We start from the raw sequence: 60,948 nt of genomic DNA on the forward strand, positions 1-60,948 counted from the left end.
ATTTAACAGGGACGATGCACAGCACATAAGCAGCACCAGAGTTAGCTATAAGCTCATTTTCATCTGTCAGATGTCTTCTGTAGTTCTTCACATCACCCAGTCTATCACGGTATTGAAGAGTAATGCTGACATCCTTGCCTCACTCCGTTCTTGACTTCAAAAGTGTGTTTGCTGTTTCCTACTTGGCATGTGAAGTTTTCTAAAAAAAACTCTTTATGATGAGGATGATTTCTTGTGGGATCCCATACAATTTTAGAATGCGCCATAAACTGTCCCTGTGGATGCTGTCAAAGGTTTTCTCAAAGTCTACAAAATTGATAGAGCTGCCTTTGCCATTCTGTGCACTAATCTATGATGTTGCGCAGAGTGAAGATCTGGGGCCTCATTTATAAAGCTTGCGGCGCACAAAAACCTTGCGTAGACGGACAGAAATGTGCGGGAAAATGTGCGGGAAAATGTGCGGTGACAAACGTTGGTATTTATAAAAACATTCTTTGCGGAGAAGTGTGCGTATTCCCACGCCAACTTTCGACCATGCGTAGAGCTACCGCAAGGTTTTCCTGACTCGGGGAATCAGCGACACTCAATGGCAACACCACGAAATAAAGCTCAGTCATCAGAAAAACCCAGACAAATGATGCTTGGCACCCAATATATTTAGTCAATAAAATGTATAAGCTTACCTATAGTTGCGAATATATGGCTACTGTAGTCTATGGCATGCAGTTGTGATGTAGGTTGAATTACTTATCAAGTAGCTTAGGTCTACATGTTTTGGTTATATTTTATACGTTGAATCTTATAGCGCTACTTTATAATAATATCCTATACGTCGGGAGGTGTTTCCTTGAGTGGCCAGCGGGAGAGCAAATTTTAAGAGGTGTGTAAAAAGTAGTTTTGTACAAAGTTAAGCCCAACAGATATTAATTAAAACTGTATATTTCGTTAGATAAAATCATGTTGTGAATTTAGCAAATCATTACACGCATCTCTTTCCCATAACAATTCACCCTGGAAGATATAACTATAATCTGACGTTGTTGGAAATGTGTGGATCTCACGGGAGATAAACAATGCTCTCGAATAGACTATAGGCATTATTTCACTGGTCACACCATTTTATATAGGCCTACATATACTGTAGTAATACAGGTACGCTAATACGTGATATTGCATACAGCACAAAGGTGGGCGAAACTGCTTTACAAAGACTATAACGACTGTGCCAATCATGATATGTGATAAGCGCACGCATGTGTGTGTGTTTGTGTGACAGTTACTGCAGCACATGCACGTCACAGGCTTTCTTCCTTCCCAGCCGCTTTCTTTGCGGCCGGTTGCCTCCCTTTTCTCCTCATGTCAGTCAAAATGCCTTGCTTATTAAGAGCGTCATCATATTCAGGAGCTATTCAGCATTCGCCATGTATGGGATTGTGGGATGAAACTGGGAGGTGAAGTGGGAGGACACGGGGTGGAGATCGTCTGCGCACAATTCACCGCAGGTGGGTATTTATAAAGGGAAGATTGCGTGCAAGTGTGCGCCGCACAGTTTTATAAATATGATGATTTTTTTGCGCAGCACATTTTTGGCTTTGTGCGGACGCAATGTTTTAGGATGGTTTCTACGCACACCGTTATAAATGAGGCCCCAGGGGCCTCATTTATAAACGTTGCGTACGCCCAGAAGAGGGCGCACGCCAATTTCTAAGCAAATATTGGGATTTATAAAAACCAAACTTGACGGGAGATGTGCGGTCCTCCACGCAAACTCTGACCCATGCGTACGCACAGAAAGTGGAGAAAGGAGAAACGGCGACTCCGTCGGCACATGTATGAAGTGCGAGAACGAATGTGTTTGTGTAAAATTAATCCAGATAGGCCTATTATAAGCCATGTAGGCCTATCATATATTGGGAGTTCCTTTGCAAAACGGATGAAGCCATTCTTACAACTAATGAACAAATGCCTCCACGGATTTTTCCATGGAGTGATACCAACAAAAACAAAACGAATTAGGATCTTAAATAGCCTACAAACGGAGATATATGAGTCCAAATAAAAACAAAATAGCAACGTTCGAATAAGCTCTGCAGTTATTAAAGAATAACCTATCTGCATGTTGTGGAATTAATTCTGATAATATTGAGGTGGAATACAGCCTATTACTTTTACACTGACGCTGTTCTCGATGCCTCAGTCAGGCAGACAGGAGTGCACCTTTTCATACACTAATGATAAGCCTACTGTACATCACATAGGCTACTGTGATTTTTTTCACGGCTTTTAGTCCGTTTTATCTATGTGTTTTTCTTTGTGTTTAAGCACGTCGCAATTGTGTTTTGAAAGGGACTGTGAAGTTTATTATTAACCCTCCGCCGCCCGCCACTGCCCCGGGATGAATTCTCCGAATCTGTATCTCATGGGGGGTCTCAGTGCCCCCCGCTCGTGGCACAAACACTGTTGTGTGAGGATATGCACTTGTTTGCGTCCACTTTTATGTCGGATCACTTCTTTTTATTTCGGCCACAGCGTTCACAGAGATCGCCACAGGCTGCACTCTGACGCCTTTACGCTCACACTGCCACCAAACTATATTTTCCCTGTTCGCCACTTCTCCAACGGGTAGGTCTACTTCGGGGTGACCGCAGTGATCCACACCGTGTGGAGTCTATTTTTCCATTTCCCTTTCAGTCGGCGATTGCCACTACCGCCTTCATGCACTCAGTAAATGATATTAATTTGGGCGTGTCGATGACTATGTATGGGTAAATATGGGCGGTACGTGAAGCCCGCAAAGGCTGCGCCACATTTCGAGTTGATTGTGATTTATAAAGGGAAACAGGCGTAGGACGTGAGTGCGCACTGTTTTATAAATCTGAATATTTTTGTTCGCACGTACATCCTACATTTCTTCCGTACGCCAGCTTCCACGTGAATCCCACGCAAAGCTTTATAAATGAGGCCCCTGGTCAGCACACCCTCTTCAGTTTTCAGGTTGATGCAAGGTGCGATAAAAAAAAGGTGATGTTTATAAAAAGAAACTTTACTCATGAAAAATTTGGAAACAAAACTTGCAAGAATTACATCTTCAACAAAGTAACATTCAAAGTAAGATTGCATATTGTGTGTACAGTTTTTTATTTTTACATTAATTAGATTTTTTCCCCCTTGCCATTTTATTAATTTAGTCTGGAAGGACTAACTAACAATAATTGGTCAACTGATCTGAGATTAAGGCTTGGTACATAAGGGACGAGGAGGTCGGCAATATACTGGGGTGTTTGGCCATGACGTGTTCTAAAAGTAAGTAGCCTACTAAAATTTTAAAATGGATATGGAATATAATAGGAAGCCAGTAAAGAGCAGATACAATTGGAATGATATGAGACCTCCTATTGCTTCTAGTTAAAAATCGATCAACAACATAGTATATAAAAGTGTAGACGATTTTAACAATTTTTATTTAAACAAGTAAAAAAATAATAACAGTAGTCTAAACGAGATGAGATAAAAGGCATGGATGACCATCTCCATCTCAGCCTTTGTTTTGTGATATTCTTCAACATGAAAAAAGCATGAACGAACAAGCTGACCAACATGATTTTTGAATGACAGGGATTGGGCAAAAATAACGCCTTAGTTTCTGAGCCTATTCTGGGCACAGTTACTAATGGCCCCATGAACTGCTTAATAAATTGAGCAAGTTTTTTTGGGAGCAATTATCAGGGCTTTAGTTTATTTGTATTTAACTGGAGAGAGTTGCAGCCATCCACTTTTTAACTGCATCTAAACATTAATTTAAAATAGAAAATTGGTTAAAATCATTGGGTTTAAAAGAACAATACAATGCAATGTTATCAGCATAGAAATGGTAGGATATGCCATTCAAACGGCTAATAATCTGTCCAAGAGGCAACATGTATAGGGCGAAAAGCATTGAACCTAGGACAGAACCCTGTGGGATACCACATGACAAAGGCGCTGTGTCCGACATGAACTGACCCACATAGACAGAGAAACTTCTGTCAGCGAGGTAGGATTTAAACCACTTCAAAGCAGTTCCGGAAATAAAATTGATTTGTGCAAGGTATATTAAATAAGTTTCCACTTTGGTTACAGCATGTCACTTTGCAAAAGTATTCTTTAACTGCTCCACTGCAGTTAAGGGAGAGCTTGGTACGTCTGCTTGGACTGTTTTAAATCTGAACAGCAATGATTGTGTGATCATGCTCCTTTTTGACTAGGAGATCTCTTCTTGAATTTTCCTTTGCTATGGGATGTTTCAAACCCTGCAGTCCAAATATTTGCAGACTTCTTCTTCTGCCAGCGCTCAGGCTGGGGTTTGCCTGCACTGGAGAAACCACACAGTGTGTTAAGTCACCCCTAATTGTTTTATTGTAAATGTAGGGATCAGTGGAATCGGGGCCAATCATTCAATCTTTTTATTTTATTTGTTTCTACTCTTGTTGCACCTAGCATACATTATTATACAGTGGATATGCTATATTATTATTTATTTTATAATTATTGTTAATTTCTTCACTAAAAGCAAGTGAATACCAATCAAACTAAGCTGAAAAGCTATGCGGTCCTGCAGAATAGCCAATGTGGAATGAGTCAAGTATATGTTTTAATGGAAAGTTTTTTTTGTGTATATGAACATTTTCCTCACAATTTGCTTTGCATCTGTCAGTAGTCCTAAAAAGACAGCAACATGTAAGCCTAAGGTGTGCCCAGCACCGCCTCTAACAAACTGCACTGTTGTTTTGTCCTTGTCAACCAAGCTTATCCATCTAACCGTTCAGAGTAAGCAACATAAATTCCTGGGAACGCATGTCACAATTGCACCTTTACAAGAGCAGTGGAACCCAATTCTGGTGTATTTATAATAGTATTGGAGTCTCTGAAATGTGTAACAAAATATGAAATGATGAGAAGATCACTGTTATAATTCATAATTCATCAAACAAAGGGTTAACAGGAGTATGAGCACCAGGGCCACCACTAAAGGGGACTGTGAGGTGCCATACAGGCGCAATACATTTGAACAAACTGTGCCCTGAGTAAAGGGTATACTGGAATAGCCTCCCACTTGCAACAACAGGGTACCCTATAATTACAACTTTTAACAACCATCTTGAAAAATGTCTCAAGGCAGACCAGAAATATTATCACTTTTTAATTGACGTGTTACATAATGTATTTTACATTTTCTACACGTGTATTTGTGTTTGTTTATTGCTATTTGTAATGTTTCTGTTGTTGACACCTCCCTAGGGATTACTGATGTAAATAGCATTTCTGCTAACTTCAGCAGTTTAACGTCTTGTATTTTTGATACTGATGTGAATTAAGATGCTCTGTCCTTATCAAATAATCGAATAAATAAATACAGTAAATAACTATACATACAGAATGCAGCTTGTTTGGGGTTTACTGACTGGGTGTACTTGTAGTTGAACTTGCACATGAACTTGAACTCCCCCTGTTTTTTTGTCATGGATATTCTGGGAAGTATGTAATGATCTGTCTGCCTGCCGTTCCAGCAGAGCAACTGCCAACCTGTAAGTATACCTTTCACCAAAATAAATCTGGATTGACTCCTTTTAACAGGACCTCTGTTAATGTTTTGTATCTTCTTTCTTAAGATACAATTCAGACGTCAGCCAATTGCTTTACTTTTGAGTAGAAGATACTTAAATCAAAACAACCTAATCTTGTGTCTCTTTTGAAAAGGTGTGGAGAGGGAGAAGACATACAAGATCAATGAAATCACTGAAAACCTTTGTTATGCACAAAGATCCTTGTATGTATGTATGTCTATTAGGCTAATAATTCATTTTGGGCATGCTAATTGTAGCAAAACTAAAAAAGACATTCATTGTCTTCAGCCTTGGTACGACTCTTTTATGCTTTACTTACAATGACAATGTTAACACGCTGATGTTCAGAAGGTTTAATGTTAACCATGTTTAATATCTCAGTTTAGCATGTTAAAGGAAAACTCAGGAGTTCCCAAAAGGCATCATTCAGAGACCATGAACTTCAATATACAAATCGATGTCAATCATTTCAAGTAGTTTTTGAGATATTTCCGTCCGAACCAAAGTAGTAGACATCCTAGTGACCAACAGAAAAACATTGCCATCTCATGAGCTATGATTCATAAAGATTGTATTGGAAAATGAGCCTAAAAATTGAATTGGCCTCACCCACCCCACACATTTCCAAAGCACTTTGTCCAAAAGGTTCTGTGTATTATAAAATGTTAACAGTGTGAACAATGCTACCTGGTGAAAAGAGGCTAGACGGTCAGTAAATATTTCTGGTCCAAAAGTATATAGCAAATGTTTGCTCTATGAATGGTCCAGTGATATTTGGATTTATTCACACATTATAAGATATGGAGGCACAGCCAACAACTTAAAAATGGTTCTGCAAAGTACATGATTCTTGTTTATACTGTATACTGTATGTATTCAAACTCATCTCCCTCTCATATAAACCAGGAACTGAATTAATGTGTTCCATAATTCAAGCATGCTTTGTAACTAAAAAAAACTGCAACTTTATGTCAGTTCAAAAGATTTTTTTTTTTAATTAAAAGAAATATGTAGATGTTCACAAAATATTAAAACATATAGATCCGTGAGTAATTCATATGATGCTTTATCACGCTGAGGGATGGAAATGTTGTCATAAGGAACCTCTTCATGGGTGTGATCTTATAATAACAGAAACCACAAATGTTGACACCCAATATGTATTTTTTACCCCTCCTTAACTGCAAACAGCAAATAAACTATATTACATGACATTGGTAGTGTGGCAGTGTCAGGTGGCTCAACCAACCCTGTAAGGACAGGGACTACTGAAAGATCATGAGAACAGCCAGGATGCTACTTGAATGGGTGATTCCATTGCTCACCCTGTGCATCGGACTATCAACAGCAAACGGTGGTATGTATACAGAATGGGACACGCAGAGAGTAGCTTAAAGTTTTTTTGGCGGGGAGTTACTCCTTAGTCGAGTCAAGGGGTATTTTGAGTGTGAAGCCCACTGTGGCAAATGGCTATTTGTGATATTGGGCTATATACGTAGAACTGATTTGATTTGATTTGATTTGATTTGATTTGATTTGATTTGACAATGTGAATTAATTGTATAAATGTATTTATTTTTTAAGGTATGGGTCACAAGGGAAAGATGACTCAGATGGGCCAAATGCATCAGATGGGTAAAATGAAACCGATGGGTCGGATGAATCAGATGGGTGAAATGCATCATATGGGTAATATGGATCAGATTAATGAGAGGGGCAAAACGCATCATTTGGGTTACATGGATCAGATGGGCCAGATGGGAAAGATGAATATGGAGCATAAGAAGGAAAAGAAGCATGAGATGTACAAGATGGAGAATGAAAAGGAAAAGCATGAAAAGGAAAATAAGGATGAATCAGATGAATCAGGGATTACGAAGCAAGAGAAGGAAAAGATGGAAAATAAGCATGGGAAATACAGTATGGAGGAAAAGAAGGAGAAGGATAAAAAGCATGAAAAGGAAAATAAGGATGAATCAGTTGAATCAGGAAGTAAGGAGCAAGAGAAAGGAAATAAGAAAAAGGATAAAAAGCATGAAAAGGAAAATAAGGATGAATCAGATCAAACCGAAAGTAAGGAGCAAGAGAAGGAAAATAAGCATGGGAAATACAGTATGGAGGAAAAGAAGGAGAAGGATAAAAAGCATGAAAAGGAAAATAAGGATGAATCAGTTGAATCAGGAAGTAAGGAGCAAGAGAAAGGAAAGAAGGATGAATCAGGTGATTCAAATGAATCAGATGAATCAGTAAGTAAGGAGCAAGAGAAGGGAAAGAAAAACAAGTGGCATGAGAAATACAAGATGGAGAAAGAGAATAAGAAGGAAAAGAAGCATGAAAAGGAAAATAAGGAAAAGGAGCAGGAGAAGCATCAGAAGGACAAGACGGACAAGGAGTACGAGGTGGAAAAGAGGGAGGAGATGGGTCCGATGACGACCGAGATGCCAAGGATAACAGGTAATATCTTTTTCATAGATGAATTCTGACAAACCAAGAAACCATTAATACAATTTGAAATGTTTTTGTCTCCACAATGTAGAAGTGAAAATCTCTCAAAACAAGCAGTTCTGCAGCACATGGGGAGACTATCATTTCAGGACTTTCAATGGAGACTTCTTCGAACTTCCTTACACTTGCAACTACGTTCTTGCGTCCCACTGCAAGAACAGCTATGAGAGTTTTTCCATTCGAATGAAACGGCAGGAGAAGGATGGGGTCATTACCATTCAGAAGATCATTATGAACCTGGAAGGAGTCGATTTGGAATTAGCCGGAACTTCCATCAAGTTCAATGAGGAACTGTGAGTCTGTTTTGATGATCTGACATGTCATTACCAGCTGACACATTGGTTATATTGACGGTTAATGTCTTATCATCTTACTGTGATAATTTGTTTTGTCTCCAATAGTGTCACTCTACCATTCAGCCAGTCTGGTATTACAATTGCAAGAAGTGTCTCCTATGTGATGATAGAGGCAAAGCTGGGTTTGGTCATGAAATGGAATGAAGAAGACTCATTTTCTGTATGTTTTTTCACTGTGCTCTGTATTATACCTGCTTTTAAACATTGTAGATAAGCACATAACCTGATCTATCAACAATATATATTTAGTTTAACTGCTACATTTATACTTGGGTCTTTTTGATAATTTCTTAACTAAACTTAACATATTTTTGTGAGATTGTGTATAAGACTAAATGCTACCAATGTTAAAAGTGCCCAGGGTGCTCTTAATAAGGCATTTTGCACGGATTAATCATTTTCAATGTTCAAGTATTCAATCACTTTAAGACAAAATGTATTATTAAAAAGGCAAAACAAAGTCTAGTTCTTAGGTGCTTTTAAAACAAGTAAACATGTCTTATGTCTTCAGGAAGGCTGATAGTGCAAATAGGAGCTCATGACAAATTATCAATGTCATTTTTGAGAAATCACAACATTCTCCAAGGTCCACTTTCTCTACCCGTATCACATGGTTCTTATCTGTATTTGTCGTTTTGCAAAATTATTATTTAAAAGTTGGAACTTTTCATTCTCTGATATAATGGAGAAAGAAAGGCAGTCTGGTACAATATACAGTATTCCTTTTCTGCACCTTGTTCAAATTTAAATTTTCACCTGATTTTAAGGTTGAGCTGGATGCAAAATTCAAGAATGAGACCTGTGGTCTGTGTGCTGACACCAGCACAGGTAAATAAAATAAACATGAAATGTTTTTAAAAATTGTCTTCACATTTGCTAAATACTAATTTTGCCTCTATAAATAGGGATTTCATTGACTCCTGAAGAAATTGGGGATATGTGGAAAGTAAACAATCTCAATGAAGACTGTGAAGACATCTCCTCTACAGCCACAAAAACCTGTACAATGCAGGTATGTCTAAATGGATTTGCTTTAAATTATTGATATGACATTTAGGGACAATTTAAATAAATCATTTACTTTGACTCACAGACAGGTCTCTGTGAGGAGCTGCTCTCAGGAACTGCCTTCCTCAGCTGCCAGAACCTGCTTGATACTGACAAGTATATCGAAGCATGTGAGAAGGACATGTGCAACTGTAACAGCAGCAGTTCTTCATGCCTGTGTAAAACCATATCAGAGTACTCCCGTCAGTGCGCTTATGAAGGCGGGAAACCCCAGGAATGGAAGACTGAAGATGTCTGTGGTGAGAACAGCAATCAAAACATGTACATGTTTGTCCCTTTTCACTGTATTTATATCATAATCAGTCTTTATACATTTGTTTTCATGTGTTGAATAGCCCAAACATGCCTTTTCAACAAGGAGTATAAGGAATGTGGTAGTCCCTGTGTTGACACCTGCAGTAACTCCCAGAGAAGCCAAGTTTGTGATGAACACTGCGAAGATGGATGTTTCTGTCCATCTGGTAAGTTTCCTCATTTATAAACTAACAGAAACGATGAAGTTATAATTTGTGTTTTGGTTTGTTGTGTTACCCACAAATACTAAATTGTTTACTTCATGATAATATAGTGAGATAATCACATTCATTTGATTTGTCCTTGTTCTCTTGACGCTCCTCTTTGCACTGTTGTGACGCTTCATTGTTAGTATCCTTGGCTGCCATCAGCTAGGCGCAAGGTTATAACTGTTTAGCCTAATGTGCTGCAATTAAAGAGCTAAAGTTGTCAGGCGATGCACAGTAAAATCCAAATAAGGTGCTTAGCCGTAATAAACGGATATAACAAACGGAGATGCGACGGATATAAGAGCAAAAGTCAAGATCAAGGCGCGATGTTATGATGAAATAAATGAGCAAAAGTATGTCACAATTGTAGCATACTGCATCCTAACTAGATTCCTTTTATCGTCAGATGTAGTATGTAGAATAGAAAAAAGAAAGAGTATGCGGTTCGAAACGCAATAAATGTAAAATAGGCGGTAAAACATATTTTGCAAAACACGCTCCTTCAGGGTTTGCATTGCGTAGAGCAGTTTACCATTGGCCAAAGATTAATCATGTCTTTATGTTTCTCTTAAGGGACTGTATTTGACGACATAAATGAGAGTGGGTGTATTGCTGTTGACCAATGCTCCTGCGTACACAATAGCAAGGCATACAAACCAGGGGAATCCTTCTCAAAGCCATGTAAAAAATGGTAATCCCTTTACTATCTTCGCTATAGTGTTTACATTCACCACGTGTACCGTGTATTTGAGTTGGTCTTTCCAGTTGACCTAACTGAACTCTGTTGACAGCACCTGCAACAAGGGCCAGTGGAACTGTGAGAATTTAGACTGCCCTGGCACCTGCTCTGTGCTGGGGGGCTCCCACATCTCCACCTTTGATGGTAAAACATTTACTTTCCATGGACAATGCTCTTATATTCTCTCCAAGGTGAGGCATCTTAATTTATTTTATTAATTTGAAAAGAAAATACAATACCTGAAAATGAGAACATTTCATCATTGAGTACGTTTTTTTATTTTTTATTTTAGCACAACATAAGCAAATTCCTTGTCCTTGGTGACCTGGTCAATTGTGAAAAATCTGATAAATTGACTTGCCTGGGTGCAGTCACTCTACAACTGCCTGACCAAAAGGTAACATGACGGTATATTATGGTTCTTTCCGACTAAAATGAACTCATATGTATAGAAATGTCCTATCTGTTGGGAAGGTTGAATAGGTAGAAGTTTTTTTAACAGTCTCAGTATCATTTTTCCCACTTAAGATCATTGTAGTCCAAGCCAGCGGACAGGTTATCTATAACCACATGATTTCTCATCTGCCTTTTTTTGATGGTTAGTAATAGTTTTTTTTCATATTCATTGTACTAAGAACTCAAGACATGTTTTTACAAAAAGTTTAATTAAATAAAAACTATTTCATTATTCAATGTCAAAATGGTTTTCCCCCTGCAGATGGCGTTGCAGTCTTCAAGCCATCGACTTTTTTCACTATAGTCCAAACCAACTATGGGCTTCGTCTTGAGATTCAGCACACACCCATTATGCAGGCCTATATTATAGCCGATGTTTCAAATAAGGGACATCTCCAAGGTGTGATTTGACTTCATACAACTGTTTAACTAAAGTTTGAAATATGATGTGATGATTATTGCAGTGAATATGTTTTTGGGTGTAAAGTCACTTTCTTTAAACAGGCCTCTGTGGAGATTTTAATGATGTGGAAGCTGATGACTTCAGAACCTCAAATGGGTTGATTGAGGGAACGGCTGGGATATGTGCCAACACATGGAGGGCCAAACCAAACTGCCCTGAGGTGACAAACCATCTTGGGGACCCCTGCATGTTGAGTGTAGACAAGGGTAGGTAACGGAAATACTCCATTTATTAATATTGTTACTCACAAAACTGTCAGTATGAAATTTGTTTATTTGTTTTTGTAGAAAACTATGCCAAACACTGGTGCTCCATGCTGTCAGACCCAAATGGGGTATTTGCCCAGTGTCATTCTGATTTGAACCCAGAAGTCTACGAAGCTGTAAGCAGAGTTTTTTTTTCTATAGGCAGCCTAATGTACGTATATGTGTGTATTTCTGCATTTCTATTATTTCACTTAACAACTGCAAATGTTTTCATGCCTCTTTATGCAGTCTTGCATTTATGACACCTGCGCCTGTGAAAACAGTGAGGAGTGCATGTGTGCAGTCTTGTCCTCCTATGCCCACGCATGTGCCGCTGAAGGTGTCTTACTGGAGGGATGGAGGGACACCACGTGCCGTGAGTTAAACCCAAACCATCAAATGTGAAATAAATCAAATCCATATTTATTTATTATAATCTAATATTGAGCAAACCTCTTTCCTTTCAAAGTGAAATACACGACTAGCTGCCCCCCTACTTTTGTGTATGGCTACCAAATGACAAGCTGTGGTCGCACCTGCCGCTCTCTTAGTCAGTCAGACCCAACATGTGAATTTAAATTTACACCGCTTGATGGCTGTGGCTGTGCGGAAGGAACTTACCTAAATGAGAAGGAAGAGTGTGTGCCAGCTTCACAATGCCCCTGTCACGTGAGAGACACCATTGTGCACCCCGGGCTATTCGCAAAGGTTGACGGACACACTTGGTGAGGATTTCAGTATTTCTAATAAGTCTTTAAAGCAGTATGCACTTAAAGTTTGTACTGGTGAGCTGTCTGTAAAGCTCTCAGGACAGAGAAATGGGATAAAATGCAACAGAAGTCCCTGGCAGTAGGTAAATTGGGGATGCTGCAGCTCAAGCCCCTCAGTGGGTTTTGGGTCAGCTTTGTCAACTTTTTCTAGTGTCGGGTTAATCCAGGACCATTTTTATTTTATCTTCAAATACTGTTTCCAACTGCCGTGTGAGAAGCCGTGTTAAGGCATACAGCATTAAAAAACAAGTAACGCGCACTCCACAACCTCACTGCTAAATAGAGGTACAAAAAGGAATATATTTACTGAAAGTAAACTTCTGCCAAAAAATAAATCTTTATATGTTTGCCTGTTTGAAGTCCAGCTCATGAACAAATTTGCTTCTTTAATTTTTTCAGCTAAGCAAATGCGAATAGCTCTTTTGGTAATATTAGGAAATAATGTAATGGTTTTAATGTTGGGTATTTAGCCATGATAGCACTTTTGTTGCAATGCTTATTTTGTTGATTTTTAAATTTGGAATCACAAAACTGTACACTAAAATGTGATTGTTTGTATGTGTGTGTTATAGACCAGTGACCAGTAAGGTGACAACTAATTTTTGCTCTCTATGGCCTAAAATAGTCTCCAGCTCCTTGCAACATTATTCTTCATTGAAAGAAATACTGACGGATTCAAAATTAACAAAAAATTCCAAACCAAAGCCTATACCAGTTTGGTAACCCTGTCCTAGATTGTTCTTGCTTTAGCAAGACGTTTGGCGAAAACTTATAATAATTTACTAGAAAATTCTCCCATTTTTCAACATTTGTCAACCCCTTTTTCTATGCATTTCAGCTTCTGCCGCAGTGGAAAACTAGACTGTATAGGAAGTAACACGAATACAGGTAGAAAACACTCAGTTTGTTTGTCATAGTATGCTTTCCATAGCACAGCAATGTCTGAGCAGTGTAAGTATACAGTGGTGTCCTTTGTAACACTATCATTGTCATCAGCATGCACCGAGCCAATGGTTTACTTCAACTGCTCAAGCGCAAAGCCAGGTGACCAGGGATTTGAGTGCCAAAAAAGCTGCAAGACACTTACCACAGAATGCGTAAGATTGAGAATGGTTCCTGCCTGTTGTTAGATATTGTACATACAGTGTGTATACTAAAGCAAAAAGATGACCTGTTAAATGCATTACTGTGATGCTGTTTAGGTCAATAGTCACTGTGCCTCAGGCTGTGTATGTCCTGCTGGCCTGCTGTCAGACGATAAAGGAGGCTGTGTTGAGGAGGAGAAATGTCCCTGCGAACATAATGGAGAATTATACAGTCCTGGACAGACTACCACTGTGGACTGTAATACCTGGTGAGCCCTTTTAAACTGTCCACACTAATGTGTGGTCAGTTCAGTTTTCTTTTTAAATTGAGGATATGTAACTTGAAATTACTCTATTTTTTCAAATCAAAGCACTTGCAATGGCAGAACATGGGACTGTACAAAACGTACTTGTGATGGAACCTGTATCATATATGGAGAAGGACATTACATCACTTTTGATGAAAAGAAATTTTCTTTTAACGGTGAATGTGGCTACGTCTTTGCTCAGGTACGACGCAAACTTATGTTTAGTCTTTGTTATCTGTCAAATGTCAGTCTTGAAATACTGACGTCAGTTTCTTGCAGGATCACTGTGGGGAAAATAACAATGGCAGCTTCAGGGTCTTCACTGAGAACATTCCATGTGGAACAACAGAAAGCATCTGCTCCACTATTATAAAGTTCTACTTAGGGGTATATTACATTATGATATGCATTTCACATATTTTTAACATGCTCTAACATAACACTGCAAGATTACAAATGACCATGTTTTATTTTATTTCAGATCTATGAAATTATTCTTTCGGAGGAAAATGTCCAAGTTATCAAACAAGACAAAGGCCAAGAAATAGCCTATAAAATCCACTCGATAGGTCTATATGTTGTGATTGAGGCAGAGAATGGTGTTGTTCTCATTTGGAATAAGAAGACAACACTCATGATCAAACTCAGTCCCACATTCAAGGTGGGCCAGCAGATATTCAGGTGTGCAGGTGACTATAAATAAGTTTGCCATTTAAAAAATTTACTATTTCTCATTTTATTCCAGGGACAAGTCTGTGGTCTGTGTGGGAATTTTGATGGAAATATTAAGAACGATTACACCACCAGAAGAAAAGACGTTGTGGTTGAAGCCCTTGAGTTTGGAAACAGTTGGAAAGTGTCACCTACTTGCCCTAATGCTGTCGCACCAAAAAATCCCTGCAATTTGTACTCCTTCAGGCAGGCATGGGCATTAAAACACTGCAACATTATCAAGAGTAAAGTATTTGAAAAATGCCATTCGAAGGTAAGAAAACTTCCAAGCAATGTCACATTCGCAAACAAAGTCATTGTTTGTAGTGAACTCTGCATGCAATGACTCTGCATATTTAGGAAATCAGAATATACTCTAACCGCTACTTGCAATTACAATGATTTTGTTCCAAAAAGGTGGATCCTCATAACTATCATGATGCCTGTGTGAGAGACACATGTTCCTGCAATACAGGAGGAGATTGTGACTGTTTCTGCTCTGCTGTAGCAGCCTACGCAGCAGCCTGCAATAAGGCTGGAGCTTGCGTGAGATGGAGAACTCCCTCAGTCTGCCGTGAGTGTTTCACTTGTGTTTTTGCGACGAGATAAAACAAAAAATACTATGTCATTATCACCATGTCAACTGTGTCTTATGTAATATAAAATGTGAAAAATGAACTCATTCTCATTTGTTGTGAACATTGTTTAAATGATTTAGTAATCTTGTTTTTTGTATCTTGTTATGTATCTTTTCCTGTTTCATTAGCTGTATTCTGTGATTACTACAACAATGATGGACTGTGTGAATGGCACTATGAGCCATGTGGAAAACCATGCATGAAGACTTGCAGGAATCCCTCTGGAAAGTGTTACAATCAAATTCCAGCATTAGAAGGTACAAATTGCATGAAGTATGCACTTAAAGTGTTATAATTATTCAGGGAGAGTTGAGTGACTGTGAATGCAATGTTTTCTCTTTCTTAGCCCAATGGTCAAGCACTGTTGTGCTTACTGTTACTAAATTTACTTTTACCTTTTTCACTTTCGCCATTCAGAGATCCTCACATGGTTTAGGCTAGACTTCCTGTCTGTACTTATTCGTTTTGCAACTCACAGCAACATTTACCTTTTCAAGGCTGCTATCCAAGATGTCCACCTGAAAGACCTTATTTGGAAGACATTACTATGAAGTGTGTGTCACAGAGTGAATGTGGCTGCTATGATGACGAAGAGAAGCATTATCAAGAAGGGGAGGGCGTGCCTTCAAATGAAAACTGTTACAGTTGGTAAGAAGCTTTCCATCTTATTAATTCTGCACTTGTTGCTAAAGTTAATGATAACCTATATCTTTTTTATGAACACTAAGTTTGCTGGCCTAATTATACTCCAGCAAAAATAATAAAATAAGGGTAATTGTAGAAAATAATTACAAACAAAACGTGTCCCTTGACATGACTCTTGAAAGTGCGTAGAATCAATCCGACTTAAGACTGTTGATGGACACCTGCTGCCTTCAGTCACTTCTGTACAGTAAATTAAAGAAAATCACAATTTATTTTCTATAATTTTTGCCCCCATGATCACATATCGCTAGTTAAAGAATGTAGACTAAAAGTAGAAAAATTAGTGGAACAATGTGGGGGTATCTTTTGCATATCTAGTGACCAAAATGTTATGGAACACGAGTGTGCAGAGCTGTCAACCTGTTCTGAGCAGGTGGGCAGCTGATACAAAACACACATTATTTGCACTGATATCTTTATAACCATACCTTGTACTGCGTCTCTCCTCCAATTATGGCATAGTTGTGAAGATATCTTAAGGCAAAAGTCAATGAAAAACAATTCAGTGCACCCAAGGAAAATGTATGATGACCCCAAAGTGTGTTCGCCACATTATCAAATAAATCGTACATTATTTGTTCATACACCGTATTTAAAACATATTTCTTGCATTTACCTTTTAGTAAATGTTCTTCAACAAACGTGGAGTGCAGCTATAATGTCAGTGGTGAGTATTTTTTTGAATAATTCGGTGTTTGATTTATGTTACAGATAAAACTATCTGTATTTTTGATAGTTTTCTCTGTGACAAACTATTGAAAAAATAAGAATCGTGCAATTAAGATATTCTCTTTTTTGCAGATTGCAAATGCTTATATAATGGTAAAATATACAAGTATGGAGACACACTCTATAAGACAGATGACGGGGATAACACCTGTATAGAAGCTGATTGTGGAAAGGATGGAATTATTAATAGAATCACCTATGAATGTCATACCATCATAAACATAACAACAACGCCCCAGACATCAACACAACCTACAACCACACCCTTTACCTTCACTACAACAATTGGTAAGAGACTTAAAATGCAGACCTTGGGTTTGGAAGATTTCTTATTGGATTGATATAACCTGATAATAATCTGATAATGTACTTTTTCTTAATAATCATAGAAACAACGACCACAACAACCACAGAAAATCCGAGCATTACCACAGCAATTGAAACAACAGTCACACAAACACCCACAACAACAACACCCTCTGATTGTGTTGTTTGTCAGTGGTCAGATTGGAAAAACAAGCATTACCCTGATCAGACCCTAGGTCATGGTGGAGAATATGAACACATTGAAAACATGAATTATACAGATCTGAGTGTTTGCCAAAATCATACGGAAATAGAGTGTAGAGCAACACAGTACAAGGATACGTCTTTGAAGGACTTAGGTCAAATACTAACTTGCAACCTAAATGATGGACTGATCTGTCATAACAAAGACCAAGGTTTCCCTCCTATTTGTTTTGACTTTGAAATACGAGTCAAATGCTGCATGGTTGCCCCTTGTACAACAACACCAAGCTCTACCCCAACTACCACAGAAAAACCCACCACAACCACTGAAGAATCCACCACAATCACAGAAAAGCCCACCACTTCTGCAACAGTCACACCGAGCACCACCACACCGCTCAAATCTACGTCTACCACTGTCACCACAACCACGGAAATACCCACCACCACCACCACCACAACAACAACAACCACCACAGAGAAACCCACAACAACAGTTCCTGAATCTACAACGGTCTCAGAAAAACCCAGTACAACATCAACAACCACAGAAAATCCGAGCATTACCACAGCAATTGAAACAACAGTCACACAAACACCCACAACAACAACACCCTCTGATTGTGTTGTTTGTCAGTGGTCAGATTGGAAAAACAAGCATTACCCTGATCAGACCCTAGGTCATGGTGGAGAATATGAACGCATTGAAAACATGAATTATACAGATCTGAGTGTTTGCCAAAATCATACGGAAATAGAGTGTAGAGCAACACAGTACAAGGATACGTCTTTGAAGGACTTAGGTCAAATACTAACTTGCAACCTAAATGATGGACTGATCTGTCATAACAAAGACCAAGTTGTTTTCCCTCCTATTTGTTATGACTTTGAAATACGAGTCAAATGCTGCATGGTTGCCCCTTGTACAACAACACCAAGCTCTACCCCAACTACCACAGAAAAACCCACCACAACCACTGAAGAATCCACCACAATCACAGAAAAGCCCACCACTTCTGCAACAGTCACACCGAGCACCACCACACCGCTCAAATCTACGTCTACCACTGTCACCACAACCACGGAAATACCCACCACCACCACCACCACAACAACAACAACCACCACAGAGAAACCCACAACAACAGTTCCTGAATCTACAACGGTCTCAGAAAAACCCAGTACAACATCAACAACCACAGAAAATCCGAGCATTACCACAGCAATTGAAACAACAGTCACACAAACACCCACAACAACAACACCCTCTGATTGTGTTGTTTGTCAGTGGTCAGATTGGAAAAACAAGCATTACCCTGATCAGACCCTAGGTCATGGTGGAGAATATGAACGCATTGAAAACATGAATTATACAGATCTGAGTGTTTGCCAAAATCAAACGGAAATAGAGTGTAGAGCAACACAGTACAAGGATACGTCTTTGAAGGACTTAGGTCAAATACTAACTTGCAACCTAAATGATGGACTGATCTGTCATAACAAAGACCAAGGTTTCCCTCCTATTTGTTTTGACTTTGAAATACGAGTCAAATGCTGCATGGTTGCCCCTTGTACAACAACACCAAGCTCTACCCCAACTACCACAGAAAAACCCACCACAACCACTGAAGAATCCACCACAATCACAGAAAAGCCCACCACTTCTGCAACAGTCACACCGAGCACCACCACACCGCTCAAATCTACGTCTACCACTGTCACCACAACCACGGAAATACCCACCACCACCACCACAACAACAACAACCACCACAGAGAAACCCACAACAACAGTTCCTGAATCTACAACGGTCTCAGAAAAACCCAGTACAACATCAACAACCACAGAAAATCCGAGCATTACCACAGCAATTGAAACAACAGTCACACAAACACCCACAACAACACCCTCTGATTGTGTTGTTTGTCAGTGGTCAGATTGGAAAAACAAGCATTACCCTGATCAGACCCTAGGTCATGGTGGAGAATATGAACGCATTGAAAACATGAATTATACAGATCTGAGTGTTTGCCAAAATTATACGGAAATAGAGTGTAGAGCAACACAGTACAAGGATACGTCTTTGAAGGACTTAGGTCAAATACTAACTTGCAACCTAAATGATGGACTGATCTGTCATAACAAAGACCAAGGTTTCCCTTCTATTTGTTTTGACTTTGAAATACGAGTCAAATGCTGCATGGTTGCCCCTTGTACAACAACACCAAGCTCTACCCCAACTACCACAGAAAAACCCACCACAACCACTGAAGAATCCACCACAATCACAGAAAAGCCCACCACTTCTGCAACAGTCACACCGAGCACCACCACACCGCTCAAATCTACGTCTACCACTGTCACCACAACCACGGAAATACCCACCACCACCACCACAACAACAACAACCACCACAGAGAAACCCACAACAACAGTTCCTGAATCTACAACGGTCTCAGAAAAACCCAGTACCTTGGCAACAACAGTCAAACCCAGCACCACCACAGCTCCTGAATCTACAACAGTCACAGAGACGTCTACCACTGTCACCACAACCACAGAAAAACCCACAACCACCCTAACAACAACAACAACAACCACCACAGAGAAACCCACAACAACAGTCCCTGAATCCACAACAGTAACTGAAAAACCCAGTACCACATCAACAACCACAGAAAAGCCCACCACTTCAGCAACAACAGTCAAACCCAGCACTACCACACCTCTTGAATCTACAACAGTCACAGAGACGTCTACCACTGTCACCACAACCACAGAAAAACCCACAACCACCACAACAATAACAACAACAACAACAACGACCACAGAGAAACCCACAACAACAGTCCCTGAATCTACAACAGTAACAGAAAAACCCAGTACAACATCAACAACCCCAGAAAAGCCCACCACTTCAGCAACAACAGTTAAACCCAGCACCACCACAGTTCCCGAATCTACAACAACCACAGAAAAACCCACTACCACCACCACCACAACAACAACAACAACCACCACAGAGAAACCCACAACAACAGTCCCTGAATCCACAACAGTAACCGAAAAACCCAGTACCACATCAACAACCACAGAAAAGCCTACCACTTCAGCAACAACAGTCAAACCCAGCACCACCACAGCTCCAGAATTTACAACAGTCACAGAGACGTATACCACTGTCACCACAACCACAGAAAAACCCACAACAACCACAGAAAAGCCTAGTACCTTGGCAACAACAGTCAAACCCAGCACCACCACACCTCTAGAATCTACAACAATCACAGAGACGTCTACCACTGTCACCACAACCACAGAAAAACCCACAACCACCACCACAACAACAACAACAACAACAACCACCACCACAGAGAAACCCACAACAACAGTCCCTGAATCCACAACAACAACCACCACAGAGAAACCCAGTACCACATCAACAACCACAGAAAAGCCTACAACTTCAGCAACAACAGTCAAACCCAGCACTACCACAGCTCCTGAATCTACAACTGTCATAGAGACGTCTACCACTGTCACAACAACCACAGAAAAACCTACAACAACAACAACAACCACAGAAAAACCCACAACAACAACAACATACACAGAAAAACCAACAACCACAACGATCCCTGAATCCATAACAACCACAGAAAAGCCTACTTCAACAACAACCACAGAAGGATCCACCACTTCAGCAACAACAGCACATGTCACAACGACAACAGAAAAGACCACTACTTCTGCTGTTACAACAACTACAATACCCATCACAACAACAACCCTTGAGGTTGTAACAAATACAGTGGTAACAACAACAGCGGCAACAAAATCCCATGTTATGAATACAACAGAGAAGCCCAGTACCTCAGCAACAACAGTCAAACCCAGCACTACCACACCTCTTGAATCTACATCAGTCACAGAGACGTATACCACTGTCACAACAACAGAAAAACCCACCACCACAACAACATCAACAACAACCACAGAGAAACCCACAACAACAGTCCCTGAATCCACAACAGTAACCGAAAAACCCACCACCACCACCACAACATCAACATCAACATCAACATCAACAACCACAGAAAAGCCAAGTACCTTGGCAACAACAGTCAAACCGAGCACCACCACAGTTCCCGTATCTACAACAGTCACAGAGACGTATACCACTGTCATAACAACCACAGAAAAACCCACCACCACCACCACAACAACAACAACCACCACAGAGAAACCCACAACAACAGTCCCTGAATCCACAACAGTAACCGAAAAACCCAGTACCACATCAACAACCACAGAAAAGCCCACCACTTCAGCAACAACAGTCAAACCCAGCACTACCACACCTCTTGAATCTACAACAGTCACAGAGACGTATACGACTGTCACAACGACCACAGAAAACCCCACAACCACCACAACAACAACAACAACCACAGAAAAACCCACAACAACAGTCCCTGAATCTACAGAAAAACCCAGTACAACATCAACAACCACAGAAAAGCCTACCACTTCGGCAACAACAGTCAAACCCAGCACTACCACAGTTCCCGAATCTACAACAGTCACAGAGAAGTCTACCACTGTCACCACAACCACAGAAAAACCCACAACAACAACCACAGAAAAACCCACAACAACAGTCCCTGAATCCACAACGGTCACAGAAAAACCCAGTACCACATCAACAACCACAGAAAAGCCTACCACTTCAGCAACAACAGTCAAACCCAGCACCGCAACAACTCTAGAATCTACAACAGTCACAGAGACGTCTACCACTGTCACAACAACCACAGAAAAACCCACTACCACAACAACGACAACAACAACAGCCACCACAGAGAAACCCACAACAACAGTCCCTGAATCCACAACAGTAACCGAAAAACCCAGTACCACATCAACAACCACAGAAAAGCCCACCACTTCAGCAACAACAGTCAAACCCAGCACTACCACACCTCTTGAATCTACAACAGTCACAGAGACGTATACCACTGTCACAACAACCACTGAAAACCCCACAACCACCACAACAACAACAACAACAACCACAGAAAAACCCACAACAACAGTCCCTGAATCTACAACCACAGAAAAACCCAATACAACATCAACAACCACAGAAAAGCCTACCACTTCGGCAACAACAGTCAAACCCAGCACTACCACAGTTCCCGAATCTACAACAGTCACAGAGAAGTCTACCACTGTCCCCACAACCACAGAAAAACTGACAACAACAACCATAGAAAAACCCACAACAACAGTCCCTGAATCCACAACGGTCACAGAAAAACCCAGTACCACATCAACAACCACAGAAAAGCCTACCACTTCAGCAACAACAGTCAAACCCAGCACCGCAATAACTCTAGAATCTACAACAGTCACAGAGACGTCTACCACTGTCACAACAACCACAGAAAAACCCACTACCACAACAACGACAACAACAACAGCCACCACAGAGAAACCCACAACAACAGTCCCTGAATCCACAACAGTAACCGAAAAACCCAGTACCACATCAACAACCACAGAAAAGCCTACCACTTCAGCAACAACAGTCAAACCCAGCACCGCAATAACTCTAGAATCTACAACAGTCACAGAGACGTCTACCACTGTCACAACAACCACAGAAAAACCCACTACCACAACAACGACAACAACAACAGCCACCACAGAGAAACCCACAACAACAGTCCCTGAATCCACAACAGTAACCGAAAAACCCAGTACCACATCAACAACCACAGAAAAGCCCACCACTTCAGCAACAACAGTCAAACCCAGCACTACCACACCTCTTGAATCTACAACAGTCACAGAGACGTATACCACTGTCACAACGACCACAGAAAACCCCACAACCACCACAACAACAACAACAACCACAGAAAAACCCACAACAACAGTACCTGAATCTACAACCACAGAAAAACCCAGTACAACATCAACAACCACAGAAAAGCCTACCACTTCGGCAACAACAGTCAAACCCAGCACTACCACAGTTCCCGAATCTACAACAGTCACAGAGAAGTCTACCACTGTCACCACAACCACAGAAAAACCCACAACAACAACCACAGAAAAACCCACAACAACAGTCCCTGAATCCACAACGGTCACAGAAAAACCCAGTACCACATCAACAACCACAGAAAAGCCCACCACTTCAGCAACAACAGTCAAAACCAGCACCGCAACAACTCTAGAATCTACAACAGTCACAGAGATGTCTACCACTGTCACAACAACCACAGAAAAACCCACTACCACAACAACAACAACCACCACAGAGAAACCCACAACAACAGTCCCTGAATCCACAACAGTTACAGAAAAACCCAGTACCACATCAACAACCACAGAAACTGTTTCGACTGTAACACATTCAACTCTTCAGTCATCAACACCAAGTGGAACAACTTTATGTTTCTGCAAGTACATGGAAGAAAAGTTTCCCCCAGGTAAGAAATGGATGTCATCGGTTGTTCTTTTTGTTACTATTGTAATGCTTTGGCCACAATTAGACCAGGGGCCTATTTCAGGAGGCGGGTTTTGAGGCAACTCAGAGTTTGTTCGCTCAGGATTAGTGGAAACTCTGGGTTTTCCGTTTCAGGAAGACGGTTCAGCGCAACTCAGAGTACGTTACTGCAACAGACTCAGCAAGATTAACCTGCTCGCTGGGAGGTTTGAGGGAACCGACTCTGAGTCTGTGGTCACTTTACGCTTCAGCTCCAATTGAACTGTGTCACAGCGCGTCCCTGTACAGTTAGAAGCAAAATTACTCCACTGAAATCTTCATCAGGATGTTTTTATCATTTCCTGATGAATTTACGTTTGATCGATCATTTAGGCCTATCTGATCAGTATTGTCAGCCTTTGTGTCGTTCATATAGATTGGCGGCCACCTAACACGCCGTGAACATGCTCTAATTTCAGAAATAATTATTGGTGTTGCACTTAGAACTAATTACTTTTTTAATATTGGGAATTTGCTCACATCTGTGACGCTGAGCAGATTTTCTGTCAGGCTGAAATGTGACGCTGTAGCCCACGCGATTGTTTGAATGAATGAATGAATGAATGAATGAATGAATGATGTTATTTGACTTTTTTTTTATATAAAAATATGAATAGCACTCTGTGTCATACATTAAAATACATAAATAGCCATAGCAATAGCTTATTTCCATTGTGGTTCCTGTTGGGCAGGAGAAGAGGGCAAGCAGCAGCAAATCACACATCAACATTCACAAAACGTACACAATACATAAAAATCACACACATAACAATGATCACCATTAAGACAAGCCTATTATGGCGTCTAAGCCATTGTTTCAGGGCCTTTTTCTGTTCTGTTCACTTTTGTGATGTTCCCAAAGTCACAAACAAGCCTCATTAAAAAGCCTAATATGAATAGGCTATAGAAATGGTTTAATAATTTAAACTGTGATCACTTGCTGAGGAACATGGATTTGGTTATAAATCAGTCAGGCTCTTCATTGAAAACTACTGCCTAATTTGTCTGACTTTAAAGTATTTCACTCCCAATTAAGGAGCGACAGTTTGTTTACTGCACGTGATTTAAGAACCGCTTGACATTTACAGCGAATATAATACGCTGTCAACAATGTTGTGCCGTGCCAGCTCACTACTTTTGCTGCTGCTGATGTGCGTAACTTTGATAGGGAAGCGTAATTATTCTCTTGAGAGAAATGTTTAGCCCGTTTTTTTCTGAATCGGCAAGGTGATTAGATTAGAGTTCTGATATAATTTCCACGTTAATTCTTCTCCGTACGATATTGTTAATTCATTAATATTCTCACTCCAGTGGGAAATTGCAGAAGTGGGAGAATCAAGCATTTGTTTCTCCTGTTTCCATGGTGAAACATGTTATCAGCTAATCATTGACGATGGCTTTTATGCACACGCTCAACCCAGTGTGAGCAGACTCCGAGTTGACTGACCCAACGCTGTCCTACTGTTCTGAAACAGATAACCCAGAGTTGCTCACCTTAGTGTTGCTGAAATCAGAGTAGAGGGTTGAACTCAGAGTTAGTTAACCCTGCTTCCTGAAATAGGCCTCCGCACAATTTATGTAAGGTGTTTATTCTCTGAGATCAAATGTTGTTTCAATTGGCTTTCATTCCTTTTGAAATCCTTTTGGATTTTTCTTTTTAATTGACATGTACGTATATCGGCCGTATATGGCTTCAGAAAAGTAAATGATGTGGCCCAAAAATTTGGCATATTGAACATATTTATCCACAAAATATTTATGACATTGTAGAGTAATTGTATGTCTGATCCTAACTTTGACTTTACATTGAAGTCCATTTTTAAGTGTGGCGATTTAACCTTGTAACCCTGCCTTTGTTTTGTGTTTCATGTATTCACTTTGATCTATTTGTATTGGTTTCATTTTCATATAGGTACCTTCATGTACAATAAGACTGATGGAACAGGCTGGTGTTACACTGCATATTGCAATTTGACATGCAGTGTTGAGAAGTTGACTAGACCGTGTCAGTCAACTCCAGCCCCCACCACAACTGGTTTTGTCTCAACTACACAAATTGCCTCAACAACAGCTAGTACAACAAAGAAGCCCCCAAAAGACTGCTTATACCTCACACCACCTAGAAAGGTATTTGACTTCTTTTCTTTTCTTTTTTTACAAAAAAATGTATGAGGATCATATCACCTAAAATTAAGAATCCTGTAATCATGTACTGCCCACAAAATGCCCACTGTATAGGTTGTATTAACTGTTTTTGTTTCCATTTAACTGTATCAATGTAATTACTGATTCATTTGAAATGCCTCCAATGCCTCCATATTAAAATGGCTGTTTGGTTCGGTTTTCAAAAAACGTGAATCTCTCTTATAATTAGATGTCTTCTATCAGTAGTTTTAGGATTATTAACTAACACTAACTCACAACATATACAACCTCAATCTGAAAGACAGAGATATTCCTACATAAACAAAGGAACAAACAAGATATAGCTCCATAAATAAATTAGTTTGCAGGTAATTAATAAAATTTCTAAGTACATCTACAAATAATCCCAAAATCCGAACTATCAAAGCATTTCAAACCCTAAATTGGATTTATAATAAAACCTGAGCCCCATATTGTATTTCCACTTAACCTTCTAATGAAGTACATTTTTTCATGTTTCCTGAATTACATACTTTTATGTTGTCCATATGTGCTCCTAGAGCTCAATATTTAATTGACTTGTAGTAAATCACTTAAAACACTACTTTGCCCTTTAAAGGAAGGTGAGTCCTGGAGAACAGACACATGCACCACATCGACATGTGAGAATGGAAAAGAAATAAGAGAACATGTGCAATGTGAGCCAGTGACCATGCCTGTATGTGAAAATCGGATAAGACCAACTAAGGTTTATGATCAAGATGGCTGTTGTTTCAGTTATGAATGCAAATGTAAGTAAAATGGAAGCATTTCAAAATCACACATTGACACAACATTCACCTAAAGGCAAACTGCAATAAATAGCCTACAATTATTTCTTACACTCAATCTAATCTCAATCTCATATTTGCAGGTGTTTGCGGTGGCTGGGGAGATCCTCATTACATAACATTTGATGGCCAATATTACAGCTTTCAGGAAAACTGCACCTATGTCCTGGTCAAAGAGATCATTCCTCGACACAATTTTAAGATTATTATTGACAATGAAAACTGTGATGCCACTGGAACTGTGACCTGTGCAAAAGCCTTGATTGTGTATTACAAAGACTATGAAGTTATTCTTACACAGGAAAGAATCCCCAGGACCGTGAACAAGGTAGTTTTTGCCATGACAAACGGCCTAAATGTAGTTTAATTATTTCACTTGAATATACTTGAATGATGTGTTGATAATGATGATGAAAAATATTTCACCTAAATAATCTTGCAAATGTTTAGGTTTACATCAACAGCAATCAAGTATTGCCGACCTACTCTAATGAGGACTTCACAATAACAAGCAGAGGCATTCAGCTGCTTATGAAGATCCCAGAAATCGATGCAGTTGTGTCATTCAGAGGGCTTGTATTCAGCGTTGAATTGCCGCTTTCCCTTTTCCACAGCAATACAGAGGGACACTGTGGTAAACTGATAATCAATTTGCTGTTGGAATAAATGTCATTAACAGCGAATTAGGCTTCATGTTATGTACATAGATGAAAATATATCATAGAAATGTGTTAAGACATGGGTTGTAATATCTGTATTTTTTAATATTCACTTTCACTTCCAGGTTACTGTGACAATAACAGAACAAATGACTGCCGATTACCAAATGGCCAGACTCATCCCTCATGCACTGAGATGGGACATCATTGGTTGGTAAATGATACGAAAAAGCCATATTGTGGCCATGAAGAACCTACCACGAGACCACCAGGTCCAACAGTTTCACCAAAACCCTGCAACACTGAACTTTGTGAAGTTTTAAACAGCAAGTAAGAATTTAAAGAATGAACATGACCACAATATGTCATTTTTTTTTCTGGAATATCATTTGGATTAACAGCTTTCCTTTTGATATGACCATCAAGGGCTTTTGAGGAATGCCATGCAGTATTCGACCCAGAACCCTTTTATCAGGCCTGTAAATTTGATATTTGCCACATGTCAAATGCCACCTTTGGTTGTAGCAGTCTGGAGGCTTACGCCCTGAGATGTGCTGAATCATCTATCTGTGTAACCTGGAGGAATGCAACAAAGGGACAGTGTGGTAGGAGGGCTTTCTTTTTGTTGAAAACAAACTGTTATCTTTTAGATATCCAAATTACTCTTTTCCACATTTTTGGTGTTCAAATCCACTTTTTCTTGTTGTAGAATTTGAATGTTCAGAAGATAAAGTGTACCAGCCTTGTGGAAAACCTTTTTCACCAACTTGCAATTCGAGGTAATCGCTGTTCTTTTTAACACTTTCATTAAGTGAATTATGTCAGCAGCTTGTAAGACAAAAAGAGGCTAAACCATGCAGCAGCTCTAGCAGCCTATTCTAAGGCCGCGTGGTTGAGGTAGAGGGAAATTCAAGATATAACCAAAGTCATTAGTAGCCAACTGTGGGTAACATGAATGTCGAAACTTGATTTTAATCAATGAAATAGACTGCGATAAATCACCTTGGGCAAGCAGACCAACAGTGCAATTTCTCGAATCATGCCACTAGCAAGGCATTGAGATACAATATTTGTTGTCTGCATTGTATTGTGCGTGTTATTCATAATTGTATGTCTGAAATTATTGTGAAATGGTCAGATGAATGGGTTTATGTGTGTATATTATCTTCATATTTAGATATGATGCCAAGTTTGAACGACAATGCCAGGGAGAAAAAGGCAAGAACAAAGAAGTTTGTAACAGATTCGTGGAGGGATGTTACTGCCCAGAGGGGAAGATTCTGTTCAGTCCAAAGGCCGACATCTGTGTCTCCGCCTGTAAGTACATGTTCTGTTGTGAAGATAAATATAATTTCTTGGGAATGGATTGCTGCATAGTTAAACTTATTGTTTTTTATTGTTTAAGGTTGCACTGGACCTGCGGGCCAACCTAAACAGGTCAATTCTTCAATGCATGACAAATTCTTATTATCACTGTGGATTCATTACAACATTAACTCTGTAAATCATTCCTGCTAATACAGATAGGTGACACTTGGGAGAGTGACTGTCAGCAGTGTTCTTGTGATGAGGAAACTCTGAGTGTTCAGTGTGAGCCTCTTGCCTGTCCCACACAAATACCAGTAACCTGTAATGGGGAAGGTATGGTGTTGGTTAACCGCACACAGAACTGCTGTGAGAGACCGACATGTGGTAAGTGGTTCAAATAACACACCTACGTCTGCTGACGTAATGTTTTAACAGAGACAGGTATTACAGCACAAAAAAATCAGTTCACTCATCATGAAGATTATTACTCAGCTGTTGAAAACAGTTGTAAAGAAACTCCTTTGTTCTTTCTTCTTCTGTAAAATATCTTTCTAAAGCTAAAGGAAATACACTCAGGTGCCACAACACCAGGCACACCTAAAACTTGTGCAGTTTAAAACAACAGTCCTGCAGTAAATCTTACTGTCATCCCCTTAGATGTGTGGCCAAGAAATAGCAACTGTCAACTGATTAACACAATACAATTCAACAGCACCAGAAACGGCAGCCTCTAAAATGACTATACAGACAGTATTATTATTATTTGTTGTTATTATTATTAACTTAAGAGTTGTTTTATTGTTTATATCTGAAATGACAGCAATTCCATTTGAATATACTCTATATCAAAGGTGGCAGCATCAGCTTTTGTCTATAATGAGCTTTTTTTCAATCATTGAACAATGGTGTTCATGTCAATTATTCTGCATTTGAATGTGTTTTTTTCACAATTAAGAGACTTAAGAGAATTCATTTATGTCACTATCTAAAAATGTATGGTAATCTTGGCTTTATTTTATGTTATACTCACTCACTCAACACTTCTGAACTTCTTATCTCATCTTCTGACCAAAAGAATGTGATCGGAACAGCTGCTCATCGGAAATACAAAGTTGCGAACTGGGATTTAAGTTGGAGGTCCATGTCTCAAATCACACTTGCTGCCCCTCTTACAAGTGTGGTAAGTTTTGTATATTATGCTACAGTTACATTTATTTAGAAACTATACATAAGCCTTTTATGTGATCAGATTTGTTATAATTTTTTTTTCTAGTACCCAAGGACGTCTGTGTCTTCAATGAGACCGAATACAAGGTATGGAAAAATGTACTCTATATATGATAAAGTACTTTCTTAGGAGTATACTTGTTTGTTAAAATGTTACAAATTATGTTATCTTTCAATTAAGTATGATATAAATTAAATATAGAATAACAATATTCAAGTTAGACATAGGTCATCATTTGTCTGTATTTTCACCCTGTCGTCAGACTAGTGGGATATTTGTTTTGTTGTCTTTTAAATTAATTTGGCTCAGACTTTACTTTTTGTTATCTACAGCCCGGTAAAGGATTCAACAAAAGCCCATGTGAACAATGCAAGTGTACAGGAGAACAGGATCCACACACCAAGTTGAAGACCATACAGTGTAGTATGATGAAGTGTCACGAAAATTGTCAAACGGTACTTGTGCATGAAAACTTTAAGAGAATTGCTGTTTTTAATTGTTTAATTTTGGAGCCAGTAACGTTTTATAGTGTACAAAATGTTTAACATCACTGGAGTACTTTAAATTCTCAATCACATGCTTTACTTTCAGAAATCTGCCAGAACAGTACTTCTGCTGTGTGTTACAGTTGCTGAAGCATAGACTTTGTTATGTATGTGCACATGATGATAGGTTTGATATTATAGGTGTGCCATATTTAATGAAGGGGTTGACTTACCAGTGCTTAAAAAAATCAATGAAAATACCCAATAGATATTTATCCATGTCATATCTTGTATCTAGTCATGCAAATGTTGGTTTTATTTGAGACATTTAAAGACGGTGAAAGCAATTTTGTGCTTGCTGTTTTTTCTGAAAAATTGATTGGGTTGTGCTGTTTTTTCTGAATTGATTGATTTGTTTATGCTGTTTTTTTTAAAGGGCTATGTATATGAAAAACAACCTGGAGTATGTTGTGGAATATGTAAAAAGACAAGCTGTGTTTTGGAGGTCCCAGGCTTCGAGTCTCCAATAATTATTGAAGTAAGTACAGTGTGATTGAAATACCATCAGAATCAGTGTGTGTATCCCTAAATTGTGGTATTAGTCGGATTTGTTTATGTTCAGTGAGTGACATCATCTACTTCTCTGACAGCCTTCCAAGTCTTGGTCACCACCAAATGACAGCTGTACCACGTATGATTGCACAAAGGAGAATGATGAGTTCATAACCATCAAAAATGAAGTAATATGTCCTGCATTTGATCCAAATAACTGCATTCCTGTGAGTATATTTCAGCCCTTAAATACGCATACATTTCTATATCTGCAAGTTGTATTGCTTGGTTAATAAGTTAAGTTAATAACCCTCAATTGATACTGAATTATCTTCCAGTGCACTTGGCATCCAAACTGTATCTCAAACAAGACTCGAAATTCTAATTTGTCAGAAATACAGTAGGATATGGGGTTGTTTTTGCTATTTTGGCTACTACTATGTTTAACAAGCCTTAAGAGGAGCATTTACCTTTATTTTATTTTTGGACTTTGGATTCAGGTTATTTAGTCCAACAAAAAAACTAATGTTTCAATGAACTGACTGGTATAAAAACCGAAAATGGGCACTGCAAGCCAAATAGGGAGAAAAGTATCTCCAAATTGGCTATGATGATAAATTTTATCAGTTAATTTACAGTATATGGTTGGAGAAATTTGGGGGATATAACAGACAAAATATGCTTAAATACACAAATACATACAGTAGTAAAAAAAAAAGATACCTTTAGATAGTGACATGTGTGCCTTTATATCTGTCAGTGATGTATATCTGTATATTTTACAATCCATATTGTTTATATTACAGGGAACTGAACAAAGTGACATCAACGGTTGTTGCAAAACTTGTAAGTATGACTCGATCAAATAAATTCACATTATTCAGTATTAGGTTACATAAAACATTTAGAAAAAATAAAATACGAATCTTCATAAACCTGATCCACAACATGAAAAAGTAGTGTCTTTTGTACCTTTCAAAACTAAAAAATGGGTGCAACTAGTGATTATTTTCATTATGAATAAAATGTTGATATTTTGGGGATTCGTCAGATATTTGTCCAACCAACAGGGTCAAAAAATAGATATTGTATTTACAGTGATTTTTATCACCGGAATTTTGCCATGTTAAAAGCTGCAGTTATACTAATGGGCTCACTTTGTAACCATATGGTGGCAATCTGTAAAAACCAATAGCCATAATACCATAATTTGTGTCAATTCTAAGGCTAAAGCTCCACATAGCTTTATTTTAGTTTGCCAATGAAGTTATCATTTGTGTTATGTGTCGTGTTTGCAGCAACATAAAAAAGATGTTCATACTATTTCCTCACAGGTACTCCCCTTTCCAACTGTCGAATGATGAAGAACACCACCCATCTGAAGGCAAATAATTGCCAGTCTGTTGAGCCGGTGGAAATAACTGCCTGTGAGGGATCCTGTGGAAAGTCTTCCTCAATGTGAGTATCTGCGGGACATGCACTAAAATCATGCTGAAACCACCTGATCAGCTCATGTGAAGAGTCATTTTGAAGATGTTTGTTTATATTAAACATTGTCTGTTTACACTTATCAGGTACTCTGCGGAGAGCGAAAGCATGACGCATTCATGCACATGCTGTCAAGAAATGAAAACCAGTGCGAAAGAGGTGGAGATGATGTGCTATGATGGCAGCAAGATAATGCACACCTACCTTTCAGTTGAGGAGTGTGGTTGCCATGTCAGTGAATGTGTTCCACACACCACAGTGTAATGTGAAACATTTGAAAGACAACGTTGAAAACTAATCTTAATTGAAGGACAAATCTGTCTAATGTACTTATATAACTTTAACAATGCCTTTTCAAAAACTAAAGGAAAATCATGACTAAACATTTAAAGGGAAAAGATGTGTTATCGTTTTGAAGAGCAGACATGGGCTGAAACTGTCTACGCCTCTGAAAATGGGCCATTTGTACTCTGGCGTCACTTTCTCATATATTGTTAGAGAGGCAGGTTGCATATGACCCCAGGAGAACAGCACATATTTTTTTCATGGTGTCTCTTTTAGATTTTGAAAAGGCTGTACCTTCATGCATGTAAACTGTTTGATGTGGTGTTTCCAGTCTTAGAGGGTGTTTCTCTTACTTTTACTGTAAATTACTCGAGAGTGGAAAGGACACAGGAATGGCTTCAGATGTACTACAATACAAGACAGCAAAATGTTCGCTTCCTTTTGCCACAGGAAAAAACGATTGATTTGTGGTTGAATATAAACCCACTGAATATATAAATGACAGTCTAAATAATATCCAACGATCTTTGTCTGACACCTGACGTCTCAAACGTTTGCAAATCTGAATGTTTTCAATAGTCATTACAACTCACAGATCTACTGATGATCATGTTTTCTTGTTTTTTTATTTCTTTGATTTGAATTTTTTTGTTGGTCTTCATTTCAATAAATACTTATTTTGCTCATCATATTGTATCATCATTTATTGGATTATATCCCATACTGTATACAGTCTAAGTGCATACACTGACTTTGAGTCAACTTCAAATAATTAACTCTAAATGATTGTTCTACTCTACCCTTTTACTCAATATCCAGCAAGCAAAACATTGTGTTTACTGCATTATGTAGACACGTCTCTAGTCTACTTCATGGCAGCGTTAGATGTTGCTGACATATTGTCTGGGTTGAATTAAGAAAATTCTAGATTATAGTAAGGCAGCTCTGGGACAAGATTTGCTGTTGGGCTCCAATTAATTATTTTAACACAACCTAATGATGAAAAATGTACCTTGTAAGCTCAAAGGACAGGGTTAGATGATCAGTAAGTGAATAATACATTAACAATCAACATTGATGTTGTACCTTAGCCGTGCAAACTGCTTAACAAATGCAATTGTGAATTTACCCTTGGAAATGCAAATGTATTCATTATTGTATAGGCTAATTGATGGTTGGAAGAATCTGTATAGAGAAATCCCAATAATAAATCAATCATAAAAAAGCTAAGGTTTATTGCAATATTCTAACAATCACAATCATAACTCTTCAGAAAAACCATACCTTAAATACAAAGGTGCTAAGCAGAATACTGGGAGTACTTCTCCATGTCACTCAAGGCAGGGGAGTCAGCCAAGCAGACACTGAGATGATTAGGTAGACAGGCAGACAGACAGAAGAATCCTGGAAACAAATGCAACTCTGTCAATTGGAAACACAACAGCCTTTGAAGCATACAACTGACCCTTCTTGTTTTAAAATTAAAAATGATACAGCTTTCTTAATTCCCCTCTGCCCTCATACTGATACTATCATATCCTTTAATAACAAAGCCAAATTATGGTTATGTTTCTTGGATACGAGTTCTGGTTTCAAGCTGTTTAATAGATGTCGTTCTAGAATAAATTTGACTTTTATTAAATCATGAATTCCTAATTCTTGACCATTGGCTATTGAATGTATTGCATTCCATTGTAGGATTATCAGATTGTCATATCCCCTGATCTTCCCAGTTTCCCACCTGATTCAGTCTTTTATTTTCATATTTTCAGTTTTGTGTTTTACTTGATTGGAACACTTAATAACAAAGGGCAATAAAATACATCAGCTGATTGGCTGTCAGCGCATTTGTTTTCACAATAACAGCATTTATCCTGCAGTATATCTCTACATTCTTCGATTCTATGATTAGGCCTTCCTCCATTTGGAACCTCTGATTTCTTTTGCAGACCGCTACTTGCGCCCATACCTCATTTATAACAGCAAAGTGAAGGAGAACATAGGGCTAGGGCCGCCGCTCCCTATACGCAGAGTACGCAGACTGCGTAGGGCACCAAGTTCCTGGGGGGGACCCCAAAAAAAAAAGAAAATTATAATTTTTTTAATTTTTTTATTAAAAAGGAAAAAGAGATGGTCCGGGGGCCCCCCAAAATAGTTTTTTTTTTAAAGTTCATGATAATCATTACATTACAAAAAAATATATAAATTAGTTATGAACAGGCCCATCGTTGTTTTTTCTTAATTGTGTAACCTATCCAGGGGTGGATTACTGCACAGGCACACCGGGCACAGGCCCAGGGGCCCAAGGGCTCAGGGGGGCCCTCAGCCAGAGATACTGATAGTAACTTTTCATGTTCCATAGTCAAAGAGCTCAGACACTGATGTCAATAACAGGGTCCAAAAAGGAATAGCCTAAATATAAGTACTCATTAAAATGTAACAAGATAGAAATAACTAATCGCAAAAACTCATCACTACAGCAAATGTGCCAAAAAGCAGTCGCAGAGATCTTGCAAGGGCAAAAAAAATTCGCTCACGCCCTACGGACGCGAGCTTCTTGGTGTTTTTTTTTTTTTTTTTTGGGGGGGGGGGGGGGGGGGGGGGCATCACTGACAATTTCAGTTTAGGGCACCCAAAAGCTTAGCAGCGGCCCTGCATAGGGCTTAACCGGGAAACTCGTGAATCCCACTGTCACTCCCTCTGTAAATGTTTTTTTTCATATAGATATATCCTGCAAGAAAAGTATTTCTGTCCATTCCATAGACAGGTTAGTATCATAGATAGTGGTTAGTATATAAATTCACGAAGACACGTGACTGTCATCCGCAGGAGTCCCACAACATTGTACAATTGAGCGTGCACCAAATAAATAAATAAAATATATTGCAATATACAGCAGAAGTATGCCAGGCTAGATTTGTTATTGTGGTTAAGATGCTGTAATATCCGGATCAATTCAGCTGACTTCTCTGACTGGAACTGATTTCCTTTGCACGTTATCCACCCGGAACTTTTTTAGTGTAACACAGTCATGTCGGCGTTGAAGTCCGGACGCACACCGGTGGAGTAGTCAAATCTCTGTTTAAAATAACAATTTTTCTCATTTTTTATATTCAATTGCGCGCGAGCTAAAGAGTATGTGTTGAAAGAAAGCGACGCTTTCTTTAAATTGTCGATTTATTTTGAGGTGAAGTAAGTTTCTTCCGACTTCTGTCTCAGGTTGTTCTCTCTTCTTGACTGTAGCTAACGTCACGCTGATTGATATCAATAAACCCGTGTTGTTTGGGTAGTAGCATTATCTGTCTGACGTTGTAATAAGCATTACACTGCTGCGCATTCATGAAATAGCTGCGTCTCATCCAAAGTGCTGAATATCTTAAGTTGCTCGCTTTATTCTTGCTTCAGATAATGTTAATTGTGTTACTTTAGGTACGACCTAGTTTTAGTCACAGCTAACTCAATAAGTTACACATTTTATTTCTTAATGTCCTGTCAATGCGTTTACCCACGAGGTTGTGTCAATACTGCTGTGCATGATTATTAACGGTAGTCAATAATGTTTTGCTCTCTCAGATATTTGTCTTGAGCCATGGCATCACTGTCAGAGGAGGTGCTGTTGGTAGTGAAAAAGGTTCGCCAGAGGAAGCAGGATGGCACACTTTACCTGATGGCTGAACGTATAGCCTGGGGTCCAGAGGGCAAAGACCGCTTCTCAGTCAGCCACCTGTATGCAGATATTCGCTGTGAGTACTCAATGCCGTCACAATTTGCAAGCAGGGCTAAGACAAATTTGATTTTGCTGGCTATGCTGATATCCAGGCAGCTGCAAATTGCAAATGGCAAAATTTGTTCTCATCACAGGTCAGAAGATCAGCCCAGACGGCAAATCCAAAATTCAGCTCCAGCTCGTCCTTCACACCGGTGATAGCACCACATTCCACTTTTCCAATGACAGCACTGCACTCAAAGACAGAGAAGCCGCCAAGGAGCTGCTGCAACAGCTTCTGCCCAAGTTCAAGAAGAAAGCTAACAAGGAACTTGAGGAGAAAAACAGGTGAGACTTGTAAGGTTTTAGCAAGATTTTCCTTAAAGTAAAGCTATTTTCATATACTTAACAAATCACATTAGATAGATGGATACTTTATTCATCAGACAGGGAAATTGTGTTGATGTTACAGTATCAAAGAAAGAAACGGAATCAACAATCTTATTTTCATTAGAAATTAGAAATGTGGATGTGGAGTCAAGTATACCAGGAGAAAGGGGAGTCATTGTAGATAGCTGTTAGCAGGAATTACCTTCTGTACCGCTACCCCCCCCTAAAAACAAAAACCCTCTGCCATCTGGCCATTAGGCTGTGTAGATTGTGTGTAGTACTGTCCATTATCATTCATTCATTTATGCAATGCAACACCCTTCTCTCCACAACCAACTATAGGGGCTGGAAAAAATGTAATGTTGAATTTTCCTTCTTTTTAAGGGTGTTTTCATGCCTAAAAGTCAGCATCAGGGTCCGAACCAATGTTCATTTTTTGTATCAGCTGTATATATTTGATCCGCTTAAGTTTGGTTTCACATTGCAGTCTTGCGAGTGCACTTGAGAACTTTCCATGATATAAAAACATCATGTGGTCATCACCTACGGGGGCTGCGTCCCCCTATATTGGAAATTGATTGGTTTGTAGATGGGAATGTGTTTTCTCCTTTAACCCATTGATGACTATGGCAATCTAGGATGCATGTCCTTAATGCCTGAGGGTTTTCTGAAAAAATAGTACGAATTGTCAAGTCTACCAAAACCTTAATATCTAAGCCTGTGTAGCACATACAAACATGAAATAAAATACATTTAAAAGTTAAGGTTCACAGGTTTTATTTAAACATGCTCCCTTAGCGCTTACAAACCAACAAATATTTCTAAAAATCGTCAAAATTAGATGAATTAGAAAATTATTAAATATTGTTAATAAATAGATGCAATGTGTTGTGTGATTTTCGTCAGTAGTCTATAGTAGACCTTGATTCTGCGCACCAAACGCCACTAACTGTTCTGTCGCCGACATAGCTGGCGTATTTTTTTTATTATTTTGTTTTATTTTTTATTTTTATTTTTTTTTTATTGACATGATTTTCGGCAAACCACACAACTTTTGGGTGGTCTCGTGGTCTTAAAAAAATCAACAAAACCCACCTCATGTGTATTTGAACCAATGACAGTGCATTCTATGCTGGGAATGCCATGAAAATTAGATAAAGTAATAATGCTGCGCGACGCAGCATCAGGCAGGAGAGCCAATGTGGCATCGCGCAGCAGCCGTCATCAATGGGTTAAAAGGTTGACAAAATGAATATTTGAAACTGCTGATTCTTAAATCTGTACATGATAAATCGAGTTGGGCAAGTTGATGCAGCAGCAACACATTATGAAGAAACAACAGCATCATTGAAGTCAAACAAAATGTGGTGAGAAGGGACCTGGATTAACCTAATGAGCCTGTGGAATAGTCACTTTTGTATCAGTGACGTCAGTCCAATATCCGATAATGGAATTACATCCGTATTGGCACCCAATACTGATAATGGATTGGATCATTCCCATCTCTTACAGTAAATAAATACAGTTCTCTGAACTTAGTAGGAAATTAACAAAGAATGTCTTCAATTTGAAATTATTAGTAAGGTTTTGTGGTGGTTCTTTCTTAAACTATTATTTTATTTTCTGTTGCAGGATGCTTCAAGAGGATCCAGTGCTGTTCCAGTTATACAAAGATCTTGTGGTGAGCCAGGTGATCAGTGCTGATGAATTCTGGGCCAACCGCTTAGGAGACATAAACAACGCAGACCCCACTTTATGTAACAACAAACAGGAAGTTGGCATATCTGGTGCCTTTCTGGTAAGTACTTCACGTCTGGCACAGTTAGACTTTTTAAAAACAATCTTATCTTTCATTCCATAATTGATTCAAGCATTGATAACTTGAGCATTCACACACATTTCATTGAAAGATAACAGACTTAATTTTCCTGCTTTACAGGCAGACATTAGACCTCAGACAGACGGCTGCAATGGCTTGAGATATAATCTTACAGCTGACATTATTGAATCCATCTTCAGAACATATCCTGCAGGTAAATGATTACATCTTCACTTTGAAGTGAGATAATCAATTGCAACAGTGGTGAGAGACGATGGAAAGGCTGCTACAAGATCAGATTTCATTTCAACTTTAATTTCAGATTTAATTTCAACTTTAATTTTCAACTACAGCTGTGTTATTGAATAACTCACTATCACTGGAATAAATGCTTTGTGAAATCAGATGGTAATTATTCAGCTAGCTGAAGCCCTCCTGTTTATACCAGGGACTGATATTAAATGTGCAACTGGTGTTGCTTATTGATTACATTGTATATTGGACAAAGCTTATTTATGCCATTTTATGCCAACTTTTTTCTTGCAGTGAAGCAGAAGTATAGTGAAAATGTGCCTCATAACCTGACGGAGAAGGAGTTCTGGACCCGCTTTTTCCAGTCCCATTATTTTCACAGAGACCGCCTCAACACAGGAACACAGGATATATTCTCAGAGTGTGCAAAACAAGATGAAATGGGTAGGAGCTTTTACAGTGTTTTCAGGTGCAAATCTCACATTGTAAATGCAAGGATTTTATTGCGATGTCATAACAACATTTTATTGCAACATTTAATTCATTACGGCAAACAAAACTGTCAAGCCGCAAAATTAAAATGTTCAATGTCTCATGCAGGGTTAAAGTCTATGGTGGTTCAAGGAGTGAAGAATCCTTTGGTCGACCTCCTGTCGTTAGAGGAGAAATCATTAGATGAGGTAAAATGTAATGTGATGACGAGCCAATCACATCATACTACTTCTTTAGCTTGCTTTTTACTCTTTGTCCTCTGACCTTAACACTTGGTATTTTCTGTGGCACAGGGTTATGGAGTTTGTACAGCACCACTCTCAACTTCCCATTCAAATAGGACCGTGAAGGATAGCAGCAACGCTGCCATTATAAAGCGGTTCAACCATCACAGTGCCATGGTGTTGGCAGCAGGATCACGCAAGGGGTAAACAGAAAACTTTTGGACAAAAAAAATCACTTGCTCAGTGTTGTACCTTTATTATTTGATATTTGTATCTTACTTTAAAAGGGAAACGCCAACTGACCAAGCAAGTGAGACGAGCAGTACAGATGGAAACTCCAGGGATTCAGACTTCTTCCAACCTCCTGTAAAGAAGGTAAAGTGGCTCAGAAGCTTTAAAGTTTTGTTTTTCCAAAATATGGTTAGTACTCTGTAATGGCCTAAGTAACTTTCTGTATGCAAACGTTTTTTAAGGTTAGAATAGAAGAAGCCATTGAATATGAAGATCTACAAAGGGAAAACAGACCAAAAACAGTCGCGTTAAACCTCACGAAATCTGACAGGTAAAGTTTGTCCACATTTTATTTTATTATTCCTTTGTTCCTCACTGGGTAACTTAACATCTTGTTTATTCAAAATGGCAGTGACTAATTAAATACTTTTTTTAGATTCTTATTTTCATCTAACTTAGGGGTGTCCAAAATTTGGCTCGCAAAGCATTTTTAATTGGCCCGCAGCAAATTCTAGAAATTTAACGTAAAATGACCCTTCAGTCCAAAATGCACCATCACTGCTCCCACTGACTGTTGCCGTTCTATGTGAGTCAAAAATATATATTACTCAAGCCGGGAGACGGGGTAATTATGCGAGAAAAACTCAGACTTTCTATTTTCTTAGACAGTGCAGTGGTTAATGCCATAGACTGCGATGGAGGAAAGCGGGGTTCGAGCCCCATTCAGGGTTAACACTAAAATGTAAGTGGAAATGTGCCTTGGTATTAATAAGCCCAACTAATTAATACATTCTGCCAACCCTTTTTGTAACAAATTAATGGAAAGCTGTGATATAGGCTTTTTTCTTCTTCTTTTAATTAAGCTTATTCAATTATCAAGCATCATTTAATAACATTTGATCAATTTCTCTAACTTTAATACATAAAAAGTGAGGCGATATATCTCACCTCTATTGAGTGGCCCTGCACTTCGTATATTTTTCACTATTTAACCATCAGTAACCAAAGTTTGGACACCCCTGATCCAACACATATTAAAATGATACATAACAGGCAGGTAATGTTTAATATTGCTTATTTTGTCTGCCAAACAGTCACAGAACTGATTATTAAAATATCAGTTTATAATATTTAAAACAGAATAGCGCGTAGATTTTGACACACTTTGTCATTAATTTTCTTTCCATCAAATCAACATAGACTAAACAATCAATTATTTGTGTCAGATTTAGCAAAGCCTATACTACAAGTATTTTAAAGCTCTTGTAGCCAGAAATGCATTGTACACAATTTGGGAAAAAAGCTCATCTGTCATGGGTTTCACTTCCTCTGATTGGTGTGCTCACGTTGTACCATTTTGACATTGATTTTGTCTTTCATATTAAAGTTTAGATTCATTGCTTTTACTGTTAAAGGTCCTGCCAATGGCCTTAACCAACACCTTAGTGTCACTCAAGCATATTATTGAATACACCTATTCCCACATTGAGGAGAACTTTAACTTTTCTGTTTTAAACCCCACACTTTATAATTTAATTAGCTAAATCAGGCATATTTTTGCCTTTGCAAATTGTCCAGGATTTTATAATAGGATTTCTATAAAATCTTGGTTGAATGTATGTTGACATGTCCTAATATAATGATTCTCACCCCCTGTCTTTATTTATTAGGTATGCTCATGGTCCTGTGCCACTTCAGTCCCAACAGTACACGACAAGCCAGGACATCGTCAACTCTGTCAACTACATCCGTCATGAGATGGTCAATTACAAACCCAACCTCACCCAGGTTAGATCATTTACAATTCACAACTTCATAACAATGTCCATCAGACATTCACACACTCACCAGGTTGTAAGCAGATTGACTGCTGTCTTCAGCTGAAAACATGGCCTGTGTTGGGGATTCAACCCTAATTTACATTTGAACAAAGATAAATAAACATACAGTCAAGTGCGAAAGTTTGTGAACCCCTTGAACATTTTGGAATTTTATTTATTGTAACCATCATTAATTCATTTTTATCAATACCAGTATTTTTTATATGAAATAACAGATGTTTGTTTATCAATTCAACATTTTTATTTTCCAGAAATCAATTGTTAAAACAGATAAAACAAATTATTTGACGAATGTTGTATGTGCAAAAGTTTGTGAACCCTGAGCTGCATTGCTTAAATGGAGCAGGTAAACACAATCAGATGGGCCAAATTGAGTCATGAAATGGACCAATGTAGTGAGAGATCTTTAGGGAAGAAATTGGGCGGCACTAGATACAACAGAGATAAAACCAGGTCAGTTTAGGCTCACCAAAGTGAACCCATACAGGTCAGACATGCTAAAAGGGGAAACAATCTCAGAGGATCTCAGGAATAGAGTTGTGATGCTGCACATTTGTCTGGGGACAGCTATAATTATTTTAAAAAAAGTTTGAGCTCCATCGGTCCACCGTGAGGCAAATCATCTACAAATGAAGAGCTTTAAGAGTGACTGAACATCTGCCTAGAAGTGGACTTCCTTCAAAAATATCCACAAGCGCCACAAGATAAGTGATTTTTCAGTTAAAAGCCAACCCAAACATTACATCTGGTGATTTGCAGACCTCTCTTGCAGCATCTGGGACAGATGTGCATGGTTCCACAATAAGAAGAAAACTCAGTCAACATGGCTTTCATGGGATGGTTGCTGAAGAAGCCTCTGCTCTCAAAAAAGAGCAAAACTGCTTGTCACAACTTTGCCAGAGAGCACCTGGAGATACCTGAAGTCTTATTCTGTGGACAGATTAGTCAAAAATTGAACTGTTTGGTCATAACCAAAACCGCCATGTTTGGGCAAAAACGCAATTCTGCCTACCACCTAGAGAACCTTCTCCCAAGTGAATAATGGTGGTTTCAAATTGTCTGCAAATCTCCAGGTGTAATGTTTGGGTTGGCTTTTACCTGAAAAATCACTTTTCTTGTGGCGCTTGAGGATATTTTTGAAGGAAGTCCACTTCTAGGCAGATGTTAAGTCACTCTTAAAGCTCTCCATTTGTAGATGATTTGCCTCACGGTGGACCGATTGAGCTCAAATTTTTTTTTATGAACTTATAACTGTCCCCAGACAAATGTGTAACATCAAAACTCTATTCCTGAGATCCTCTGAGATTTGTTTCCCTTTTAGCATGTCTGACCTGTATGGGTTCACTTTGGTGAGCCTAAACTGACCTGGTTTTATCTCTGTTTTATCTAGTGCCGCCCAATTTCTTTCCTAAAGATCTCTCATTACATTGGTCTATTTCATCAACCAATTTGGCCAACCTGATTGTGTTTACCTTGCTCGATTTAAGCAATGCAGCTCAGGGTTCACAAACTTTTGCACATACAACATTCGTCAAATAATTTGTTTTATCTGTTTTAACAATTGATTTCTGGAAAATAAAAATGTTGAATTGATAAACAAACATCTGTTATTTCATATAAAAAATACTGGTATTGATAAAAATGAATTAATAATGGTTAAAATAAATAAAATTCCAAAAGGCTCAAGGGGTTCACAAACTTTCGCACTTGACTGTATGTGTAGTTTGATCCATTCATACACAGCTCAGAAGCCCAATAACAAAACATTATTAGGTGTAGATCGGAAAACCTTCTCCTTCCAGTCACACCCATTGGTTTGAAAGGGCCTTGTACAGTCTAAATGACAAAGGAACAGCTGACTGTAATCACATGAGTCAACATAGAAATACCAATTATTTCAGGTGATACACACTCTTATAATAGGTCCATGGATACACAACAACTGTGGCCCGTTTCAGGAAGCGGGTTTTGAGGCAACTCAGAGTTAGTGGAAACTCTGGATTTTCCATTTCAGTAAGCATGCAGGTTCAGCGCAACGCAGTCCGTTTCTACGTCAACAGACTCAGCTAAACTAACCTAGTCGCTGGTAGGTTTGAGGGAACCAACTCTGAGTTTGTGGTCACTTTACGCTGCAGCACCAACTGAAGAAAGTGTGTCACGACGCGTCCCTGTACAGTTTGAAGCAAAATCACTCCTTAGAAATCGCCATCGTGATGTTTTTATCATTTCCTGACGATTTTACGTTTGATCGATCATTTAGGCCTATCTGATCAGTATTTTCAGCCTTCATCAATCGGTCCTCGTATCGTTCATATAGCCTAGGCCACCTAACGCACCGTGAACATGCTCTACATTTAGATTAATTAGCCTATTTGTGTTGCATCTCATTTCTTTTTTTATTAACGTCGGTTTCCTAACATCTGACACTGAGCAGATTTCTGTCAGGCTGAAATGTGATGCTGCACTCACATCAAAAACAGCCTGGTTAAATAGCCAAATATGAATATAGAAATTATGTAATATTTTAAACTATGACCAATTAATGAGGAACATACTAACATACTCAGAGTTGAGTTGACTGACCCAACCCTGATCCTCTGTTCTGAAACCGATAACCCAGAGTTGCTGAGCTCAGACTTGGTCAACTCAGAATGGAAGGTAGAACTTGGAGTTAGTTAAAACCTGCTTCCTGAAACAGGCCTCTGATTCCATTATTGAGTAAATGAGATATGTTTTATTGTTCAAACTGAATGGTACTTTCAAAGTCTTGAACCACAATATTTACACTTTGCAGGTGTTGTCCAGCGCAGCAGCTAGTTCTGCCATTGCAGCACTTTCTCCTGGTGGCGTCCTCATGCTGGCAGGAACACAGCAAGCCATAAATCGTAAGTGTGTTTCACAATTGCTAAATATCAACAAATATTTCTTACTTGTTGCTAGGCATGGGAAGTTTTTTAAATTTCATATCCTGGCCAAAATAATCAAACGTTGATAATTTCACATTTTTATTCCGTAATCATCTAAACGTACTGGGAAACTTTACCTTACATTTTGTTAAGAAACAAATCTAATATCATCCTATCATTTGTGTGAGGTTGCTGAAATGCTGTTGAGCAACACATTGAACTACAAGTTATTTCAACAAGACGGCTGTCTGGGTGTTTGTGGATCTTCTTCTTTTTTTTTTCAAAATATTGTCCAGCAAATAAGCTCACTGTGTTGCTTAAACCTGATTCCATACATCCAGGATACTTTTTTAAATGCTGAGTATTTTAACTGGTTGCACTTCACTAAATTGTATTTATTTCCATTTTCCAGAGATGGTACCTTCTGATTTACAAGGAGAGTTGAAGCATCTGTACGCAGCTGCTGGAGAGTTGTTGAGACACTTCTGGTCCTGTTTCCCTGTAAACACACCATTTCTGGAGGAGAAGGTAACTAGTATTCACTGTATTGCAAGAAGTTCAAACTATTTTTTAATACAAAAAGTTATTTCTTGTCTTGACACACATGATTTTGCACTAATCATAATACAAATCATGAATACGTTTATCAGGCTGATAAATGTATTCATGCACCTTGGACTTTTTCCATTGTTTCTGATTTAGTAACTCTGAATCTCTGTAGATGGTAACTAAGCTTATGGACGCAAAGTCCAGCATTCAGTGTTTATTACATACTTAAAATTTGGTTTAACTTGGACATAAATGTATTTGTATATTCCTAATCAGTTGCAAAAAAAAAACTGGCTGTTCATAAGCTGCAAAAGTTTCCCATCAGTGCGTCTAAGAATATAGTTAATATTTAACATTTAGGTGCCCATCACCCTTTAACAAGAGAGTAGTAAACTTCTCAAGATATGCTTTTCTTCAGATTTGTTCACATCCTATTTTTTTATATAGGTGATGAAAATGAAGTCAAACCTCGAAAGATTTCAGATGACAAAGCTTCGTCCTTTTCAGGAGAAGATTCAGCGTCAGTACTTAAGTACAAATGTAAGTCTCTGAGCCATTAAGGAGAACACAATGGCTCATAACAATTGATTGTTTTTATAAATATATGTATGTGTCTAGTCTATGTATTAAATGTCTCTGACGTTGCAACAGCTCACAGGACATTTGGAAGAGATGTTGCAGACGGCCTATAGCAAGTTCCACGTCTGGCAAACCCGTCGCATGATGAGGAAAACCTGAGGTCTGATGGTTCTTCAAAGAGAGGACCAGGAAGACATTAAAGTACATGGACAAGTGGCCTGTGAAAGTTCTCCAGACTGCTGTAAAGAGAAGAGACCACAGATCACTTCCTGATGGGACATGGTTCACAGGGGGCTTAATGATGGACGCTGCTACATCCACATCTGTTCAACAGAGACAACCTGTATCTCAGTCACAATTAATTGTAATTAGTTTCTTTCTCTTTTGTTTGTGTTTTTTCTGGATGGTTGGATGAGAGATTGGCACGTAAAGGTTAAATGGGACTTTTGAAATGGTGTGATATGACCAAATGTAAGATGGAAAACCCGATAGGCACTCAGGACATATGGGCTGAGGTGGTGTAAGATGCAGTCACAGGGCTGTCAACATGTGTTTCATCCGAGCAGAGAGAAGTTGAAAGAAGTTGGACATTCAAAGAAGCCCTTCTGAGCACTGGGTCGACTCATGGAACAAAGTTCCTGAAAATCTGAAGCTAAAGGCGAAGTGAATATAGCAATAGTGAAAAGATATTTCACACTCAGGTGCATTAAAGCGTGTGACTCCATCACACTGTCACTGGTTTGTAATGTCTGCACCCTCTGTCTGCACTTAAGACAAAAATGTTTCTCAATTAAAGTGAGGAATAACGCTTTTGTTTCTGTCTATTGAAAGTAACTGCAATAATAAGCACTCAACTCACTAATGGTCCAGTGAATGTTTTGTTTTTCTACCATTGTACTCTATAAATTACAACACCTATTGCTGCAGATGTGTGGGGCCATTCTACATAGGTGGCATATTGGCAGTATTGTTGAGATGGTTTCTTTTTCTCATTACATTCAGAGAAGCATCCAGCGCGCGACTCTAGGGAAACCGTCGCTGCTTTCAGGAAGTGTCCTCCCATTAGCTGAGCAGAACCGTGACACCGTGACAGGTCGGTTGGCTTCCCATAAAGCGGCGTGAGAGACCGCTAACTTTATCCACGGAAGAAAATAATGAACTCACTCATCAATGTAAGAGTGTTTCGGAGTGGATTTGTTAGCGTTAACGTGGGAGTGGCACTTGGTGAGTTGGCCTGTCAAAACAATGACTAATGAATAAGTGAACGGCAACGCCACCCTCTTTGCTAGCTAGCATGCCTGCTAACTTAGTATTGCCAATATAGAGACCAATGCGAGATGGCACACTGAACAAAGTCTTCGGATGTCTTTTAACTTTAATTATCCGCCCTGCACATGTAACGTAGACATGACGTGCTCATATTTACAGTTGTAAAGGCTGTCGGCGCTACATTAGATTTTGAAGGAAACGTTAGCATCAGTGTCAGCAGACGGGTCTCGTGATGCACGAGCGAATCGTCCCTCTTTAGCTGTTTGCATCAATACGCTCACTTTACTGTAGCTGAATCTCAATCCAGGGGTTGCAGCCTAGAGTTTTACAAACAAAAGTTGTCACAGAAAACTTAATTCATCAAACTAAATGAGTGCCCCTAACTAACATGAACTTCAGTTTGAGCGACTTTAAAAATGTTGATGGTTATTAACGTTTACCTTGTTTTACGTTGTGGTAAGAGTTAATTAGAATGTCTGTGTCAACGTTCCATCGTGTCCTCAACATCTGTTATGTACACGGGAAGGCTGAACATCATAGACACACGGGAAGGCTGAACATCATAGACACCGCTCCTACCACTTCATGCCACTCTTCGCCAGCCTCCAGGGGACCTATTCAGCACTTTGTATTTTAACCCTCCAAAAAAGAAACTCTACAATAAAATGTTAGTTGTAGTAGGCCTATATGAATGCAAAATAATGTGTTTTTTTTGCAGTGTATTATTGTTTAGGGATCTGAATACTTCCCCTACCACTGACCACAAGTCACAAAGCTGACTGATAAATACAATCTTAATTATGGTAAGCCAAAAGCACCACACACTTATTGAATCTGTACCTTCTGTAGAGAAATAAGCCGTTGTTTGCCCCTACTTTTTCTTATTTGATTTAAGAGCAACATGGTTTTTCAGTGAGTTATTTTGGATAGTAATTTTTAGGTAGAGATTTGATGCCTTCTTTTGTGTGTCAGGACCATTGTATATTGCAAGTTTAGGGTCTAATTCTACACATTTGCCCCAGGTCTCTTTAGCAGGTCAATTCAACTATGGTCAAATCTTCATCCGCAAATACATTCCTGTTGCAGGACAGTCCTAACAGATCAGACTGCTACTGACCTTCTTTTGAGACTCTTGTGCCAACTGCTGAGCTTAGGAGCAAGTATTTTCCACATTTTGTTTTTCAATGATTTTATACCACAGGCCTTGGGTTCTGCTTCCTCATTTGCTCACTTAAAGCCACAACAAGTTAATTACAGCCAAATTACAGTTAGTTGTGCTGCGTTTCGTTCTTTCAGCCACTGTAGCCTGACAGCTCCAGGACAAGAGACATTTATATTATACAACTTACTACCACAGAGACCTCCTCCGATTCACACAATTGTTTTAACTTTATTAATACTAATATAGTGCCATCCCATTGTTGGTATATAAAAAAAAACGTCAGAAAAATGTTGCCAGATAAAAAAATATACTTGAATTTGGACTTTGTTTTTCACTTAAGTGTATTACATGAGTTATACTCTGATGTGGAGTTATAACAGGCTTGAGACTGTGAAAGTGGAGTCATGACTGGTCAATTTGAGAGGGTACTGAAAGTCACAGAGGGCCATGATATGTGAAGAAGTGGAGTGGTGACTCTTGAAGCCCCTCACATTTGTTTAAGTACTTGGCTGACTGTCTCATTCTCTCTTAGCTGTAGAGGATCACCAGTGAAAATGCCTCTGATACCAACTGTGCCGGAGAACTACAGTCATGTACTGGCAGAGTTCGACTGCCTCGACCCACTTCTGTCTGCTCTCCGATTGGACTCCGGCAGGCTCAAGGTAGGTTTTACCATCACGTGTCTGAGTCAATGCTATGATATAATCTCACATACAGTAGATGATTTAAAAGGAATTTTTAATGTTTCTGAAGTACTACAACAGTTGCTGAAATACCTCAATTGCACCTGTACCTCCTGTACTTTGTAATCACCAATCATAGATTTTTAAACCCAACAGCTACAATGTACTTCAAAGGCTAAAAAATGTATTGTTTTACAGTGTACCTGTTTGGCGGTGTCAAGGAAGTGGCTCGCATTAGGAACTTCAGCAGGAGGGTTGCACCTGATTCAGAGGGAGGGCTGGAAACAAAGGCTCATCCTCACTCACAAGGTAATATGTGACTGAGTGCCTATTGTCTATTGTAGAGTTTGTTTGTATGTGTCAGCTTCTATTCATTTCTTGTTCACTCCTAACCCATCGTGCACCCTTTTTTTCTTCTAGGAGGGATCTATCACTCAGGTGGTGTGTTGCCCTCATGATGAAGATTTTATCGCTGTTGCCACAAGGTTAGAGTGATGTAAAACAAATTCTCAGTTTGGTTGTTTTTCCTGTGTTGTTGTTCACAGTGTTTGCTATATGTTTGTCTCTTCTCCAGTCAGGGTCTGGTGGTGGTGTGGGAGCTGCAGCTGGAGCGGCGGGGTCGTCCAGAGAGAGTCAGTGCCTCGTGGGAGCACAGAGGTCAGACAGTCACTGCACTCTGCTGGGACACAAACACCCTCAGAGTATTTGCCGGGGACTCGGGAGGCAAGGTGTCCTTTCTCCGTGCAGGATCCTCCAAACTGGGCAAGGTAGTGACTCGCTGATTAACAATGAAAATTGTGTGTTTCCTTGACTTTAAAGCCACTACAAGTAACGTGGTCCATTGGCGGCCCCTTTGGACAAAAGTGGTAGTATTTTTACGACGCCCGCTGTCGCAAAGCTGTTTTCTAGCTCGTGCCAGGCGTGCGAGTGTCAACTGAGAAGGGTGCAATATAGTGCATGTCCGTGTGTTGAAACTGTGAGGGCACGGACTCTTTTCGGCTCCGTGAGAGTGGTTTTGACACTGCATCAACTAATGCCAGCCACACACACCTGATTGCAATGAGTTGATGCAGCAATGTCACCTAACTACTCTCTCTCACGGAGCTGAAAGATTACGTGTCCTCACAGAAAGCGAATGAATGGGAGACGGCAGTTAGTATGGATCACGATGAGGTAATGTGTTTGTGTTGTTGATGTAAATAATTACTATTTCAGATAATGGTTATCTGATGATGGTGAAGCAAAACAAACTTTGTGTTTGTGCCAACCGCTCATTCATTTAGGAGTAAACACTGCAGTCTAGTTCGCTCCCGTGAAATTGTATACGCGTTGCTTGGCAACGCCCTCGTCCCGCCCGTAGCCTATATCACTCTCCCTTTTAGCTTTTCTTCATTGCATTCTCTTTTTTTTCTTTGATGGTTCAGCCCGATTCAGCCCCGTTATCAGTCATTATGACGACAAATAACTGTCTCAAACAAGGCTCCTGCTCCCCTTCCCTCACCTGGAGGGATAGGCTTCTCAAATCGCGTTGCTGCGCCACACTGAAATCTGCGACCAATACGGATATATGACCATAGAGCCTGCACGAGCGAACTGAAAATCGGACTGGGTGTGCGACCAGACCAAAAGCAGTAATAAAAACGTCTTTCTTTGCACTGATGGTCTCGTTTGCTGTTAAAGGTCATTTATGATTATCAGAGGAAACATGAGGCTGTTTAAAAGATATTTATATGTTACTCGTAGCTGCTTTAATGTATAGAGCGAATGTGGCTTGGCAAAACAAGGTTTTTCTTAGACTTAGAGATCTTTAAACTGCAGACTCAGGATCTAAAAATAAAGGTAATCTATTCTAGACAACCCAATACCTCTGAGCTAGATGTGGGAAGATTGTAAAGAAAAACTAAGAAAGAAAAAATGTCAACAGGCTGCTAGAAGCCTTTTGAAGGCTTTAATTTATGTGTAGTAGGTGTTCAGAGTCTTGTGTGTAACCGTTTGAACATCAAGCCAAATTTGGCATTTGTTTCTGTTTAAAGTTGACATTCCCTGCCATCCGGAAGGTTGTGAATTGATCTGAAATGTAAAACATTTGCTTACTTTGGAAAATGTATTGCATCCATGTAAATTGTTTATTCGTGTCCCTCCTTGTATTCTTTTAATTCCAATGCTTTTATTGATTATTCATTTGAAATGATTTTCTTTCGTTCTAGGGGTCAGCATTCGTTATCTTCCCAGTTCAGACCGTCACAACTGTGGATTCCAGAGTGGTTCAGCTCGGGTACCAAGATGGCCGCCTGATGGTGTCGTCCCTGAGCCGTTGCTACCTCTGTGACACAGAGAGGTGAGTAGCAGTATGGCTGTGTGTGTGATAGACAGAGACTCTCATAGGGACCATGTTAACACCCACATATTGGTAAATATTCTCCCTGCTCCCTTAGCAAGATGGTAAACTATATCTCAATGGTAGACAAAGTCTAGTATTGTGGTGATTTATAAAGGAGGACTATATGATACTTTTGGGTACTTATCTTTGAGCAGTGAAATGTTTTTTGTCTTTACCTTTAGGGAGAAGTTTTGGCGTGTTGGAAATAAGGAGCGCGATGGGGAGTATGGAGCTTGTTTTTTCCCTCAGAACCGAGGATTATTAGTTGGTCAGCCCCCGCTGCTGTATTGTGCCCGGCCAGGGTCTCGAGTATGGGAGGCCAGCTTTAATGGAGAGGTTCTGAGCACCCATCAGTTCAAACAGCTGCTAGCCTGTCCTTCTCTACCTCTCATCACTTACAGGTACTGATTGTGCTTGTGTTTGAAAGTCTTGGTCTATAAAAGGCCAGCTCCTACATTTTCTTTACTTTCTGCAGAAATGAGCCACATTACAACCCATCGCAGAAGAACCCCCAGTCCGTCGCCTTCCCTAAATTGCTTAATTTGGGGTAAAGTTAGATATAATTTATATATCTTTTATTATCCACCTTAAATAAATATGATAAAAAGCAAGAAATATGTTAATAAGTACATCAGTCAGCATGGCCTCATTGTTAAATAAAGTCTGTCACTCGAGTAACTTTACACAGTTATTTATTTGTAGAGACCAAAACTTGCTGACCTGGACGGATTCGGCTATTTATATCTTCACACCTCAGAATGGACAAGTGCTTCTGTGGACCGAAGTCGAAGGTTGGCTGCTGCTTTCTCCCAGAATACCACCAACAATCCTTTGCTTGGTTAAGCAAACATTTTATTGATACAATACAATGTATACATATTGATGAAACACACAAGATGTCAATATAGGTTCAAGAAATACTCATACTCATCGGACTACTTGTCATTAGGAATAAAAAGGATATGGTTTTGATATATATATATCTTTTTTCTTATAGATTTGGTTGATATTGCCGTCTACCGCAGCGAACTCTTCTGTCTCCATGGCAGCGGACGTCTGTCCCACCTTTCCCTGTTGCCTTCTGAGCGCTGTGTTGAGCGTCTGCTACGGAGGGAGTCCTGGACTTTAGCTGCTTTTGTCTGCTGTATGTTCCAGCAAGCAATCACCACCAGCAGGGTAATACGGCTGCTACTGCCATACTGAGTGGCCTTGTCTCTTTGCACAGTGTAACCTAGATTCCAGTGTTATCTGGGCTAAACTATTCATATGGATTTATGGCTTCCTGTGGTCCTATGCTGCTAAATATACAGCACAAAATATACCTGTTCGCCTGATTTGTCTAGATATGGCTGTGCAGGGGCTCTATATGGCTCCTGTTATCGACTAGGAAACAGTGTTTTACTTTCAATACATAGATAACAAGGAATTCAAAATATGTGAGGCTGGGTTTGTGCAACCAAATGTGAACTGTACATACCACAGGTAATGGTTTAAAGCCATGCAGAAATCAGCTCCTAACCAGACTTCTGGTTGATGATCTGAGTAAGAGCTCATCCGTGTGGATTAATGTATTGGAGTGTTAGTAGAGGATTAATGACAGTCATTCCTGTTGGATCCAGGCCAGGAAATCCATTCCCATCGACCGCCTTGAACATCTCAGGTCCCAGCTCAGTTCCAGCACACACCTGGAGCTGAGCGGGCAGCTGGAGGAAGTCATCAATAAACTAGAACCTCTGGACTCCGCCTGCAGCAGCCGTAGAAGTAGCATCTCCTCTCATGTAAGTTAAAGGAACTTTGATAATGTGATACGGACCGCACTTCCATTTCATTCACTTCTTTTTTGGACCCATTGAATCCTGCTACTATGAATGAGGATGTTTCTCTGTGGCTTAATATTAAATAGGTTGTTTGGTGAGGATTGGCAGGTGTAAACAGTGGAATTAATGTTAATAAAGTCAGCTAACATTAGCCAGTATGACTCGTTTGTCACTCATGACTCGTCGTGACATCCTGGGAGATGATTTAATTCCACATCAAACTAATACACAATGGTTTGTTTACTCTCTTCTGTGTTTTGCGCAGCACCAGAGCGCTGTTGTGAACCACCCTCTGAGCCTATTGTCACTGAGGCACGCACTTTCTGTAAATCTGTATAGACATGTAACAAATGAGGGGCACTGATACAGGATATATATTGTTATCCAGGAGAGCTTCAACGTCCTGGACTGTGGGATCTACCGTGTGATCAGCCGCAGAGGAAGTCAGTCAGACGAGGAGACGAGCTCCCTCATCAATCAGTCCACGTCAGAGGAGGAGCGGCTCAAAGAGTTTAGTTTTGGGCAGGAGGAGGATCAGGTAGATCCTGGTAAGAGAAATGATGTCATTAAAAACAAGCATACAAAATTGCTAGTCAAATTCACATATAGGACATTTCAAAACTCAACGCTGACCCCCAATGGACATTATTATTAAAACGGGTATTTTTAATGTAATTATTACTACAAATAATCCTCATCATTATCATTACTAATGATAATAATTAGTTGTACTAATATAATCATAATCATATGGGATCAAGTTTAACAGGTGGAAAATTGCCTGTACTTGTAATTGAGAAATAACACATAATAAACACAATCAACACTTACCAGTTGTGCAGAGTGAGTGATATAGACACAGTGTGCAGATCAACAACCACAGCTGAACCAAAAAAATACAAACAAGAAATGTATTCTCACACACACACTCTTTTTTTAACTTTCTTTACTCCCATTTCTTTTTATCTGACTCTCTCTCTTTCTGTATATACTCTCTCACTCTGCGCGTGTGTGTGTGTGTGTGTGTGTGTGTGTGTGTGTCGAACAGGAACAAACTCCTTTTCTGCCTCTGAGTTCAATGTGAAAAGAGAATAAAATTATTTCCTGTTTATATTTACCATTATATTAACATACCTGAATAATACTTAGAAAAAAACATAGATGCAAAATTCTAATTTTGGAGCATCATCATCTTTCCGTCTATAAAGAATTATCAACATAAATGTGACATGGTTGATTCACGTTAATAATTTTTCTCTTTGATGTTATCTCTGTTAAAACATAATAGTAATGTACCGTCTTGTATGTTTGCTAGTTAAATGTATGTGTTTCTGATCATATTTGATAAATACACAAAGGCTCTTGATCAATACTGTTGCTATGCTGGATTTACTCTGCGAGCTGAATGGTCTCTGATGGCTGACATGCTTTACAAAAAAAAACATTCACCTTGACATATGATTAATATCAAGTTTCTTGTCTGTTCCTCTGCATCACACATATATCACCATTTTGGTTATGTTTTTGTTTGTTTGTCTTTTTGCATTGTGCAACATTTTTGATTTACATTTTCTCTATAGTGTCTGGAAACATTGCTCCATCTGCTTGCATTATGTCCTCTGCCTCTCATCATTCCCCTTCAGTACTCCATCCATCTGTGTTTTTCCTCTGGCTCTTGCCCCCATATTTATTCAGATCCACATTGCAGTGAGCGTACCGAGGCTGAGCGCTCTGATCAAGGCCTGCAGTTCCACCTCCCCCTCTCATTCCGCCCCAAACCCCCTCGTATCGCACTGCAGGCCGTCAAAGACAGGTGAACATGCAGAGAAATATAAGACAGACATGATAACAGCCTTTAACAGAGCCAACGTGTCACAGCACAATGTGTACACAGCACACACAGCAGCTTATAGCAAACAAGCAGGAGCTGTAATGTTAAGCTTATTTCTGTTTTTTGTTTTTTTCTGTTTCTCTATTAAGAGGATTGAAACTACTTAAGTAACCCTATCATTTAGGTGCAGCTGTGCTTTTATAAGACTTACTTCCCCTTTCCACTAAAGAACCACATCTGTTTTCTTTTTTTTAAATTCACGTTCATCCATTTTGGAGCATACCATTGTTCACTGATTGTAGTTTTGTTTGCCATTCTGGTTGTCGGATTGTAAACCCATCCTCCTAATGTGATTTTATCGGTGAAAGGTTGTTTTATTATATTTGATTTTTCTGCTTCTCAGTGTTTCTAGTTTTGTAAAGAAGACAACAGAGAAGATCAACACCCTTCAGATGAACTCTGAGCTCTGGCAACGACCAGATTTCAGAGAGGGAGGACTGGCTGAAATGTCGGCAGCCGCTTCTCCATACCCAGAGGAAATGGACAATGAGTAAGTACAGAACTTTAAAAGTCAACTGGTAGCTACTGAGAACAGCTGATGAAATACGGAACTCATCTTTCCTTTCATTTTAGGCCAAATAAACTTGTATATATATATGTATTATTTTTTTGCTATTGGAAGATAAAACAAGTTCATTACATTTGTCGTGACAGAGTATATGATGAAATGCCAAACACAGAGGCCGACATGCAGGAACTTCGATCAGCAACAGAGCGAGCTATGTAAGTAATGCAGAAGCTTTTTGGTAGAATCCACATGGCAAGATCTCACAACCTTTTTCCCCCCAGTTTAAAGATTTGATTTTTTTACATGTTTTTTACAGCTCGCAGATCCAAGATCCTTTGGTGCTACTGGACCCAGTCTGCCTGAGAGAAACTCTGCTGGAGTGGCTGTCGGTGCTGGAGCGAATACTCGGACATGTAGAGAACGGGTCAACTGCTGCAGGGGATTCAAACATGGATGGACAGGGAGAGGAGAGGTGGGAGACAGATTATCTAGAGGAGTCTTCCCTCTCGTCAGGAGAACCAACACAGAGCGTGACAGAGGAGAAGAAAGAAGAGTCTCCTGAGCTCGGAGAAAAGGAGGAGGACCAGTGTGACTCTGCTGAGAAGAAGGAACCAGAAGTTTCTAATGTGAACCCTCCAGAGCCTGTTCGACTGGTGTCTCCCAGACCCATACCATCGGATCTCCTGGCTAATCTCACCCAGCTGGCAACGCTATACACAGAGCTGAGCTGCTTTAGAAAGCAGGAGAATGAACAAGCGTTGGGGTGCACAAGTTTTCTGCGCCGCTACTTCTTTCTGCTGGACCAAGAGCGTGTGAGAAGAATGTGTCTGCTGTGTTATCGGGAGCGGCCGGAGGTGCAGAGCTCTTTCGCAGAGGCCATGCTAGGTCAGCAGCTTCTCCTTAAAATATATAACCATACCAGACCCTATATAATTATTATTATTTTATTTATTTTTCAGATTTTAAATGTGACCAATGCAAAAAGAGAAAAAAAAGGGGAAAAAAAATACATAAGAAACAAAGAAGCAAAATATTTATTTTTGTAATAACGGAGAAATATCCTAAGTTTGGTTCTGAGGCAGTGGAGCCTAAGGACTCAATGACTCTATTAATTATATAGACAATTTATAATCCACCTCTGTGCTCCAGCCCCTCATTTCAGACCTTATCTTGTAATTTAAAAGCCCCTGCACTTCTGATACTAGTGCAGTCGTTCATTCTTAGTAGATTTGGAAATAATATTTTTTTCCCCCATTCTCTGTAGATCTCACTCAGTCCAGTAAGGTGGTGGAGGTTATTCAGAGAGGTGATCTGCTGAGGTCACTGCGCAGTCTGAGAGAGTTGCAGCCCTGGAGTTCACCTCCTCTCCTCGCCCACTTACACAGGTCAGTACGCGTAATTCTTTAACACGCTCGGCACATACTTGCATCAGAGTTTTGATGGACCTGATGAATTAAGTTGTCTACGTAAATTATATAGGTTGTATGAGAAGCACGGGGAGGCGGCCGTGCGCTCGTTTTCTCAGTTCTATCCTACAATAACTCCTGCTGACGTGATGACCATGGCTCAGCAAAGCCACTTCCTGGCATACCTGGATAATCTTGTCCAATCACAAACCGAGGAGCACAGGTACATCTTAAGTTTCATCTGCTATGTCACAGACAAAGAAGATCACCTTGTTGTGGTATTTTAAATTAATTTCTCCCTCTAGGTTGTCATTTTTGCAGTCCCTTCTTGAACCAGAGTCATTGAGACAGGATTGGCTGCAGCTGGCACTTACCCATGATGCCCCTCAACGCTGTGATACCTTGACCCCTGATGGACAGCCCAGGTCAGCTTCTTTGAGTGTGTTCAAAAAATAAAAAAAAACATTGATGTGCTTAGGTTAAGGCTCAGTAAGCTTTTGGTTTGAGTATAAAAATACTCTGTAACTGTGAAACGTTTGTTTGTGCTGCAGATGGCATTCCCATTGTTTCAGCTGGGGTTACGGACGCCTCCTCTCTCTTCTGATTGGTCTTCCTGCTGACCTGACCTCCAAGCAGAAGATGGCAGAGACATGCCGCAGTCATGGGTATTTCTAATTTTCTCTTAAGTCAGCAGGACAAGTCATTCATTGCTGTTTTAAAAAATAAAAATATTTATGGACTTTCAGTGTCGTATATAACTTTCTGTATAATTTGTTTGTGCGTTAAGGTACTGGATGGGCTACCTCTGCCTCTGCCGTGAGCTGCATCGCCGCACTGAAGCATTCTCCACCATCTGTCAGCTGGATGACATCAGTCTGCTGGAACAACCTGATGGTAAAACTTCACAATTTTAGTCAGAAGCAGAATTATAATCTTATAATATTAATGATAATGATAATAATAAAAATGGGTTTGACAGTGATGATGTGTGTCAGTGGCTTCTGAAATACATTCTGAAAACCACATGTCTATTACATGTGCATATACACAATACATCAGTATTGCTGCATGTTTACTTAAAGGGACTCTTACCGATCCTGCAATTGAGAATTACAGCACTATCATACCATCCCGCCTCCCTCCAATGCCCCACCCCCTCATTCCCATCCCCGGTGTTTTATTTTTTTTGTTGAAGAAACTTTATTTACACAAGCAGACTTACAAACTACTGCCTCCGCGCACGCACGTGAGTTATATTGTAGCGGAGGAAACTGGTGGCTGTACCGGTACCGCGCTGATCTGCTTGTATCACAGGTTTCACTTCAGAGGTGTCGGCCAGAACACCACTTATGGCCAAAGGCGTCAGATTATAAGCATGAGACTAGGAGAGGAGGAGTAGGGATTTATCCGCTCTTTATTTTCCTTCTTTCACAGGCACAGCCGCATATAGATCACGGGAAAAGAACAAAGGCTTAAACTCCGCTCGTGAGGAGATCGTTAGAACAGCTGTTGCGACCCGCGAATCGCAGCCGTTAATAACATGCAAACTATATTATAACAGCGATCGGGACTGCATGTACATACTCACACACGGGTGATTCACATTTAAACTCAGATAAACACGTTTCCATGTGGAATGATCGCTTACTGCGGCAACGCTCACACATCTGACCGAGGGAGAAGAGAAAGGAAACTTACTATACAGGCTCTCTGGCCGACTGATGTAACGGCCCTAAATGACTGCTATCCACACTGAACAAAACACATCTTAACACACTGTAAGAAATAACAACACTGTAACTTATGAACGTTGGGGCCTTTTCTACAATGGTCGCTACTCGCTACTGTCTGCCGTGGAATCAAAACAAACCCTCTAGTTGAGAATGCGCAATACAGAAGCAGACGACAAACAGACAGGTCTGTCGGCCAATCAAATCGTTCGGTCCGAATAATATCATTGGTTGAAGTTTTCACAAAATATTATGAGATTGAAATCATTGTTTGTTTTTACTCCTGGTGGGTCTGTCTTGCATTTTAGAGTGTCATCACCTTATTAATACCATTTTAACCTAATCCAAAAAAAGTGTAAAAATGCAACAAAGGTAAGGGTAGCTTTAAAGTATCCTTATCCTCAGCCAACATATGATCACAATTTTCAAGATTATCAAAACATGTCACCAACTGCAAACATTAAAGCCGATTGTTTTAATGGAGACATAACCTCAAAATAAACTGAACTTTATGACTTGTTTACCCTTTTTAATGATATAGAGAGCTTGTTTGGCTATCAAATTCACTTACAGTGTTTGCTAGGTCCTAAAAATGAATTCCTTTTTACACTTATCTACTACATCAGGAAAGAATCAGCTAATTAATCATGTACCTTAGTTACACTCACTGCATTCATTAAAGTTAATTCTATGGCAGCCATCAAAATGATTGCAACACATTCTAACTATAGCGCACTGTCATGGAACATATATCATTGTCTATAATCTTTGCACTGGCTCTACTATTATCCAGGTGTGGAACCCCAGACCTTGGACGAGTGGAAGCTCTTGATCCAGTTATCTCAGTGCAGCAGCAGTGCGGCGGTGGACTCTGACCAGCTCTCATCAGGTGTGAATGGGAGCAGCAGCTGGTCCAACGGCTCAGCAGCAGACTGTGGAGGGCAGATCAGCCCCGAGAGCCTGACCCTGATGCTGGCTCGGACGGCCGGGCCCGACCGCGCCATGGACCTGCTGGAGGAGTGCGGGGTCCAGCTGGTCTTCTCGCCGCACTCCAAACTGGTCTGTGAGCTGCTGAGACTCGCTGAGAAGAGGCAGAGGTGGGTACAGTGTGCCGATGAAACATGACTATCCAACTTTTATAGAGTGCAAAAAGATTCAGAATGATTTTCATACGTGTCTTTGGTCGGAGACAACAATAAAACACATCTTCCATATCGCAGTGGTTTTATTATCTAATCAAAATGTGTGAATGAAGTCTGAAAAAAAGGGGGACAACTAGAATCAAAGAGAATGAGTGTGAGTTGAATTATATTCATTGTTATTTACAGTGTTTCCTTTATTGTCTATTTTCAGAGCGATCATCCAGACGATGCTAGAGCGCTGTGATCGCTTCCTGTGGTCTCAGCATGCCTAACTAAAGACCACCGCTGTGTGGACAAATTAACACTGTATGTGAGTCTCCCCAGTAACCGCTGTTGAAGCTGTGACTTAATTTATGCACTGTAAAATTGTCAAAGGTACATCTCATAGTGTAAACTGTATTATCCTATTCACTTTTACTTCACCTTGTTTTTGCACAGAGCTCTCCAGTATTATCTTCGTTCCATTTACCTGCCAATTTGATCAATATTGAGAAATACTGTTTGTACAGGGTATTATCAAATTATTGTTTGTTTTTTTAATTATTCAGGTTAAATGCTTTATTGCATGTACAGGTAATGAAATATCTCTATGATAAAAAAAAAGTAAAAACTGTCAATAATTACAGAGAAATGTTCTAACCAGATAACAACATGTGAATAAAAGCTAAAGAAAATAAATTTTTTTGTTTATTTGTTTCTTAGGGTTTTTGAATTTTTGGGGATGTTTGCACATCAACAACATTGGGGTTTAAGTCAACCACAGAGGACAATCACAGGACTGGTTCTGAGCAAACCTGTAGATGTATTAGAAATGTTATACTTTTGTTTATCTATGCACACCAAAGGCATTTCAAAAATCAAACTATCAATCTTTGTTATTTACTTCAAAGGATTAACACGTATCCATAGTATCCTGTCATGTGGTTTTGGTTAATTTAAAGAGGTTTTGCAATCAGGTTGACACAAAAACAACCACATTAATAAAAATTAGTGACCAAATACTTCACATTCAGGTTGACCCATTATCAACCGATATTTTCT

General features: G+C 39.4%; 4 protein-coding genes across 7 annotated transcripts; all 4 read left to right on the forward strand.

Annotated features, from left to right (window-relative positions):
• Nucleotides 1-7,297: 7,297 nt before the first annotated feature.
• Nucleotides 7,298-8,405, forward strand: LOC307251237 (uncharacterized protein; the record flags this gene model as incomplete). Its single annotated transcript, XM_080028557.1, has 2 exons — nucleotides 7,298-8,057; nucleotides 8,140-8,405. 2 exons carry the CDS (start codon nucleotides 7,298-7,300, stop codon nucleotides 8,403-8,405), a joined length of 1,026 nt encoding a protein of 341 aa, XP_079884683.1.
• A 996-nt stretch (nucleotides 8,406-9,401) lies between these two features.
• LOC307251238 (uncharacterized protein) lies at nucleotides 9,402-32,909 on the forward strand (the record flags this gene model as incomplete). The annotated part of the gene is made up of 36 exons (XM_080028558.1): nucleotides 9,402-9,476; nucleotides 9,558-9,771; nucleotides 9,868-9,993; nucleotides 10,609-10,726; nucleotides 10,827-10,965; nucleotides 11,067-11,171; nucleotides 11,303-11,372; nucleotides 11,493-11,630; nucleotides 11,735-11,899; nucleotides 11,981-12,075; nucleotides 12,188-12,314; nucleotides 12,408-12,663; nucleotides 13,547-13,596; nucleotides 13,705-13,805; nucleotides 13,911-14,062; nucleotides 14,165-14,303; nucleotides 14,381-14,488; nucleotides 14,583-14,762; nucleotides 14,847-15,086; nucleotides 15,230-15,386; nucleotides 15,579-15,707; nucleotides 15,948-16,098; nucleotides 16,779-16,822; nucleotides 17,703-17,924; nucleotides 18,354-18,575; nucleotides 19,002-19,220; nucleotides 19,644-20,698; nucleotides 21,191-23,894; nucleotides 25,863-26,077; nucleotides 26,715-26,886; nucleotides 27,009-27,253; nucleotides 27,376-27,559; nucleotides 27,710-27,914; nucleotides 28,762-28,901; nucleotides 32,492-32,615; nucleotides 32,732-32,909. The coding sequence occupies 36 exons, from the start codon at nucleotides 9,402-9,404 to the stop codon at nucleotides 32,907-32,909; spliced, it is 8,964 nt and encodes a 2,987-aa protein (XP_079884684.1).
• A 3,069-nt stretch (nucleotides 32,910-35,978) lies between these two features.
• Nucleotides 35,979-46,771, forward strand: gtf2h1 (general transcription factor IIH, polypeptide 1). 2 transcript variants are annotated; one of them, XM_080027190.1, is made up of 15 exons: nucleotides 35,979-36,122; nucleotides 36,504-36,673; nucleotides 36,792-36,984; nucleotides 38,659-38,824; nucleotides 38,966-39,059; nucleotides 39,392-39,541; nucleotides 39,698-39,777; nucleotides 39,883-40,016; nucleotides 40,101-40,188; nucleotides 40,287-40,375; nucleotides 41,715-41,832; nucleotides 44,680-44,770; nucleotides 45,204-45,319; nucleotides 45,788-45,880; nucleotides 45,992-46,771. In XM_080027190.1, exons 2-15 carry the CDS (start codon nucleotides 36,520-36,522, stop codon nucleotides 46,076-46,078), a joined length of 1,653 nt encoding a protein of 550 aa, XP_079883316.1. In that variant the 5' UTR covers nucleotides 35,979-36,122; nucleotides 36,504-36,519; the 3' UTR covers nucleotides 46,079-46,771. The 2 variants fall into 2 exon arrangements, with proteins under 2 accessions (XP_079883316.1, XP_079883317.1); XM_080027191.1 differs by lacking the exon at nucleotides 35,979-36,122 and having other exon boundaries at nucleotides 36,316-36,673.
• A 230-nt stretch (nucleotides 46,772-47,001) lies between these two features.
• Nucleotides 47,002-60,552, forward strand: hps5 (HPS5 biogenesis of lysosomal organelles complex 2 subunit 2). Of its 3 annotated transcripts, XM_080028225.1 has the most exons (24): nucleotides 47,012-47,143; nucleotides 47,907-47,991; nucleotides 48,883-49,012; nucleotides 49,232-49,342; nucleotides 49,454-49,518; nucleotides 49,608-49,800; nucleotides 51,241-51,371; nucleotides 51,596-51,814; nucleotides 51,889-51,960; nucleotides 52,116-52,204; nucleotides 52,411-52,589; nucleotides 53,033-53,191; nucleotides 53,619-53,778; nucleotides 54,926-55,043; nucleotides 55,465-55,611; nucleotides 55,776-55,844; nucleotides 55,946-56,514; nucleotides 56,894-57,014; nucleotides 57,109-57,258; nucleotides 57,341-57,460; nucleotides 57,587-57,700; nucleotides 57,823-57,929; nucleotides 59,559-59,862; nucleotides 60,119-60,552. In XM_080028225.1, the coding sequence occupies exons 3-24, from the start codon at nucleotides 48,905-48,907 to the stop codon at nucleotides 60,177-60,179; spliced, it is 3,366 nt and encodes a 1,121-aa protein (XP_079884351.1). In that variant the 5' UTR covers nucleotides 47,012-47,143; nucleotides 47,907-47,991; nucleotides 48,883-48,904; the 3' UTR covers nucleotides 60,180-60,552. The 3 variants fall into 3 exon arrangements, with proteins under 3 accessions (XP_079884353.1, XP_079884351.1, XP_079884352.1); XM_080028227.1 differs by lacking the exon at nucleotides 47,907-47,991 and having other exon boundaries at nucleotides 47,002-47,012; XM_080028226.1 differs by lacking the exon at nucleotides 47,907-47,991 and having other exon boundaries at nucleotides 47,028-47,143.
• Nucleotides 60,553-60,948: the final 396 nt, after the last annotated feature.

This window comes from Ammodytes marinus (assembly GCF_949987685.1).
Source record: "Ammodytes marinus genome assembly, chromosome: 5".
NCBI classification, from domain to species: Eukaryota; Metazoa; Chordata; class Actinopteri; order Uranoscopiformes; family Ammodytidae; genus Ammodytes; species Ammodytes marinus.

What these genes read in the sequence shown, in the direction of transcription:
- gtf2h1 (XM_080027190.1), top strand. Translation starts at nt 36,520, where the DNA reads ATGGCATCACTGTCAGAGGAGGTGCTGTTGGTAGTGAAAAAGGTTCGC. An exon ending in GAACTTGAGGAGAAAAACAG is followed by an intron (nt 36,985 to 38,658) that starts GTGAGACTTGTA and finishes TTTCTGTTGCAG; the next exon opens with GATGCTTCAAGAGGATCCAG. An exon ending in GCAGCAGGATCACGCAAGGG is followed by an intron (nt 40,017 to 40,100) that starts GTAAACAGAAAA and finishes TTACTTTAAAAG; the next exon opens with GGAAACGCCAACTGACCAAG.
- hps5 (XM_080028227.1), top strand. Translation starts at nt 48,905, where the DNA reads ATGCCTCTGATACCAACTGTGCCGGAGAACTACAGTCATGTACTGGCA. An exon ending in TCTGTGGACCGAAGTCGAAG is followed by an intron (nt 52,205 to 52,410) that starts GTTGGCTGCTGC and finishes TTTTTCTTATAG; the next exon opens with ATTTGGTTGATATTGCCGTC. An exon ending in GGAGGATCAGGTAGATCCTG is followed by an intron (nt 53,779 to 54,925) that starts GTAAGAGAAATG and finishes ATATTTATTCAG; the next exon opens with ATCCACATTGCAGTGAGCGT.